Source organism: Perognathus longimembris, chromosome 3 (genome assembly GCF_023159225.1).
Source record: "Perognathus longimembris pacificus isolate PPM17 chromosome 3, ASM2315922v1, whole genome shotgun sequence".
Lineage (NCBI taxonomy): Eukaryota > Metazoa > Chordata > Mammalia > Rodentia > Heteromyidae > Perognathus > Perognathus longimembris.
In genome coordinates, this window is record NC_063163.1 from 66054118 (window position 1) to 66124689 (window position 70572).

At 49.7% G+C, this 70572-nt stretch overlaps 2 protein-coding genes and 1 pseudogene across 3 annotated transcripts in view; all 3 read right to left on the bottom strand.

The window, feature by feature from the left end:
• Positions 1-8372: 8372 nt before the first annotated feature.
• On the bottom strand, positions 8373-11436 carry LOC125347629 (annotated as a pseudogene). Its single transcript, XR_007210263.1, has 2 exons — positions 11250-11436; positions 8373-10812 (listed from the first exon to the last, which is right to left on the bottom strand). The product of XR_007210263.1 is annotated as a heterogeneous nuclear ribonucleoprotein K-like (transcript).
• A 4876-nt stretch (positions 11437-16312) lies between these two features.
• LOC125347631 (adhesion G protein-coupled receptor E4-like) lies at positions 16313-49511 on the bottom strand. Its single transcript, XM_048340623.1, has 20 exons — positions 49325-49511; positions 44696-44746; positions 44151-44273; positions 42959-43105; positions 42381-42452; positions 40353-40405; positions 39862-39997; positions 38343-38444; positions 36366-36550; positions 35402-35569; positions 33911-34105; positions 31447-31682; positions 29970-30036; positions 29117-29208; positions 25108-25288; positions 23619-23798; positions 18185-18215; positions 17946-18083; positions 17755-17860; positions 16313-16403 (listed from the first exon to the last, which is right to left on the bottom strand). The coding sequence occupies exons 1-20, from the start codon at positions 49509-49511 to the stop codon at positions 16313-16315; spliced, it is 2541 nt and encodes an 846-aa protein (XP_048196580.1).
• Positions 49512-54673: 5162 nt separating this feature from the next.
• Adgre1 (adhesion G protein-coupled receptor E1) overlaps positions 54674-70572 on the bottom strand; it is a 39353-nt gene continuing 23454 nt past the window's right edge. Inside the window, exons 17-22 of the mRNA XM_048340624.1 lie at positions 64239-64474; positions 62349-62415; positions 60856-60947; positions 55848-56016; positions 55640-55744; positions 54674-54738 (exon numbers count right to left, since the gene is read on the bottom strand). Coding sequence (XP_048196581.1) covers positions 54733-54738; positions 55640-55744; positions 55848-56016; positions 60856-60947; positions 62349-62415; positions 64239-64474 — 675 coding nt within the window. The 3' untranslated portion in view covers positions 54674-54732. The remainder of the gene's footprint in view (positions 54739-55639; positions 55745-55847; positions 56017-60855; positions 60948-62348; positions 62416-64238; positions 64475-70572) is intronic.

The following is a 70572-nucleotide window of genomic DNA, read 5'->3' on the forward strand; positions in this document are numbered from 1 at the left end:
ATTTTGATTCTATTTTTTCATGCATTTAGGTCCTCAGGATGTTAATTTCTTCTTTAAATGAGGACTTAGCTGTATCTATTTTTCTTCCATTTCTTTCTTCACTATCTGAGGTTCCCTCGAGAATTCCTTTCTGTGTTCCTGAAATTGTTTTTGGAATTCAATCTTGATGCTTTCAGTCATTTCTGCCATCATAGCCTGAAGCGTTTATTATAATAATAATTATAATTCTCCATCTCTTCTTCTAATGCACTGGGTTTTGGAGTTGGTGAGTTGACTTGACCTTTTATGAAATTTGTAATATTTCTTTGTGATTTGTGCATCTGGGATGTAGGGGTTATGAGGGCTTGTTTCCCCTGCACTTCCTTTTGGTGGCCTGTAGGTGGCAGCCTTAGTTTGGCCTTGTGCTGGTTCCTGCTGATCTGCTGGTCTGATGTGTCTCCAGCCCCGCTGGTGCCTGTGTGGGCACTTGGCTCCCCTTTGGCTGGATGGACTGACTTGATTGTACCCTGGATCCAGGTTTGAGCTTCACCGAGTATCCCGTTCTGTCCTATGTGTGAGGTGCTTGCCTTGGCTGCTGCCAACGTGATCACCCTCATCGCAGTTAAGGGTGGGTGGGTTCTGTGGCTTTCTCTGCAGGCCAGTGCTCTGCGAGTCACTGATTAGGTGTGGTGTGGAGACTTTTCTCTTTTTTTGTTTCTTTCCCCCCACTAGTTGCTGTCGTTCCGGAGTGCACCTATCAGGGCAAGGGTTGCTGCTGAGGGGGGAGGGGCACGCCCACCTGTGCACTCCTGCAGGGGAGGACAGTTGTGAGCTAGCCCATGCGGGCCTGCTGGGGGGGGCACATGTGTTGGAACCCCAAGCTGCTGGTGGGTGTGTGCATACAAACTCACGTGTCTCTGGTGGGGAGTGCATGGTCCCAGGTTGCTGGAGGATGCCTGCGCCCTAACTTCAGCAACTCTTCTGGGGGGCGTGTATGTGTAACCCCAAGCAGGGTCAAGTGTATGGGGGGGGGTAAAGCCTGCGACCCCCACACCTTTGCTGTGGAGCACCTGTGCCTCAGGTCCAGGTGACCCTGCTGGGCTGGTATTGCACAGGAGGATGAGCTACTCTGCCGTTCAGATAGACCACGAGAACCCAAGCGCCTCAGCTGGAGATCCAATGCCCACCAGACCAAGGGTCCCTGGCTGGGGGGGCGGCGGGTGCACGCAAATTCAGGCGACTCAGCTGGGGTGCTGGTGGACGCTGGCCAAATGTGCCCCCCCCCCAAGTGACTTTGTTGGGAAATGTTCCGTCTGCTGCTGGTTCCTCCGTTCTCCCAGTCGCGGCTGCTCTGGGAGATGTAGGGACCTAGTGCCCGCTGTGTATGGGATCCTTTGTTCCCTCCCTCGGGGCGGCTAGTAGGGAGGGGGAGAGTGGGGATCTCTGGTTTCTTTGTCCCCTTACAATGAGGTCCAAGTCAAGTTCTGTGTGTCTCTGCCAGAGCTGGCTCTCCTTTAGGGGGGGATCCCCGGAGAGGCACTCACTGGTCCTGGGGTCTGGATGTGTCCAGCGGTGCTGTGGGATCTCTCCAGGTCACGGTGTGGCGGCGCCTGGCCTCTGCTCTCAGCCTCCGCGATGCGCAGCTCCCTAGCTGCTGTCTGGCTCGGGTCCGTGCCGCGTCGCAGCCCTCCTGCTGTCTGGTACCCGCACTCGCGGTGGGAATTTTCTGCTCTAGAGTTTGGGCTCACTGGAGTCCTGGAGTCCTGGGGTCCCCGGCGCCAGGGCCGCTTGCCCGGCCTGGCCCTGTTTGGGCCCGGGTGGTGGAGGGTATCCTGGAGATTTTCCAACTTCATGAAGTTTATGGGCTTTTTTCTTTGTTCCTTTTCGGTTCCTGTGGATCTCTGTTCTGGTTGTTGATGTTGCTGGTCTCTTGATGGGGAGGTGGGTGTTGTGGCTCCTAGCTTGCTATTTGGTTGGAGCAAGTTGTGGTGCTTTCTTATTATTTTGGTGCCATCTTCTGTCCTAGATCCTCTGTCACTTTTCCTGCTGGCCTGGTGTAGCTCCCTCACCCACCAGCTGTGACTTGGGCAGGGTTGTGGTCCTGGAGTACCATTTCTTCCACCCTTATCACTGCTCTTGTGGGCCCTGGCAGCTCCCTGCCCAGGGAGACTGGGGAAGTTCCAGGGGTCCCTGTGGATGCTGTGCCCAGTGAGTTCCCGCACAGAGTGGTGCAGGCACCCTTCCTGGTGGGGTGCTGGCAGGATGCTGGGGCTCACATGGACCCTGGTCTTGGTGGCTGGGGTAGGAGGACAGTGGGGGTTTCATCCCAGACACTTACTGCTGCTGGCGTTGGAAGTCCCTTGAGTTCTCTCGCAATCTTGTGTGGCTGCTCTGTTTCTGACTATGGCGGTCCTGGCATGTTGCTGCAGCTGTATCTTCGAGTTCCAAGACTTTGGCTTCTGGATCACAGGTATACTGTTCGCTTTTGCCAGTAAGGCTGAGTCCCAGGAGGGTTGTGGGAGAAAATAATTAGGAAAGCTCAATGACTGGTGCCTGCAGCCTTGCTGTGGGAGTCTCCTGCTGGAGCTCCTGTGTGTTTTTTTCTGTTCCTGGAGTGAAGCTCTGATGTCTATAGCTTTTTGATGTGCTGTCTTGAAGTGGAGTTCTGTGCTGGCCGTCCTGTTTCTCCATTGGGTCAGAGAGCACTTGGGTTAATCCTTGTCACTACTCTACCATCTTCACTCCCCCTCCCATTTTGCTTTTGTCCCCATCAGTTCTCTCCTGAGGATTCTCTGCACTCCCATTCTGGGGATAAGTGCTGAGAATTGATTTGAATAGGTTATGAGCCCCAGGGCCTTGGGTGGTATCAAAACTTCTCTGCCTTTGTTCTGTGGGCTTGGGGTGTGAATTGCTCACCCTTGGCTCCAGGCCGCTGGTGCCCTTGGTGCCAGGCAAGGGTCCGTTGCCCATGTGGGGTTCAGGAGTTGGGCCTGTCCCTCATCATCCGTTCAGGCCATCCACGTCCTGTGTGTGGGATGGGGTTTTTGCCATGCTTCTCACTGTCTTTGTGAGGTCAGGGGTCACACAACTTCCACTTAGGGTGTGCTGTGGGTGTGAGCAGAGTTTGACCACCTTGTCTCTGCCTGTGTGGGACCTGGTTAAGTGGTGGTAGGGGTTGGTACCATATTCTTCCTGGAGTCCTCTAGTGACTCCCTCCCCCACCCCAGAGGAGGGAGGAGCATGAATGTCCCCTGTTTGCTGCCTTCCCGGGGCCCCTGTAGTGGCACCCATGGGAAGCGTGGGCACCACCTGCATCAGTGTCTCAGGCGTTTTCCAAACCTTTGAGCTCTCAGATCCACAGGCTTCGATCTGTGTCTCTTTGCTGGTGTGGTGGGCAAGCCCGTGTTAGGAGTAATAAAGAAGCAGAAGGAAAAGAATAGGCAGAAACAGAAGTGGCTGGCCGGGCGTTTGTGTCTGTCTGCAGCAGCAGCAGCATCAGGTTTGGAGTCCATTTGAGCTGTTTACTTTTTTTCCTCCTTTTTGTAGCTTAAGATTTGGTAGCTATTGGTTGGCACCAAACTCTGACCACTTCTAGACTGTCTGGTGTCCTTTCTTGGCTGGGTTTCTCCGAGGAAGCCCTGCTCCTCCGCTTGATCAGAGGGCACTCTTCCCCTTTCCTGTCATTATTCTGCCATCTTCCCAGAACCCTCTCATTTAATCTTTTATACCTACACCTCGCTGGGAGCTAAGAAATCTATGAGTCACAGTTTTAAAAAAAAACTGTGAAGAGACAGCGTGTGGGTAGCTGATGTCAGATGTGCTGTTGGAGAGGGGTAGAGCAGGGGCAGAACTGCCCCTGATGGCTTCCCGCCACTCCGTGTGACCCTCCACACAAGGAAGGCACTCAGTTCTGCAACACAGTGAGGTGGACTACTACTTATCTGAGTACTCACACTCAACCTCCATAAGCTGCTGGCTGCCTTTAGAGGCTAGAGATTGCATGTGATGTTTTTCCAGGGAAGATATTAATGAAGCCATATGTGGTCATGCACTAAGATGATGAGACAGACACCCATGTACTGAGCGGCTGTGCAGGACTGCCCATGGACAGCGGTGACCTGGGCTTAGGTTCTCATGGCTTATGTTAGGCTGTTAGGTCTTCCACTGTGATTTACTCGTGTGGGTTCAGGGTTTTTAGAAGCCGTTCAGCTTAGGTATTCGGTTCTGTTATGGTGGGATGTGGCTCACTGGATCCCTGCCAAATGCTGTGCCTGGTGGCATCCAGCACAAAGTGGTGCCAGTGGTAACGGGTTCCCGCTGGGGGCTGGGCCTGGCCGCAAGGTCCCACGAGGCTTCTGCTGTCTAATGGTCCCTGCCGGGCTGGCTGGAGTTTTAAGATTTCTGGACCTTGTAGTCTTCTGGCATGGGGGCATGGCTGTGTCCTGGTGATCTTTCGCAGGTAGTTGTAGAAGTAGTGGGAAGAGGGCTCGCTTCTTTGCCCTTTTCAAATATGGCATCCCTTCTCAGGCTGGGGTTCCAGGCCAAGCACTCTGGGTCACAACAAGTGCTGGTTTCCTGGGAGAGGGGGTTCCCAGAAGGGGGTTCCCAGAAGGGTGTTCCCAGTTCCTGGTATCGATTCTGCCAACCAGCAGCGTCATGGTGCAGTGTCTCTGCATCTGGATGTGGCTGTTAGCCTTTACAGGCAGCTGTAATTAACAGTAGAAAGGCAACTGCAGCTTGATCCAGGAGCAAACACCACTTGTCCGGTACATGCAGTCTAACAATGAAGCTATAACTTAAACTTTCTTGTAGGCCTTGGAGGTGCCACATGCTTTTCATGTCTTGAGGGTCCCAGTATGTGATCATCATCGAGACTAGGAACACTGCATGACATGGTAGTCATTCCTTGGAAAACGTATCCCGCTGCTGCCAAGACCCTCATCAAGAAGAGTATCCCTATAGTGGTCTTCCCTGTGGGTGAACACTGACTTCTGTTACTGCCTAGGACTCAGCCGTGTCTTCTTAAAAACAGTCTCAAAGAGTGGAGGATGTGTTTGAGTGTCTTTTGAAGTGCTGCCTTAGTGGTGATAAGTTATTTTAGTTCTTATCACGGAGGCCTTAAGCATCTTCTCTTTATTTTACATATTGTAAATTTTTTTTTGTGTGTGGCCAGTCCTGGGCCTTGGACTCAGGGCCTGAGCACCGTCCCTGGTTTCTTCCCGCTCAAGGCTAGCACTCTGCCACCTGAGCCACAGTGCCCCTTCTGGCTGTTTTCCATATATGTGGTGCTGGGGAATCGAACCGAGAGCTTCATGTGTAGGAGGCAAGCGCTCTTGCCACTAGGCCATAGTCCCAGTCCAACATATTGTAAGTTTTGATAACAATGTGTTGGCTAGAAGTTCCTGTCTCTGTCAAATGGGTGAAATTCTCTTGAGACTGGGGAAGTTTTCTGTTGTTGTTGTTATTATTATATTTATTTTTCTGCCAGTCCTGGGGCTTGAACTCGGGCCTGGGCACTGCCCCTGGCTTCCTTTTGCTCAAGGCTAGCACTCTGCCACTTGAGCCACAGCACTACTTCTGACTTTTTCTGTGTATGTGGTGCTGAGGAATCGAACCCAGGGCTTCATACATGCTAGGCAAGCAGTCTACCACTAAGCCACATTCTCAGCCTCATCTGTTATTATTTTGTTAAATAAGTTTTCATTGCATTTAGTTTTGAATTCTCCTTCCTCTATCCTGATTATGCATGGATTTAATCTTTTGACTGAATCTGCCAATTTTTGAATGTCCCTTTGCTATGTTCTGAGTGTTTTTCCCCATGCCTTTGATTTTTTGTTCAAATTCTTTTGCTTTATCTTCAACTCTTTTTTTTTTTTTTTTTTTGGCCAGTCCTGGGCCTTGGACTCAGGGCCCGAGCACCGTCCCTGGCTTCTTCCCGCTTAAGGCTAGCACTCTGCCACTTGAGCCACAGCACCGCTTCTGGCCGTTTTCTGTATATGTGGTGCTGGGGAATCGAACCTAGGGCCTCGTGTATCCGAGGCAGGCACTCTTGCCACTAGGCTATATCCCCAGCCCCTATCTTCAACTCTTGATACCTGCTTTCCACTTAATTCTATTGCCTATGCTTTCAGCTGTGCTTTGTAATAGGGAGATAGACCCTTTCATGTTTCCTAGCTCTCTACTGATGTCAGTTCTCATAGCATTTGTCTTGATAATTTCATCTTTCATTTCCTTCACTGAGATGTGTAACGTTTCTGCCTTATTATTGAGGTTGTCTTGGATGTCTGTCCTGTATTTTCGTCTGTTAGTCTGTGGGTCTTCCCTTTTATTTTGTCTTCCAGTTCTCTCATCATTGCTTTAATGTTCTTTTGTTCTCCCTCTCTTCTTTGCTGTCACTAGAGTCCTCCTCCGAGTTGTTCTTGGTTTTTGAGTGTGGCATGTTTTCTTGGCTGTTTGTGAATTTTGTAATCTTCTGCAATGATTTATGTATGTAGAGGCTGTCCAGGTTAGGTGTTAGGTTCAGTGGTGCTGGGCTATGTTTTTTAGGTTTTCTTGGGTGTTCTGTGCCGTTGGTGTCCCCCGAAGAGGCATGGGCAGGATTTGGGGTCCAGCAGAGTGCTGTCTCCAGTGATGTTGTGTCCCAGGGTATCCTATGTGGGGACACATGGAAAGCTTTCATGCCTGCTTAGGTGCAAACCATGGCATTGTGGGCACTGTTGTGCAGGTGGGCTTCTGGGGGGGAGGCTGGCCATAGACCCGTGGTGCCTGGGTGAGGGTGTCCTGTGCAGTAAAGCATGGACGGGCTTTTGGGGCTGTCTGGGCACAACCCTGGATGCTGGGGTGGGGGCACTTCTCATGTGGGAGTGCAGGCTGGGGCTTTTGGGTCTGGTTGGGTACAGACCCTTGGTGCTGTGGGCGGCCTTCCGTGCCCCTCTTGAGGATACACAGGTAGACCCTAGGGGAGGTGCCAGCAGGTCCTGAGTGAGGATGCGTGCAGGAGTTTTTGAAGCCCCCGCTGCTGTTTGCTGGTGTTAGAGGTCGTGCTGAGGCTGTTCCAGGGGTTGCAGGCCCTGGCACGATCCCTTGTGGCATTAGAGACCTGCAGAGGCCCTGTCAGACCTGCAGTTACCTTGCGGAGTTGTTTTGTCTCTGAAAATGGCCATGGCTGCCTTATCCAGCTTCAAGATTCATCGTCTAGTCTCCAGGTAAGTTGTTGGTGTCTGCTGATAGGCTTGAGTCACCAGAGAGGAGCCAGGGGGAAAAGTGGGGCAGGGGTGGGGGAGAAGAAGAACGGATGGCTCTCCAGCTGGAGCCTCTGGCTGCAGCACCGCTCCTGTGAGTGCCTGCTTCCGTTTCTCTGTTTCCCCTCTTGTAGAGGCTTAAATTCGAATCTTCTTGGTGGAGCCACACTCTGATTATTCCCAGTTTGTTTGGTGTGGTCTCCTGAGGTGGGTTGTTGTGTTACAGGCCCACTCCTCTGTTTGATCAGAGGGAGTGCAGGTTAGCCCCCGCCCCTCCTCTGCCATCTTGATTCATCCCAAGCTGTATTGTCATTGAACCCCTTTTCATGCACTTGGAATTTGTTTAGCTTTTTATTTGTGTCCTCCATGTGTTGGGGTCAGCTGTGCCTTTAAAAGGCCACAGCTGGCTTGGCCTGTCCCCTCCCCTTCCTCCATTGACAGGAAGAGAGGCCCCCAGGCTCCAGGGGTAAGCACGTGTGCAATGGGGGAGGGTACCCCAGAAATCCAATCCTTGGGGGGCTGGGCCTCCGCCCAAACTGGGAAGTCCCTTGACATCACTTGACAGACAGCTCTCGTGGCCAATCTGTTGTCCCTTCCCTGTGCCCGCCTTTGGGGTATATCTTTGTGGCTTCTCATTTGAATAAATCAGAATCGTCCTTTGAGGCGGTCTCTGAGACCCCAAGCGCCCGTGTCTTCCTTGGGCTGGCGGGCAAGGGGTTCTCGGAACCACACGCGAACCGAGGCACCCAGGACCCCACTCCCGCATCTGAACCCTACCAGGCAGGGGGGATGTGAGAGAGTGAGTATGGATCCCCAGCAGAAGAGATAGATAAACCCAGGACCCCTCCCCACCCACGTGGGTGGGGAGGGATAGAGTGAAGCCCGGCAATTTAAAGCCCAACACTCCATGCATTCTTCCATTACTCTTTTTTTTTTTTTTCAAGCTCATCCTGTTCATGACATTCGTCGTTGAGGCCCATCCTCTTTCATTTCATTGAGCATTTAGTCAGCAGTTCTTTGAGCTCAGTATGTGAGGTTTCCTCTTCTTCACTATCCTTGTGTTCCTCTGTTTTGTGGTTGTTGTTTTCTGGGGGTGTTGTATTTCCCCGATTTATTATATTTCTTGTATCTCTGTGATGGGCTTTTTTTTTCTCTAGCATCATGGGATTTTTATTTGGAAGTAAATTTTGAACTATCAATACAAATGCCAAGATACCACACAAAACATCCACAGGAACTTTTTTTTCATTTTTTGAATTGCTCACAAACATTTCCTACATAATCAAACATACAACTGAGAAATGGTACATTAAAAAAAATTTGCATACAATGTAAAAACAAGTATATGTATTTTTACAAAGCTTAATAGACACTACAGGGTTGACAGTTCAAGTCTATAGGTGAGAAATTATGTAATAAAAATAACCAGATTTTATTCAGCCATCAACCACTTAACTGTTAATCTGAGTAATAAAGCTTGTTGCCAATCATTCTTCTGGTGTATACTTATATTAACTTGTGGTATTACTCTCCACACCTTGGTTCTTTACAACAGAAAACATAAAATTGGGGCAAGCATTTGCAAAAATAATTTAAAAAAAAAAACACCTAGTAAGCATGAGTATGTGTATGATGTTATTTCTTCCCAAGTAATGGACTTTCAAACTACCAGGAAATCACTAGAACTGAATTTGCTAACATATTTTGTTTATATCCAAGAGGTGCATTTATATTTAACAGAGGAGCTCAAAAGTCAAACTTAGTGTTTGGGAGTGGGTTAGAAAATTCAGCCACCATTTGAAAACTGTCTTAAAAAAATGACCACCAAAAATAGGTTCACTAAATTTATTTTAAAAATCATAAAACGTTTCTTACAAAAGAGCATTACATTCTGCACACTGCTCTGAACAAATGCCAGGGACATGTGAACTATTGTTACTTTCCTCCCTGTCCCCCCCCCCAAATGTTTACAGTGACCACAAAGCAAGGTGTTCACAATAATTACATAGGGGGAATTTTTTTTAAACAACCAACAATGAACAAAAAATAAAATCCACTCACTCTGTTGCTGTTTCAAAATTTCAATGTTAGTTTTTGCACACCCTCCCCCCCAACCCTGTTTTTAAGGAACTAAAACATTACATCTGGTGAACAGCAAAGATTTCACTACACCTCAAATGCAGAACACCTATGAAGCAGAGAAATGTTGGCTTTTTAAACAGAAGCAGATAAAAAAAAAAAAAGATGCAGGACTCCTTCAGTTCTTCACTAGTCTTAGAAAAACTTTCCAGAATACTGCTTCACACTATAAAAAAGAAAAAATATCTTGCATTAGAATCCTTCAACATCTGCATACTGCTTCATACTGTTCTGCAGTAAATACTGTGCATTCTGAATCTGGTCCTGTGTTCCTGTAATGGTAATGATCCGATCTTCGGATCCATCTAAAGGCTCATCAATTTTGATCGAAGCTACGGACTCATGACGGATTTGTTTAATCCGTTGACCACCTTTGCCAATAATAGATCCAGCCAAATCTTTGGGAATAGTTACTTGTGTAGTAATAATAGGTCCACCAAGATCACCATATGACGACCCCCTGCATAGGAATAATCATATCCAGAGCCACCCTGTGGTTTGTAAGCCATCTGCCACTCTGATGGGCTCCATGTATCTATCGCAGAATCCCAAGTTTCATCAGCACTGAAACCAACCATGCCATCATAGCGGTCTCCAGGTCTTCCTCTTCTGTCATAGGCCATTAGATCTCCTCCTCTAGGTGGTGGTGGTGGAGGAAGAGGAAGATTCCGAGCTCTGCTTCCACCTCGGCCACCTCGACCAGGAGGTGGAGGAGGAGGTCCACGACGAGGGCTCATATCATCATAATCTCTTCTACAAGGAGGCATGGGACGACCACCCCGACCAGGAGGCATTCTGTCAAAGCCACCTCTTCCCCGCATGGGAAATCCCATGGGACGTCCACGGCGATCATCAAACATCATCATAAAACCTCCATAATCATAGGTCTCATCATAGAAGTTGGGATCATAAGGCTGCGCATGTCCTTTAATGGGAGACTCTGATATAAGATCAAGGATGATTTTTATGCACTCTACAACTCTATCAGGCTTTCCTCCAATAAGAACAACTCTGTCAGTGGAATGAGGACAGCATTCTTGGAAAAGCTTGATTGTTGTCTGAGTATTCTCTCGAAGTTCTTTGATTTTAGCACCTTTGACCCCAATAATTCCTCCTGCCAGACTCTGATGAATCAACAGTCTCAACTCGCAGTCAAAATCACTTCCTTTCTAGTGTTGGTAATTTAAACATTCCACAGCATCAGATTCGAGCGGGAGCTGGCTGGTTGCAGTGGGTGATGGCAACTGCAGGCCCTCTTCCAAGGTAGGGATGATTTTCTTCAGAATCCCTCCAATTGTTTCAATATCAGCACTGATGCTCAATATGCGCTTGGGGCCACTGCTGTCTGGGACTGAAGCACTGGCATTGTAGTCTGTACGGACATTGTAGTCTGTATTCTTGCCTCCTTTTCCAATCACTGCCCCAGCATTCTTGCTTCTCCGTCTAGCAGTGACTGAAGCAGCGCAACCGGGAGGGAACGGCGGACTTGTTCATTTGGTGTGTCCATTTAATACAAGAAAATGGAAACTGAACAGCCAGAGGAAACCTTCCCCAACACTGAAACCAATGGTGAATTTGGTAAACGCCCTGCAGAAGATATGGAAGAGGAGCAAGCATTCAAAAGATCTCGCAACACTGATGAGATGGTTGAACTATGCATTCTGCTTCAAAGCAAGAATGCTGTGATGGGCTTTTTGAGGACCCTTTTTGGTATTGAATTTCTTCCCTTGCAGAGGTTCTAAGGTTACTTGTTTAGGATGGCTTGCACTTGGGCCCTGAAGATCGGCTCTGTGGATGGACTGTGATGGGCCTCAGTATCTGCCTTGGGAGTTGGCAGTGAAGGGCAGGGAGCCCTTCTCCCTGCCTGAAGAGCTTGTGCAGGGCACCCACTGCTGTAGGTGACTGTGTTCTCTCGGGAACTCTGTGGGCCTGAGTTCTGGGTTTGGGTGAGCTTTTTGGAAGAGTCTGTGGAGTCTTCCCCCTGGAGCACAGTAGGTGTGGCCTCCCTCCTGGACTCCTCTCGGGGAGAAGCTTCCCAGTTGTGGGGAGTGGCAGTGAAGCCGGTGGGAGGGTCCATTGTTGACTGCTTCTCTGGAGCCCACAGAGCATGGCGGCCACTCTCTGTGCCACTATTTCTGCCACTCCCAAGTCTCCAGGCCTCCAGATCCTGAGCTGCAGTTTTGTTCCCCTCTACTGGTGTGGTGATTAGGTGTGGCCAAGGAGCAAGAAAGAAGAAAAGAAAAGCCCAGATGCAGGATGCAGTGGTAATTCAGTGTTTCTTCCATGCCGAAGATCCCTTTCAGATTTCTGTTTGCTTCTTGACTGGCACCAAACTCTTTGCCTATCACTTGCCTGGAGTGGAGCCCGCTCTTGAGATGGATTTCTCTGCCAAAGTCCTGTGCCTCGCAGTGATTAGAGGGAACTCCAACTTTTCCCTTGCAGCTTTGAGAGGTCATTTTTTTAGTGCCTGTAGTGGGGCTTGAACTCAGGACCTGAGCTTTTGTGGTACTCTGCCACTTTGAGCCATAGCTCCATCTCTGGCCTTTTGGTGATTGATTGGAGATTAAGAGTATCATGGACTTTTCTCCACAAGCTGCCTTTGAGCCATGATCCTCCAGTCAGCCTTCCCAGCAGTTAGGATGACAGGCGTGAGCCACCAGTGCCTGGCTGAGAGGTCTTTAAAGTAACCCATTGGCCAGAGGCTAGGCAAAAGGATGATCTGAAAACAACCCAGGGTTACTTGTCTTGGGAATGAAAACAGCTCACCAATGCAAAACTCAGTCCCAGACTCCTGCGGGGACGGCAGCTCACAACAGATCCAAGGAGACCCAGAAGTGATGGAGGAGGGCAACGGCAGGTAGGAGTGAAATGAATGAAACCAGCCCAGGAGACCATGCAGACGCAAAGGGAGTTTATTGGCAGCGGGGCTGACAAGGCCAGTTCTCTTCCCCGCAGAGGGAGAGATGGCGCCTGTCTTTAGAGGTGGGAAGAATCCACATGTACAGCTGGGTGCTGAAGGTAGCACATTGGCAGGGTAGAATTTAGCTGTGGGTAGAGGGCGGCAGTGCAACCTGTGACCTATCTCAGAGAAGCCAGCGGGAGCCCTGGGAGCCCCAGGAGTGTTCTTTCTTTGTGAAGGGCGGGGTGACATTCAGGTCTGGGTGGAGAGCTTTCTGCTGATGCAGCTGGGGGCTAGAGATATATGTTGAGGGCCTAGGATGGAGACCGTCAAGCCCCAAATGGAAGAGGACATACCGACATTCCCCTCTTTGTGGTTTAATAGGTACAAGTACTGGGCTGGGAGTATGGGCAGAGGTCCTTTTCTTCTGGAGCTGCTTCCTGCTGTAAAGGGCGAAATAGTCAGGAATGATCTGTCGTTTGACCAGGTAGTCTGACTGGTGAAGAGCCACATCTTTCCCATAGGAATGCTTAGCCGACACATGAGTAGGCAAGGCACAATTAGTAAAGGGGGGAAAAATGCTGCTAGTGGGCCCAAGAGAGGCATAAGCCTGGGAGTAATCCGGCCAAATAGGTTCCATCCTCCCTTTTCCTGTTGGATCTTTTCTGCAAGCTCTCTAAGATGTTTGATTTCCTATTGGATGGTATAGCTGTTATCAGTCAGATTAAAACAGCACATGTCCTTTACCTCCTTGTACCCCTGGTGGTGCAGGAAGAGTAAATAATGGATGGCAGTACGATTGCCCAGAATGGTTTATTGTGCTCCTGCTATTCTTAGTTTAACAGTGCGATGGTGGAGGAGGTATATAGTTAGTATTTTTTTTGGTCACTATACATGTCAGGAGCATGACAGCTTCATGGGCTCCAACCACCAGTCCTGGTGTCCGGACAGGAGAAAACGTGAGGGCATTACATTCTGCCTTGGTTATGAAGTGTAGCTCATGAACGCAGGATTCCTCCACTGCCAGACCTCTTGTCTCTCGGGTATGATGAGGCTTAGAAGTTTCCCCCTGGGGGGGGGGCACAATAGCCAAATGACTTAAACAGAAGTGAGAATTTTGGGACAGATAGGCAGGGATGTAACTAAAGGTATACCTTTGACAAGGGAAGAACCAGCCAGTTGGTGGGGGAAGGTGGCCTGTAGCATATAAAATGGGTTCATAAATAGTACAAGTAAAACTACCCCTTTTTAGTTGCTTCCAGTTGTAAGTGCAATTTTGAATATGAGCACAGGTGTTGTTGTGGGATTACAGCCCAGGGAGTGTATAACATCAGTGCATCTGGAGCCTTTTTAACATGAGGGTATTCCCCAACTATAAGAATGAGCATAAGTAATAGGTTTGTTAATTTGGCCAGAGGAGAAAATAGTTAAATTTTGTGTATCTAATGTGGGTTTGTGTACTGGGAGTAGGCAAGACCCAAACACATGTCCTAATTGTCATTCCTGTTTTAGACAAAAGTTAGAGCAGTTGGTAATTTGGGCTAGGTGCATCCAGATTCGTAATGCATGCAGTCCTGTAAGGATTTCAGGGAGGACCTTTCATGTTGTATAATGCAAGTGCTTAGGGGAACAAGCAGAAAATTATAGCCTGGTACAGTAAAGAATTTACAGCCATTGAGAGAAACTCTTTTGTAGAAAGCACAAGAAGAGAGGGAAGGAGATGTAGAAGATACGGTATCCCAGGCTCACCAATATCTGATGAGAACGGGGCCAGTCTGGTGGGATATGGTGAGGCTCAGAAATTTCCCTCTGGGGTGGTACAGTGGCCTTTCCTAGAGCCACACCCAGGAGAAAACATTATTACTATACCAGAGTTGACCAAGGCTGTGACTGTTATGAAGCTGTTACTTGTTCAGAGCGGGACCCTATGGTTCTTCAGTGACTTGAGGAAGATTGGGTCCAACCTTGTGTATCCACGGAGTCCAGCGAACTCAGAGATGGATGAAGGTCGACGAGGCAGGTGACATTTGGTGTGGCCAAGAACAAATCCACTGTAGACGGTTACTGATCCTTCTCCCTTAGAAGAAAGCCTGATGGAACTCAGTGTCTGTGGCAGATATTTATGCCAGGTCCTCAGCATTTATGGAGGGCATGGAGGACAATGAGGAAGGCATAAAGCTAGGTGGGTCAGAGTATTTTCAAAGAAAAGTACATAGGTGCTGAGGGTGGTAAAGAAGAATCTGAGGACTGGGACAGGTGGCGGGGGGCGGTGAATGTGGGCAACCATGCATAACTGTAAAAGGACTTAGATAAGACCCACAGATGGAAAAGAACCAAATGTAAAGGCTTTACCCAATCTGAATGTAACTCAAGGGACAGTTTGGTCAGAATCTGTTTGAGGAAGCTGTTGGCACCTTCCACCTTCCCCAAGGACTGAGGGTGATAGGCAATATGAAAGTGCCAAGAAATGTTTAGGGACTTAGCCTCTGGGTCCCTGTCAGTCTGGATGGGAGCCGACAGGCCAAAGCAGGGGATTATTTCCTGTAGTAGAGGCTGATTCACAGAAGATGCTCTCCTGGTGGTGGTGGGAACACCTCCGTCCACCCTGTCAGGTGTCCACGAGAACCAGCAGGTACTGTGCTTCTGGACTGCCGGCATGTGAGCAGAGCCAATGTGCCGGTCCAAACCTGGGGGGTTCCCTGGAGCCAGGTGCACTGGGAAGGGAGGTGGCTGCACACGGTGTTGGGCTTGGCCTTTGGGCCCACTGTGAAGACCTGTGAGAGCTGTGTGAGGAACGGTGTGTCTGCTGAGATTAGAGGAAGGCTTTGTTTAAGGCACCTGCATGGGGGTGGAAAAGGTTCTGCAGGTATTCTAGAATGTCCTGCCTGGAGGGAGGAGTAGGGCCTTTTGTTACAGGCAGTGTTAATGTTCATGATTTTGAGGATGTGCAGCCTGTTTGGCAGTCTCATCAGCCAGGTTATTTCCCTTAGTTATAACAGTCATCTGACGGACGGGTCTTGCAGTGAACTATGCCAATGGCTGAGGGGAGAAAACAGGCTTTCAATAGCTTGGCAATATGGGCACCATTTATAACTGAGGTATACCTTGCTCTTTCCAAATGGCTGCAGGAGAAAGGACAGTATGGAAGGCGTACCTAGAATTCGTTGGGATGGCCGCAGCCCGGTGGTAAGCCTGTGTTAGGGCCACTAGCTCAGCCTGTTGATTGGTGGTTTGGAGAGGAAGGGGACTGGACTCCACAACACCAGAGATGGAAACAACCACAACAGTTTATCCAGCCACCTGGAGGAAGGAGGTACCATTGGGAAACCAAGTAAAATGGGAGTCCTTTAAGGGTCCTTCACCAGTGTGGGCTGGGTGAGGCGGCAAGTCCTCCAGGAGTGTGTGGGCCAGCTTCCCGTTTGTGGGACAGGGATAGAGAGGAGGGGTTTGCTGGAGGGCTAAAGAAGAGTCCTCTACCAGTGACCCCTGAAGGGAGAGACTACGGGAGGGAGGCACTGTACGCAGCACCTTGTGTTAACAACTCAGAAAAGTGGGGATGGCAAAGAATGGTAAGGGCTGTGCCAAAGGCTAGCTAGGGCGCGGAGGCAAGGAGCCCATCCCCTAATGGTAGGGTTGAGGCATTTTGACAAGCAACCAGCACAAGTGAAGGTCTGATTTGATGACCCAAATCACCCAGTGCAAAGCCTTGGTTTTCAGTTCCGTGCAGGAGGAATGGGCATGAAGGATCTGGCAGCCTGAGGGCGGGGGGCCTGGAAGAAGACCTGCTGAAGTCTCCTACGGGAAGAAAGAAGAGAGGAAGGGGATGGGAGGGGCCCCTCAGGTGACCCTGTAGCTGCCTCATATAAGGGCCAGGCTAGGAGGGAGTAGTCGAGGATCCAGGACCTAAGGTAGCCGGCCAGACCCAAAAAGGAGAGAAGCTCAGACTTAGTGGAGGGTGCAGGGTAATTAGCCATTAAGTGCTTCCTGGGGTAGTAATGGCCTTGTGAGTGGGAGTAAATTGAACTCCCAGACAAGTGATAGATTGTTGGATGGCCTACACCTTATTGGGAGAGATTGGGTATCCCTGGGAGGCAAGGGAATTGAGCAGTGTCATCATGTGGGTGTGACACAGCAGCTTGGTGGGACTGCAGAGGAAAAGGTCATCCACATACTGAATGAGGGTGGATGCTTTTTAGAAAAAAAAACTTCTTTTTTTGCCCAGTCCTGGGGGCTTGAACTCAGGGCTTGGGTGCTGTCCCTGAGCTCCTTTCATGGCTAGCACTCTAGCTTAGCGCCACTTCCAGCGTTTTTCTGTTTGTGTGGCACTGAGGATTCGAACCCAGTGCTTCATGTATGGATGGCAAGCACTACACCACTAAGCCACCTTCCCAGCCCAGGGTGGGTGGTTTAAATATAAGTTCTGAAAGTCTCATGCCTGTTCCGGAAGCCCCGCGGCAGCATGGTCCACATGAGCTGTGTGGAGGTTTGGCTAACAGGGTCAGTGCACGTAAAGGCAAAGAGGTCCTGGGAGGAAGGAGACAAAGGAGTAGTGAAAAAGGCATCTTTTAAACCCAACACTGGGGCTTGGAATATGGCCTAGTGGCAAAGAGTGCTTGCCTTGTATACGTGAAGCCCTGGGTTCGATTCCCCAGCACCACATATATGGAAAATGGCCAGAGGTGGCGCTGTGGCTCAAGTGGCACAGTGGCAGCCTTGAGCAAAAAGAAGCCAGGGCATTGCTCAGGCCCTGAGTCCAAGGCCCAGGACTGGCAAAAAAAAAAAAAAAAAGGAAAATTAAATCCAACACTGAGAAAAAGGCAACTGTTGCGGGAGCTGTAGAAAGCAGCATCTAAGGACTGGACAGCACAGGATGTGGGGGAATCGCAGCCACAATGATAAGGTCTCGCACCAGACAAAATGAGCCGTTAGGCTTGGCCACTGCTAAGATGGGAGTGTTGGAGGGGAGTTTGTGGGGTATAACAGCCCTTTTCTCAGCAGATCTTGAACTGTTGGCTGCAGTGAGGGAAGGGGTGCTAGGGCTGCAGTGAGGGAAGGGGTGCTAGGGGTGCTAGGGTGTCACTCGGAGATGTGAATGGGGGTGTGATGTTTAGCAAGAGAGGAGGCATGAGTGTCCCACACTGAGTGGAGAAGGGAAACCTGAGGAGTCACTAGGTGGGGCCACTAAAGCCATCAATAAAGAAAATGGGAGCAGAATTGTTGTCACACTCCAACAGTTGAGAGGGACACACAGTGATGGAGGCACCAAACTTAGCTAAAAGATCTCTGCCCAGGACATTGGGGAATGACAAAAGAGCCACAAAAGGTCACCATGGAAAAAGGCAAATAACGGGGTGGCAGTTGGGGGGGATTGTTGGGGCCTATAACATTTTATCCCCACCCCCACTGTGGAGGTCTCAGCTAGGTAGGTCTGTCCCCAGATCTCAGAAAGCACAGAATATGTAGCACCTGTATCCACCAAAAATGAAATTGGCCTACCTGCAACCACAGTTGTTACCCTGGGCTCCCGTGTGGTGATGTGCATGGTCGGGGCGGCAGTCCAGGGCCTCCTCAGTCTTTATCTCTAGCAGCCAGTCCCAGAAGGCTGAAAGAGGGCAATGGGGCCTTAGTGGATAGCCACCATCCCTGGGAGGACGATGGACAGTCCATTGCCCAGTGCCCCTACTTACCATTCCTGGGGCGCAGCCCAGTCAGCTTTTGTGGCTGTGGGCAGGCTGAGCCTTTATGGCCTGGCTGGCCACACAGGTGGCCTGGCTTAGAGACGTCCTCCTTTGTCTTCAGGGGCAGGGACCCTTCCAGTGCCTCTCCTGATCACACCCATAACAGGGCCTGGGCAGGCCCCATGGGGAAGGGGCTGGTTGCCAGGCCTGTGGCTGGTACTTGAGTCTTTTGGCCTTATCCTTCCTGCCATGATTCACCTTAATGGCCTCCTCCATGGCCTGATTGGGGGAGGGGGGGCGCGGGAGCTATGGGTCCCCTAGGCTTGGACACGTGGACTGCCTGTCCAGTGAATATTGGGGCCAAACTTGATTACATAAGCATACAAGCTTATGAGGCTTAAAGTCTGGTTACCCATTTAAGAGCCTTTAGGTTGTTCAAAAGACAGCCCAGAGGAGAATCTTGAGGGGCTTTAGATCGTGCCCCTCCCATGGTAAGGGACCAAGGGAGTTGATGCTAGAGATGCCACAGGCATTCCCAGAGGCTCTCTCTCTGGTCAGCTACCACAGAAGGAAGAAGCAGCAAGAGAGGAGGTCACCACGCAATTGCTGAGTCCCTTGGCCTATATGGCCCCCTGACTTAGGCCCAGGGGAAGGGCTTGAAACTTGGCGCCCAGTTTTTTTCCTCCCTGTAAAGTGGTACAGAAAAAAGGCTCCGAGCCGCCAACCATGGGGAATGGTCACTCATCTGGGAAGAAGGCTAAATCAGCCGCTGGTGGATGTAGGGAAAGGCATTCCGTCAGAAGGAAATCAACTCAGCAGTCCTCTGGGTGGGCCTGGGACAAGGACTAGGTCCTGGGGCAGCTCAGATTCCCCAAGGGAAGAACAAAACCACCAGGAAGGCTAGATCCAAGACATGGCACCAATGAAATGAAAGAAACCAGCCCAGGAGACCACATGGACGCAGTCACGTAGAGCAGAGGGAGTAGATTGGCAGCGGGGCCGACAAGGCCAGTTCTCTCCTGGCAGAGGGAGGAATGGCACCTGTCTTTGTTCAGGGGCATCTTTATGCAGTCACAGGACTACAGGTGTGAAGTACTCTGTGTTCATAGCCAGACACTGAAGATAGCGCACAGGCAGGACTGAGTTTAGGTCTGGATGGAGGGTAGTAACGCCTGAAGAAGCCAGCGGGTGCATCTGGGGGCTGGAGATGGGTGCTGAGGGCCCAGGATGGAGAGTGCCAAGCCCCAAACACAGGAGGACATAGCAACGAGGGGGTGCACAGTGCCGTGCGCTGTGCATGCCGTGTGCTGTGCACTCGGTACACCCCCACTCAGGGGCGAGGGAGCAAGTGGCTCAGGCACTCTGTGGGGCCGAGGCTGGGATGGGACCCGCAGTGGGGCTTGTCCACAGTGGCCTTTGACTAGAGGTGGGAACAGGCTGTCCTGGGACCGCCTCTCCCAGAAGCGCCCTGGAGCCAGCTGACCCCTGATGGCTTCCTGAGTTTTTGTTTTCCTTTTTGAAGAATGGACAAAGGAGGTGTTTTGTTGTTTTTGTTTTTCCAGCAACCCAAACTGGGCTAGAGAGCCAGAAAGTTCAGATAGTGGGGTGGGGGGTAGGGGTGAGGGCGGGGGGGGGGAGGCCCTGGGTTTTATACAAGCTGCTTCTTGATGTTTCTGATTCATGTTAAAATCACTGTGATTAGTCCTCTGTTTTTTGGCCCCACACCGTGGCTTCCCCCATACAGAGGGGACCTCACGACCCTGGTCCTTCCATCACCATTACTTCATCACCTACGCAGCCTTGTCCGGTTTATTTCTTCCAGTTTGTGCTGTTGCTAAAAACATACTGTGTTCACAATTTTTTAAAAAAACAACAGAAAAAGTCATACTTTAAATATAAAGATGTGTCATTTCCATAATCTAAGCATGGAATAAACTTTGGTAGTAGTTGTGAAGGAGAGTTAAGTAGATGGGAATAGGAAATGACGACAAAAAAACACATGTCCAGAATGGTGCTGCTGCTTCCCATGATGCCCTGGGATCCCGCTCACATGCTTCCTCCTACAGTGCCTCACGTTCCTGCTTGAACACTGCTTCCCATGATGCCCTGGGTTCCCACGCAATCAATAGTCACCAAGCCATCCATGCAAAGCCCAGGGCAGATGTGGGAGGAGCCCCATGTTATAATGGGACTCCACTGCACCCCAGCGGCAGCTGCGCCCTTGCCTGTGGAGAGCATACTCTACAACCCTTTCAAATAAACTCTCTCTGTCTGCTTGGAACACTTCCCTGCCTTTTATTTCTTTAATTGGAAGAGAAATGAACCAGATCCCTATAGCTCTGGACACATTTTCTTTTCTTAAAAAAAAATATCCCATGAGCTAAGCACTGGTGGTTCACACCTGTAATCCCAGACATTCAGGAGGCTGAGATCTGAGGATGCAGTTCAAAGCTAGCTCGGGCAGGACAGCCTGCGAGATTCCAATTACCAAAAATCTAGTGGAGGTATGGCTCAAGTGGTAGAGCACCAGCCTTGAGCATAGAAGCTAAGGGAAAGAGCCCAGGCCCTAAGTTCAAGCCCTAGTACCAGCACACACACACACACACACACACACACACACACACACACACACACACACACACACACACACACACCCCAGAATGGGAGAAAATCAAGTATTCAACAGATGAGGATAATAGCAATTGTGTAAGGGACATTGATGTGGAATGGGGACTGTTCAGGAGGACATCAGTGGGAGGAGGGGAAGGATACTGAAGGGGAGAGGAGAAAAGATGTGATATATATATATATATATATAAAACATACATATAAAATAGATACATAGTAGACATACCCGTACAATATGTATGAAGACAGCACAAGGAAGCTCACTTAACACTGAAAAGGGGGAGATTAGAGCCAAGGAAAGGGAACACAGTAGAGGAGGTGAATCTGTTCAAAGCACACTGTGTGTGTGTGTGTGTGTGTGTGTGTGTAAATATCACCATTACAAATACATGGTAGCACATTAAAAAAAAAAAAAAGCACCCTATGATGCAGCTATGCCACCCCTGGATATTTTTTCTAAAATTCTACAGTCAACAACAAACACATGTTTATTTACAGCACAAGCAACGCCCATGTTACAGAGTTTTCGGCAGATGAGTGGGTCAAGACAACGATATGGACATCATGGAGTACTAGTCAGCCATGAAGAAAGTGACTTCCTGCCATTCCCAGCAGTTTTCATTAAACTGGAGGGCATTATTTTCAGAGAAATACCACAGATAAAATACTAGATGATCTCCACATATAGAATTAAAAATAAAAAGATAGATTTGACCTAAATGATTATGAGGGCTGAGGAAGGTGACTGGAGGCCAAGGGATGGGGAGGAGGGAAAGAGAAAAGCGGGGTGCGGAAGGAGTATAAAGGATGGGAGGCTTGATCAAAGCACATAGAAATGAATGCAAAATACCGGAGAATCTCAATATGTACAGTAAGATGCATGAACAACTGTGATAAAAACAGTTTTCCGGCTTGATGGGGGGAGTCTGGGCTTCTCCTGGGAAAGGTGGGGACACACGAGCATACCCTGCATGCGACCACAAGAGGGCGCACTGGCACACGGTCTGCTCTGCCGGCCAGGGGGAGAGGCGCCCAGGCTGCGATTGGGCTAATCATGAATCTGCTCCTTGAGTGGCTCCGATGACTTCATGGGGTCCCCCTACTTCAAGAGAAAAAGAAAATGAGTACCTCAAGAAATAACCAGAACTGTGTCTTCCTCAGGCTTTCTGTAAGGTCCAAAAGTTTAGGAGAGACTAACTTTTTAGTCCATAACCTCATCAGACAGTTAAAAAGTTGGCCGGGCACTGGTGGCTCACACCTGTCATCCCAGCTACTCAGGAGACTGAGATCTGAGGATCGAGGTTCAAAGCCAGCCGGGGCAGGAAAATCCATGAGACTCTATCTACAGTGAACCACCAGAAAACCAGAAGTGGAGCTGTGACTCCGTTGAATAGCGCTAGCCTTGAGCAAAAGAGCTCAGGGACAGCACCTGGGCCCCGAGTTCAAGGCCCAGGAATGACAAGAGAATGTTGCGTGTGTGTGTGTGTGTGTGTGTGTGCTTGCAAGCACTGGGCTTGAACTCAGGACCTGGATGCTTTTTCCTTCAAGGCTGGTGCCCTACCACTTGAGCCACAGCTCCACTTCCGGCTAATGTCTGGTTAATTGGAGATGAGAGACTCATGAACTTCCTTGGCCAGGCAGACTTTAAACCGTTATCCTCAGATCTCAGCCTCCTGAGTAGCTGGGATGACAGGCGTGAGCCCCAGGCACTTGGTAAGGTTCTGTTTTAAATAAGGCTCCTTAACAAACTTGCATGAGAGGCCCACTTGAAGAAGACTTGTGGGGTATGTATGATAAGCCCCCCCTCCCATTATTATCAGGAAGCCTGCATTCACACTCCAAGCCATAGATTCTTGAGTTCTGGGACTAGTGCACCTGTCCTGCACCTGTGGACCTGCTCCACAGTTTCTCTGGGAACAGGTGCCTGTTGCTCCCATGTAATCCCTGGGCGCTGTCCTTGAGCCCCTTTGCTCAAAAGTGAATGCTCTACCACTTTGAGCCACAGCTCCACCTTCCGTTTTCTGGTGGCTCATTGGAGATGAGAGTCTCACGGACTTCCCCGCCCAGGCTGGCTTTGGACCACAATCCTCAGATCTCAGCCTCTGGAGTAGGATGACAGGCGTGAGCCAGCAGTGCTCAGTGAACCTTTTTTTTCCTTTTTAATTCCCAGGCTGGCCTCCAACCATAATATCCTAAATTTCTGCATCTTAAGTAGCTAGGATGACATGACTGAGCCCTGTGCCCGGCTCTCTGGTTGATTTTTATGTGATGCTGGTGTCTGCACCAAGGAACCAGAACACCTGCACACTCAAATTATTGTGCACAATTCATAACAGCCAAGCTTGGAATTGATCTAGATGCCCAGCAATAGAACTAATAAAGGAATTTCAGCCAGGAGCCAGGGGCTTACTGGTGTAATCTATGAGTTAATGATCATAATGAGCAAAGCCGAGCTTCTACCCTGCGGACTCCCGACTTCTTGTGTGAGCTGGTTTTTTCTGTAACACCACTTTCTAGCAGATTGCGTGACTCGGTTATGGTGGCTGATGGCCCGCGCAGCCACCCAGCTTGGATGTGGGCGCAGTGAAGGAAAGGGCTGCAGTGTGCCCGCGCTGCGTCCCTACGGCTAGACAGCCCGCGCCGAGTGGGCAACACACGTGTGCTGCATAAGCGGGCGGAGATGCATTTTGTTTTAAACTACATAATCCTTAAATGCTTGTGGGAGCAAGAAGAAAGAAGAGCTAGGCCCGGTGGCTCATGCATGTAATCCCAGCTACTCAGGAGGCTGAGATCTGAGGAATGCGGTTCAAAGCTGGCCTGGGCATGAAAGTCTGTGAGACTCTTCTCTCCGATGAACTGCCAGAAAAACTGGAAGTGGTGCTGTGGCTCAAGTGGTAGAGTGCTAACCTTGAACAGCAAAGCTCAGAGACAGCCCTGAGTTCAAGCCTCAGCATCAGCACAAGGAAGGGAGGGAGGGAGGGAGGAAGGAAGGAGAGGGAAGAGGATGAGGAAAGCAAAGGGAAAAGAGAGGAAAGGGCAGAGAGAGTGTCCCACGCTCTTGTCTGGGCTGACAGTTGTCTTTCGGACAGCACCCCGGGCACACAGTGGGGGTTCCAAGGAGGCGTCCAGGGCTCTTACCATCTTGGTGTGGGTGGTGGAGTGGGACATCTCCACACTCTCTGCCTCAGCCCCTTTCAGCATTCCACTGAACCACTTCCGGTATTCCATTCGCACCTGGGGGGTGGCAAGAGGCTGGGGTTACAGCCAGAAGACCTGATGACAAGGAGAGAGCACAGATCCTGTGCTCTGGTCCCCCACTAGCTCGTCCTCCTGACTCCCCCCTTGGGTCTGGGCCATGCTCAAGTGGATTCATTTTATTCATACTTAATCTCCATTGTGAAAAGGTATTTATGTTGGACACCATAAAGAACTTGATGGATGGTGATGGCAACAGAGGTGAGGATGGGTGGTGGTGATGGTGATGATGGTGATAATGGTGGTGGTGATGGTGGTGGTGGTGATGGTGATGGTGGTAGTGGTGATGGTGATAATGGTGGTGATGGTGGTGGTGATTAAGGTTATTGGTGAGGTGTTGGAAGTGCCCTTCATGGGACAGACACTAGCTATGTGTGAGGCCCTTATGTCATTTAATACTCACATCAACTCAGTGGGAAAACAGAATTCCACCTTGTGTGAAATCTGCAGAAAGGAATTCTCTGGAAGGATGTACCCAGCTTCAGCCAGGGTCACATTGTCACCTTTTTCCACAGCCCTGACACTATTCATATTGCACTAAGTGTGTCTGGAAATGCCACAAGTCACCTGGCTCTCAGCGTCTTGCCATGTGAGCACATGAACGTGTGAGCGTGCAAACACATGAGCACGTGAGCGTGTGGACATGGCCGAAGGAGTCCGCGCGCAACACTATGTCACCAGGGAACTGCAATGGTATTTCCTCGGTGTGGGAAGAGCAGGGCAGAGCAGAGGCAGTGCTGAACGCTGGGAGAGAAGCCATGGCGTGCTGAGCCTTTGGCCACCAGAACAGCAGCGGCTGCTACTTCCACTCGACAGCAAAGGAAACGTCCAGAAAGGTGTTTCCAAAGGCAGAGTGGCCCCTCCCCTGTTCTCTTCAGAGAGAATGCTGGAAGCCGGTGTGGGGCTCACGCCTGTCACCCCAGCTCCACAGGAGGCTGAGATCTGAGGATCGCCGTTCAAAGCCAGCCTGGGTAGGAAAGCCCATGAGACTCTTCTCTCCAATGAACCACCAAAAAGTTGGCAGTTGAAGTATGGCCCCAATGGTAGAGCGCTAGCCTTGAGCAGAAAAGGCTCAGGGAGCACAAGGCCCTGAGTTCAAGCCCCACTATCCGCAGTTTTCAAAAAAAGTTCCATGGAGATGGTTCATGGACCAACGCAGAGGAGGGAGCAGGGCCCAGCCACACCCGATTCCTAAGTGGAAGGCAGAGCTTGAGACCCACCCCAAAGGGGGAGGACACCCAAGGGTGTGAGGGGGCACGGGGCTGCACCACGGGGCAGCGGGGCTCACCTGGCGGTTCAGCAGACAGTGCACCACGAAGAGCCACACCCCCTGCAGGACATTGGTGATGGTGAACAAGTAGGCCACGACCGAGCCAACCACCTCCCCCACTTCCTCCACCATCAAAAAGCCAAGGCTCCAGGAACAGCCCAGGACGAAGAGCTGCGAGATGGCTTTGAACGTCATGACTCTGTGGGGAAAAGGGCAGTGTTAACTATAGCCTATAAGCAGTGTGTGTGTGTGTGAGAGAGAGAGAGAGAGAAAGGGAGAGAGAGAGAGAAAGTATGTGTGTGTGTGTGTCATGGGGTTTGAACTCAGGGCCTGGGCGCTGTCCCCGAGCTCTTCAGCTCAAGGCTAGTGCTCTATCACTATGAACCACAGCACTGCTTCCGGTTTTCTGGTGGTAAATTGCAGGTAAGACTCTCACAGACTTTGTGCCTAGGCTGGCATTGAACCACAATCCTCAGATCTCAGCCTCCTGAGTAGCTAGGATTACAGGCGTGAGCCACTGGTGTTTACTTAATACTGGCTCTGCATGTATGATCCTTTTTTTTTTTTTTTTTTTTTTTGCCAGTTCTGGGCTTGAATCTAAGCCTAGTTGCTGTCCTTAAGCTATTTCAGCTCTGGGCTAGTGCTCTTCCACTTGAACCATAGCTCTACTTCCAACTTTTTTTTTTTTTTTTTTTTGGCCAGTCCTGGGCCTTGGACTCAGGGCCTGAGCACTGTCCCTGGCTTCTTCGCGCTCAAGGCTAGCACTCTGCCACTTGAGCCACAGCGCCACTTCTGGCCGTTTTCTGTATATGTGGTGCTGGGGAATCGAACCTAGGGCCTCGTGTATCCGAGGCAGGCACTCTTGCCACTAGGCTATATCCCCAGCCCCATACTTCCAACTTTTTAAGTAGTTTATTGGAGGTAAGAGTCTCCCAGACCTTTTTGCCCAGGCTGGCTTTGAAGTGTGATCCTTAGATCATAGCTTCCTGAGTAGCTGGGATTACAGGGGTGAGCCACCAGGGCCTGGCAGATGAGTGATGTTTATAGTCACACTACTTGAGGATGAGGCTGAGCCCAGGTTTTCAGTCACTGCTGCTGACCTTGCTCCGCTGTTCTTGGAGATGACTTCTCTACCAAGTCCTCTACATAGACTCATTGGGAGATGTACAGGAAATGACATGTAGAATTTTGGGTGGGTAAATCTGGATGATTTCCTGACCTTATAATATTGTGTCTTGTTGGGTTTCCTCAAACAGAAATTGTGTTTGGTGCTTAGCAGCTGACCGAGAGCTTTGCAGCGTGTGTGTGTGTGTGTGTGTGTGTGTATGTGTGTGTGTGTGTGTGACCATCCATGAATCTTCACTTACACATGTGTACAGGGTTAGGAAATACCCAGAAGGCTGACATCTCAGGTCATCGAGGACAAAGGAAACTGAGGGCAAGAGATGTTAGGTCGTCTTGCTAAGTAGGTAAGACCAAAGCCAGGATCAGACAGAGGTTGAGTGGTGTCGTCTAGCCATGGAACAACCAGTTCAAGATACTTGTCCTAGATCAGAGAACCTCATGAAAATGGAACTCGGATGGGCTGGGAATGTGGCTTAGTGGCACAGTGCTTGCCTCGTGTGCATGAAGCTCTGGGTTTGATTCCTCACTACCACATAAACAGAAAGAGCTGGAAGTGGCACTGTGGCTCAAGTGGCAGAGTGCTAGCCTTGAGCAAAAAGAAGCTCAGGGCCAGTGCACAGACCCTGAGTTCAAACCCAGGGCTGGCAAAAAAAAAAAATACAGGTACCAGTGGCTCAGGCTTGTTATTCCAGCTACTCAGGAAGCTGAGATCTGAGGATCGAGGTTCAAAACCAGCCCAGGCAGGAAAGTCTATGGGACTCTTATCTCCAATGAACCAGCAAAAGCCATAGGTGGAGATGTGGCTCAAGAGGTAGAATGCCAGCTTTGGGTAAAAAAGCTCAGGGGCAGTGTCAAGGCCCTGAGTTCAAGTGGCCAAGAAAAGAAAAAGAGAGAAAAAGAAAACAGAACTAGGAACGGAAGGGATGATGGGGCTGGGAGGGATGAGGCAGGAATAGAGGAACACGAGGGCTGATCAATATACATTGTACATATAAATTGATACCCCTTTGTACCACTTTTTAAGAAATAATGAAAACAGCTGGACCCCAGTAGTTCACTCTTGGAATCCCAGCTACTCAGGAGGCTGAGATCTGAGGACCACAGTTTGAAGCAGGATTCTCATCTCCAATGAACCACCAGAAAGCTGGAAATAGATCTGTGGCTCAAGTGGTAGAATGCCACCCTTGAGCAAAAAGCTCAGGAGCAGTACACTGGTCTGAGTTCAAGCCCCAGGATCAGCACAAAAAATAAAATAAAAACCTAAAATAAACATAATAAAGTTAATAAACATAAAGTAATAATTACTATAATATAATTAAATTAAAATAATAAACATAACAAAAAGCAAAGCCAGCACACAGTATCATAAAAAGATGAGCATAGATTTGGTTCACTGAGATAGTACTGTAAATCCCATAATTTATAGTTAAAAGGATTCCATAAAATAATATTGGCAAGTGTCCCTTATTTATATCAAGTTCCAAGTGAACATTAGTTATTATTATTATTTGTCTGTGGTAAAAATGGTACCTGATGCTTTTGCTCATTGGCTGGTGCTCTACCACCTGAGCCATGCCCCTGACCCCTTGTTATTATTATTTTTTGCCATCCCAGGGATTCAACTCAGGGTCTTGTTGGGATCCATCTTTCCCCTTGATGGAAGGGGCTTGATGCCCCTCCCCCAGCCCTGGGGAATGCGGCCCTACTACCCTCTCTGGATCGGAATCCAGAGAAACCGGTTGGGCAAACAGCCCCCAACCCAACCCGCTAGCCAGCCTGGCGCCTACCAACCCCGCCCTGGTTCGGCGCGCTCGAGTGACCTTAGCCCTTGGGGGTCAGGTGATACCTTTCAGCCTATCGACATCCTGGCCAACCCCCTCCCTCGGAATCACCTCCCCTTGTCCTTGTCTCAATAAAGTTAGTTCGCTCTAAGAAGCTAGCCCCTTTGCATATGTACGCCAGACTTCTAGCGGTAAGGAGGCAGGCACATATCTGCGGCAGATCACGTGCGCGACAGGTCGGAGCTATCTCCCCCGTTCCACTCTAGCTTATCTGCAGGTTGGATGACTAGGGGAGAGGGCGTAAAAGGGAGAGTGGAAAGGAAAAAGTAAGCGTCCGAGCCGGGAGGGGCAAAAAAGCCCAACAGGGTCTGAGCACTGTCCATGAGCTTCTTTTGCTCAAGGCTAGCACTCTGCCACTTGAGCCACAGCATTACTTCCAGCTTTTTCTGTGTATGTGGTACTGAGGAATCGAACCCAGGGCAAGCACTCTACCACTAAGCCACAGTCCCAGCCCCTTATTATTAATTTTAAGAATTTATGATACCTATGAGAACTAAGTTTCTACTATCAAAGAGAATGGATTTAGGAGTGAATATACTCTCAAGGGAGATAAAAAGACAATGTTGATACTCTTGGTTTTAATTTCATATCCAGTGTCTACACCAAGGAAGAAAATCAATTAGTACTCCCTGGACAAATAAAGTCCATTATTATATGAATTCCGTGCTGGAGGTCGAACCCAGGACCTCACATATGCCAAGCAAGTACTCTACCACGAAGCTTAGACTCCTTATCTGTTTTTGTATGTATGCAGATGCCAAGACTTGAACACAGGGCCTGGGCACTGTCCCTTAGCCTTTTCACTCAATGCTGGTGCTCTACCACTTGAGACACAGCTGCACTTCTACCTCTTTTTTTTTCTGGTTCATTGGAGATAAGAGTCTCAGGCTTTTCTGCTCAGCCTGGCTTCAGACCTCAGCCTTCCGATCTCAGCCTCCTGAATAGCAAGGATTACTGGCGTGAGCCCCTGGCATCTGACCCATCCCTGTGAGCTTTCTCTCTGGGCAGAATGGTCCTCACAGCCAAACCCACGGGTACCACTGACTATAGTCCCTTCTCACCTGGTATCCTGAAGGGTAGAAACTTCTTTATTGAGGGAGGAAATTTTGCTCCTCAGAATCCACAGAATTTGGCAGTAGAACACTGAGTTTACCTGTGGATGGAAGGCAGCATGGGAAGAGGTGACTTGGAATACCGTGCGGAGCTCTGTTCATGCATCCCACTGGCCCTGGATCTGAGAATCTTTTCCCCAGAGACAGCGGTTTCTTGGGACCAGCGTAGCACGTGTGGTTTGTATTGTGCGCAGTCAGAGCTCGGCAGCACCTGGTGACTGGCTGGGTAGAGCCATCCTCGATCGTTCACACCAGAATGCTGAAAATGGAGCTCTGTGACATCCTTCTCCATAGCTCGTGTCAGCCACGAGTCCCCAGCTCCCTGGCAGAGGTAACCTTTCACTCAGTGAATGAAAGCCGGGCTTTTCTAATCCACAGAGAGAGCTGAGGCTCAGGGTCAACCACTTGCTTAGCAGCTGTGAGGCCTGGGTCTGATTCTCAGCACCACGAAAAATGATCCACCGATGGGCACGGGTAGCTCCTGCCTGTCATCCTCGCTACTCAGGAGGCTGAGATCTGAGGATTGCAGTTTGAGCCTAGCCAGGGTAGGAAAGTCTTAGGAGACGCTCATCTCCAATGAATCATCAAAAAAGTGGAGGTGTGGCTCAAGAGTAGAGCGTTAGCCTTGAGTGAAAAAGCTAAGGAACAGTGCCCAGGCCCTGAGGTCAAGCCCCAAGACTGGCACAAGCACATGCACGCACGCGCACACGCACGCACACACACACACACACACACACACACACCAGGAGCATATACTCGGCTTGGCTCTCTGAGATCAGGCATGCCCACGAATAGCACGCACCAAGATAATGACTGCCACGGGTCCCATGAAGCTCCAGATAAATCCTTTCTCAAGGTTGAGCCAGCAGCTACAGACAGGAAAAGAAGCGTCAGCCGTCTCCTCCTCCAGAGCAGGAAGAGGAGTTTGCATACAGGCTTCTAGAGTAAGACCTCAACTAGTGCCTGGATGCCTTTAATTCAAAATCAATGTTAGCTCGGGTTTCTTCTGCTCTGTGTCTTGGGCTCCCCAAGAATGAAGTGGCGCCAGTGTGGCAGAAAGACCCAATGATTACTGTAGCTATCACAGACTAAACCTTTTTTTTTTTTTTTTTGCCAGTAATGGGGCTTGAACTCAGGGCCTGAGCACTGTCCATGGCCTCTTTTTGCTCAAGGCTAGCACTCTGCCACTTGAGCCACAGCGCCACCTCTGGCTTTTCTACATATGTGGTACTGAGGAATTGAACCCAGGGCATCATGTATACAAGACAAGCACTTTTACCACTAGGCCATATTCCCAGCCCCCACAGACTAAATCTTAACAACGACTCAGGTTATGGTCAGTCTGGTGAGGTTTTTCTTCCTTTTCAAGCTCATGTTGGCTACTCTCGGTCTTTTCTGCATATATCTCAGACATAGCTTTTCTGGGAATTTGTTTTAAAAATTGGGGCTGCATCAATGCTGTAGAAGAAGCTGGGATCAAGTTTACAAGCTTGATTCTGTCTGCCCGTGCACATGGACTGTCTCTCTACTCGCTTCCATTTCTGAGTTCTTTCAGCTGACCTGTGTGGCTTTCCTGGCATAGAACTTGTAGGGAAGATGGAATGAGGTCACGTCTGGGAGTCTGGAGGGCAGATGGATCCTGGCAAAGAGGTGAGATGTGCGGAATACTTGCAACAAGTGCTAGGATGAGGGAGTGGGAACAGTGGTTTAAACTGCGCTCCTGCGGCCCATGCCTGTCATCCTAGCTACTCAAGAGGCTGACATCTGAGGATCGGAGTTCAAAGCCAGCCTAGACAGGAAAGATCATGAAACTCTTATTTCCAGTTAATCATCACAAAGCCAGAAATGGAGGTGTGGCTCAAGTGGTAGAGCACCAGCCTTGAGCAGACAAAGGTAAGGGACAGCACCCAGGCCCAGCAGAAACAAAAGAAAACAATACAACACAACAAAACAAAATCATTTTGCGGGGCTGGGAGTATGGCCTAGTGGTAAAAGTGCATGCCTAGCATGCATGAAACCCTGGGTTCAATTCCTCAGCACCACATAAATAGAAAAAGCCAGAAGTGGCACTGTGGCTCAAGTGGCAGAGTGCTAGCCTCGAGCAAAAGAAGCCAGGGACAGTGCTCAGGCTCTGAGTTCAAGCCCCAGGACTGGCAAAAACAAAATCATTTTGGTGTCACTGCAGGTAAGACTACTGGAATTCATTTCTACCCCCCTGCCCCATGATGCTCACTGGGTAAAGACCTTCCCCGCCCCCCGACCCCAACCGTGATGCTCACTGGGTAAAGGTTCCATAGTTCTTGGGTCCGACTGCTGCAGACACAGCCACAATGGCAGCTGGGATTCCGTAGCCCAGAGGGAACATGAACCTCTTCTTGTATCTGCCAGTGGTGGTGTAGTTGGCCACCTTAAGGTTCCTGACGGTGAGGAAGAGGTGGAGGCCTTCTAGAAGCATCCACATGAAGGCAGCCAAGTAGAGGTAGTGTAACACCCCTGCAATCATGGCGCACAGCATCTAGAAGGGAGAGAAGAGCTGAGAGTTGGGCGGGGGGGCACATGCGGACCAGATCTCACTATCTTCTTCTTCTTATTTTCGTTGGTCGTGGGGCTTGAACTCAGGGCCTAGGTGGTGCTGTTCCTGAGCTCTTCAGTTCAAGGCTAGCACTCTACCACTTTGAGCCATAGCTTCACTTCTGGTTTTCTAGTGATTCATTGGAGATAAGAGTAGTCACAGACTTTCTTGCCCAGGTTGGCTATGAACCAATCCTCAGATCTCAGCCTCCTGAGTAGCTAGGATGACAGGCCTGAGCCACTGGTGCCTGGCTCTCAACATCTTCATGGCATCTTGCTTAGAGGTTAGCTTGGATGGGTAACCTCCAACCCCTGTGTCTCTTTGCCAAGAGGAATCTCTGACAACATCTGTCAGCCATTGGAATTTGCTTTCCCCATGAACACAGCAGCCAGAAGTGACATGGAGTAAATCTCACTGGAGAAGCTCACAAATACACGATGGTTGCACTGACCAAGTATAAGAGTCCTAAGTCCTACTTCCTCTCAGAAGTTGAGGTAAGGTAGGTGCCCATGGATCACACCTGTCATCCCAGCTACTCAAGAGGCTGAGATCTGAGGATCACAGTTGGCAGCCAGCTTAGGCAGGAAAACCTGAGATTCTTATCTCAAAAAGCCAGAAGTGGACCCATGGCTCAAGAGGTAGAGTATCAACTTTGAAAAGAAAAAAAAAGCTCAGGTACAGCACCCAGGCCTTGAGTTCAAGCCCCATTACCAGGGCACATGTGCATGTGCACACACACACACACACACACACACACACACACACACGAGCTGACGTGGTATGTGCATCCCATAGAAACCTAAGCCTTTCTAAAGGTTCTCTGCAGTGCTCTTTTTGCCCATTTCCCTTACAAGAGAGCCCTGGAAGAGCCCCCTTCGGCCTGGAAGTGGGGGATGGACAGCTTTTCAATCTGTTTGCTCACCCTTGACTCATCTACAGCAAATGAAGGTTGTGCTAAGCCTTTGATACACTGGGAGCTTATTTGTTTCAACAGCCAATGTTAACCTGGAGTAATTCCACCTCTTGGACATCCAGTGATTCAGTGGACACTCAGAAAATGGGGTCTCAAATGGATCAGGAAAATGTGGTACATAAACAGAATGGAATTTTATGCCTCTATCAGAAAGAATGACATTGCCCCATTCATAAGGAAATGGAAGAACTTGGAAAAAAATTATACTAAGTGAAGTGAGCCAGACCCAAAGAAACATGGACTCTATGGTTTCCTTCATAGGGAATAATTAGCACAGGTTTAGGGTAGTCACAGCAGAGGATCACAAGAGTCCAATAGCTATGCCCTTATGAACACATAAGATAATGGTAAGTGAAATGAACTCCATGTTATGGAAACGAGTGTTATGTCACTGTTGTAATTACTTTCAACATGCATGTGAAACCGTAGCTTCTATTGTTGATGATGCTCTTGTATCCCCTTCCTGTGGTTGTCCCTGCACTATCACTGTATCTCATCTGAGTACGCTGAATACTGTATATACTGGTATTAGAACTAGGGAAGTGAAAGGGAATATAAAAATTGAGAGACAAAGGATAAAAAGACAAATGACTCCAAAGCAATCCTTGCAAAACCATTTGGTGTAAACCAACTGAACAACTCATGGGGGGAGAGGGAAAGAGGGAGGGGGAGGGGGGAATGAGGAGGAGGTAACAAAGAGTACAAGAAAAGTACTCATGGCCTTACTATGAAACTGTAACCCCTCTGTACATCACTTTGACAATAAGTAATTATTATTTTAAAAAAAGGGGGGCTGGGGATATGGCCTAGTGGCAAGAATGCCTGCCTCGGATACACGAGGCCCTGGGTTCGATTCCCCAGCACCACATATACAGAAAACGGCCAGAAGCGGCGCTGTGGCTCAAGTGGCAGAGTGCTAGCCTTGAGCGGGAAGAAGCCAGGGACGGTGCTCAGGCCCTGAGTCCAAGGCCCAGGACTGGCCAAAAAAAAAAAAAAAAAAAAAAAAAAAAAGAAAGAAAGAAGAAAATGGGGTCTCATTCTGCAGGAGGAGATCTGAAGATGTGGCTTGGTCTCTCTCTCTCTCTCTCTCTCTCTCTCTCTCTCTCTCTCTCTCTCTCTCTCTCTCTCTCTCTCTTTCTCTCTCTCTCCTACGCCTCTCTTTTGATAGGCAACAAGATCCCTGGATGACACCGCTCACCTCCGGCTCAGTTCTGTTGATGCCTGTGAGGAAGAGCAGGTGCGCCAGGAAGAGGCAGAGCGAGAGCTGCAGGTGGAGTGTGGTGCTGGTGTTGTGGATGGGCCGGCACAGGAGGAAGGTGAAGGCCGCCAGGAGCAGACATAGCAGCGACAGGCTCAGCCCCACGTAGGTGATCACAGACAGGGCGGCATCTGCCTGCAAGCCACCAGAGAACACGGGCAGGGTAGCTCCCAGCTCTGCATTGCAACAAAATCCCCCTGAAGACTGGAATTCTTTCTTATCGGTCTACCACTTGAGCCACAGAACCACTTCCAGTTTTCTGGTGGTTCTCTGGAGATAAGAGTCTCAGACCTTGCTGCCCAGGCTGGCTTTGAACTGCCATCCTCAGACCTCAGCCTCCTGAGCCACTAGCAACCCCCCAACAAGCCATTCCAATCCTTGCTCCTTTTGTATCTTAGCCCTGCCACAAACTGTCAGGCTCACTAGCCAATATACAAAGCCTCCTTTGGCACAAACCCCTTCCACCAGTGTTTACAGTGTCAGGCCAACTAGCACCCATGAGGGGCATAGCCACCATACCTAGCTGGTCTCCAGTGGTGGAAGGGATACCCAGTTCTTCACCTCTTAGATGTGACAACTCTGAGGCGTGAGCTCTACACTGACTCCCACACGGGAACTGCTAGGTACATGAGGATGAGATGGTGGACAGAGCACATGGCTGGTAACCTGCATCCCATCATGATGTTTCTTGTTCCCATGGTGCTTTGGGTTCCTATTCAAATGATTCTTCTTCCCATCATGCCTCGGGTGCCCTCTTCACCAATGGGAAGAGCGGAGGCGGCACATGCACAAGCCGTGGAGCAATCAGTGCCGAGCCCAGGAGTGGGGGTGGGCTGTGCCATCCTCGCCCTCCACGAGACCCCATGGGACTTCTTTCTCAGTGGGCCTAGAGAGGGTATATTTTCCTTTCGCTCTCAGACATTCTCTTGCCTTTTAATTCTTCGATGGAATGAACCGGCCTCTGGACGGCATCACCACATAAGGGAGAGACGCCCCAGCTCCTGCGCCCAGCGGCTGCCTGGGTAACACCCTCCACCTGGCCTCGGGCTTCCCCCCACTTCACGTCCCTCGCCTTCTACTGCCATGTCCTGCGGTTACCACCAGGTGACTCCTGAAGAGTCATCTTTTTCTAATCTGGGCGTTGGTGGCTACGCCTGTCATCCCAGCTGCTCAGGAGGCTGAGATCCGAGCATCACAGTTCAAAACCAGCCCAGGCAGGAAAGTCCCTGAGACTCTTATCTCCATGAACCAACAAAAAGCTGGAAGTGGAGCTGAGGCTCAGGTGGTAGAGCATCAGCCTTGAGCAAAAGAGCTCAGAGATCACACAAACACCCTAGGCCCTGAGTTCAAGCCCCAGGACTGGCACACCCACAAAAAGTATTTCCCTAAAATGTGTGTAAGGTGCGCTCAGGGACCCATGCGTCTTGGTACCTTGGGGGCCAGCGCCATGAGGACAGCAAAGCTGGACAGGTGGGAGCACTGGCACGTGGTGTAGGACTCATTGCTTCTCACTGGGGAGCAGCCTTCTGTGGACCAGCTGCCCCCCTCCTCTGACCCTTGCCAGGACACACACAGGTGCTTCCTCCTCAGGGTGCCATACTGCAAAGAGGCAGCCTTCTGAGGTTATGACTTCATCGAGGTTCCGAGGTAGAGACCAGCGTGGGAGAGCCATGGTGAGGAAGTGTCACCTCACTACACATACAGGGGTGGGAGAGGTAGGAGGGAGTTCCTTCTTTATTCTCTTTTTTTCCTCTTTTGTTCTCCTTTTTTTTTTTTTTGCCAGTCCTGGGCCTTGAACTCAGGGCCTGAGCACTGTCCCTGGCTTCTTTTTGCCTAAGACTAGTGCTCTACCGCTTGAGCCACAGCATCACTTCTGGCTTTTTCTGTGTATGTGGTGCAAGCACTCTACCACTATGCTACATTCCAGCCCTTCCTTCTTTTTTATTTATTTTTTATTTTTATTTTTTTTGATCACGGGGCTTGAACTCAGGGGCCTGGATGCTGCCCCTGAGCTTTTTTCTCAAGGCTAGCACTCTACCACTTTGAGCCATAGTGCCACTTCCAGTTTTCTGATGGTTCATTGGTGGTAAGAGTCTCATGGACTTTCCTGCCTTGGCTGGTTTTGAACCAAGATCCTCAGATCTCAGCCTCCTAAGTAGCTAGGATGACAGGTGTGATGACCAGCCCCGGGCAACTTCTCAATTCTAATAGTTTCCAAGCATTCTCTCTTTTGCTCAGCCTCACCAACACTCTGGTTTCCAGTGTGGGATGCGTTGTTGGGTGCTTCGGCATTTCTTCTCAGCTGTTTTACTGATGAGTGCTCCCAGCTGGATTCTGGTGGTAGCTGGTGACACCTGTCACTCACTGCTCAGGACCCGCCCCTCGTCCTGCTCACCTGAGTATGTTGTAAGGTCAGGAGCGCGGGGTCGGACAGGCCAGCTTTGCCTTCTGGGCCAAGAGTGCCAGTCACGACCTGGGAGTTTAGCCTGACTCCCCGCATTCCTCTTCTGCGATGGAAGAAGGATTCGTTCAGAAGGTTCCCAAGAGTCTGGTAAGTGATGAGAGCCACGGTGCGGGCACCTGAGAACGCAGCACAGGGGAAGGGGCGGGGCTGCGGTTACCCAGCCGCTGTGCCCTGGAGCGGTGCACAGGGTGAACGACAGGCAGTGTGCGGACAGGACCTGCTGTGTGTGTGCGATCTATATAATGCTGCATGTGTTATGAATGGTGTATGGGAAAGATATGCACATCAATAGGTCTTAAACACTCACACACATACACGCACACACATTCACACATCTGTGCACACATTTCACACACCTACATAGACAGACACAGGGACACATGGGCACACATGCATATACATTTGCACAAATGCATGTAAACACATACATACATTCAGACATGCACATATAGGCTCACACATATGCACACATAACACACATGACACATGGACACACTTATACATGCATACAGATGCACACAGACACACATGCATGTGCATGCACACACACCAATGCACACCCATGCATATGCCTACATACACCCACATTCACACACCCACATCGGCACATGCACATCTTCACGCAAGCACTCACACGCACACCTGCCTACGTGCACCTGTCACTAAGGAAATTGCACGCTTCCCCCCCTTTCCAGCTCCGGCTCACTTCAGGGCGACCTGATTCGAGGGGGGAGGGCAACTCACTCCCTTTAATTATCTTTTCTCCATCCCTCCTCTTCTTTCTTTCCCTCCCTCCTTTCTCATCTCCCTCTCCCTCTCCTGGTCCCTCCTTTCTCTCATCACCTCTCTCCCTCCCGGAGTAGCTTTCTCTCCTCTCCATCCGCCCACACCATTTTCGTGAAGACACAGGCATGAAGTGCAGCGTCGTGCTCTGGGGTGAATGGCAGCCATTTGGGTGCCGGGCTCTACCTTGTGCTCTGTTCTTTACCATGAGTTTTATCCTTGGATCCTCTTTCCAAAATCACTTTTGGAAGCATTCCCTTGCTTTCTCCCAGTGTGCAGCTCACAGCAGGGGCGACAGCTCACCACCGAGAGTCGGGAGTCTGGAGTCCTTAGAGCAGGCATGTCCCTCTCTCTCTCCATGCAGATCCGCTCGTCCCGGCCTTTCCTCAACTACGCTGAGGGTCAGGCTTTTTTTTTTTTTTTTTTTTTAATGTGTTTCTATCCAGGAGGAGCAAAGCAGGAGGCCAAATAAAAAGGGTCTGGAGCACTCTTACATGGTCTAGATGTTTCTTAAAGAGTTAAGGCGGGGGAGTGAAGCCTGAGTGGCCACTGACAGGATGGGTGACCATTGCAGCCTGCCACCTGTCTTTGCAAATAAGGTTTTATTAGCACGGTCACACTCCCTCATTAGCATGGCGCCCTGGCCGAGTCTGCACAGCCGCTGAAGCATGGATAGGTATGAGATGGCCTCCTGGCTCTAAGAGATTTACTGTCTTCTTGTTGTTATTGTTGTTATTCTAAATGTATCAGTCCTGGAGCTTGAACTCAAGGCCTGGGAACCGTCCCTAAGCTGTTCCACTCAAGGCTGGGCCACAGCTCCACTCTGGCTTTTTGCTGAGTAGTTGGAAATAAGAATTTCACAGGCCATTCCCCCGGAGAGCCTTGCCTCCCAGAGCATCCCCGGGAAGCAGGGCAGGCCCCAGCCCTTTTCTACCCTCTGTCGGGGCTGGAAAGAACTCACTTCTCACCCCAATCCCCCGAGTTCATCTCCCACTTTGCCCGGTTAGGGGTCAAGAGAAATTCCTCCATTTCCTCCACCATGGAGAGTCTCTCTAACCCAAGGAGTCCCACCCGAGGGCCCAGCCACTGGGGAGGCACCCAGGGTGTCTGTCCCGCTGCCCTTACCTCCCCTTCCGGATCCCGGGAGGGCGCTGGCACAGTTGATGGCCATCGTGTTCTGTCCAGCCACCAGGACCGTCTTCTGGTTGCACCTCCTGGTTTCATAGACTGGGGACAGCCCGACAGTGAGCGCTGGCCACTGGCCTTGCCTCTCACAGCTAATAAAACTTGTTAGAGAACTGCATTCTTCCAGGTGCCCGTGGCTCACACCTGTCATCCTAGCTACTCAGGAGGCTGAGATCTGCAGATCAAAGTTCAAAGCCAGCCTGGGCAGCAAGATAAGGCTATTATCTCCAATTAACTACCAGAAAACCAGAAGTGGAGCTTTGGCTTAAGTGGTAGAGAGCTAGCCTTGAGCACAAAAGCCCAGGGACAGCGCCCAGGCCCTGAGTTCAAGCCCACACCTGACCAAAAAATAACAAAATAAAAAGGACTGCCTGCTTTATTTATACTGTGCATGGGTGGCCCACACCTGCAATCTTAGCTATTCAGAGGATGAGATTGGAGGATCCCAATTCAAAGCCAGTGCAGGCAGACAAACCTGTGATTTCTCTCCAATGAACCAGCAAAAACCCAGAAATGGAGCTGTGGCTCAAGTGGTAGAACACCAGCCTTGAGTGGGAAAAAAAAAGCTCAGGTAGTACTGAGGCCCTGAGTTCAAGCCCCAGTACTGGCACAAAACAAAACAAATAAAACCCTTTTGGGACCACATTCTTGCTCTTGCTAGCACACCAACTGAGAGTGGAAATGAGAGAGCTGTTTTATTCCAATTTCTCCTTAACCCAAATTGCCCATTTGGGTATTGAAGGCGTGGCTCTAGCTGGTGGCGCTGCTGAAGGGTGATTGGCTGGGGAGGGGCTCTGACCTCACCAGTGGATAAATCAATCCATGGGGGTTCATAATGCGATGGCGATATTGGGAGGTGGTAAAACCAGAAGGTAAGGGGCTCGTTGGAGGAAGTGGGTCACACAGGTTTTGCTTTGACAGCCCATCTTGTGACTGTGAGCTGAAACCTCTGTCCCTATGAACCTGTAAGTTGATTTGCTCAGTGTGTGCGTGTGTGCGTGTGTGCGTGTGCGTGTGTGCGTGTGCGTGTGTGTGTGTGTGTGTGTGTGTGTGTGTGTGTTGGTCCTGGGGCTTGAACTCAGAGCCTGAATGCTGTCCCTGCAACTTTTGTGCTCAAGGCTAGCACTCTACCACTTGAGCCACAGCGCCACTCTGGTTTTCTGGTGGTTCATTGACAATAAGCATCTCACTGACTTTCCTGCCCGGCTGGGTTTGAACCGTGATCCTCAGATCTCAGCCTCCTGAGTAGCTGGGGTTACAGGTGGGAGCTACTAGCAGCCAGCAGCACATGCATTGTTGGCACAGTGGGAGGAAGGCTGCTAACCATCTGTTGAAGAGCCCACATGTCCAGATGGATGCGTTTGCTGTTCAGGAGCAGGGAGATCTCATCAAAGCCCTGGAGGATGCCAGGCCCAGAGCCCTTGTTGTTGCCGGAAGGAGTCTGCTTGGCTTTTCTTACCTATGTCAAGCTGTGGATATTCTCCTTTGGTTGGAGAATCAGAAGTTTGATTCCAGATGAAGAACTCCACATGCCGAAGCATCTGGGTGACATTTCTTGCAAAGTCTTTTCTGTTTCCATGTTCACTCATAACTCTCTTTCAAAGATACAAAAACAATTAGGTGAACTCTCATGGAAACTTAGTAAAGACAGAATAAGATCGGGCACAGTGACCCACAGCTGCCACCCGAGTGACTCAGGAGGCTGAGACCTGAGGATCGAGCTTCAAAGCCCATAAGACTTTTTATTTTTTAGCCATTTGTGGAGCTTGAGCACGGCCTGGGTGCCCAGCTGCCACCTCACCAGTTTAGACAGTAAAACCTAGATATTGGCCACTGCTTCCTGGGACAGAGGCAAAATTTTCCCCGAGTGAGAACTAGTATCATGTGAAAATAATGCAGTGAGGTCAGCCCCACCCCAAGTGTTCCAGGGTGGAACTTTACCCCACTCACCCAAATATTCCCCGGAGGCACTCCTGTTCCTCCTGTCTCCATGCCCTTGTCTTCTAGGGAAGAAAGAAGCCATTACATGAGACGTGGGGAAAAACACATCCATCCTTCCGGTGGCTCTCAGGTCAGAGCCATCCCCGAGGCTCCTGTAGTCCAAGCTAAATCCCTCTCAGAAGTCCAAAATGCCCAGTGCCAGTGGCTCACACCTGTAACCATGCTACTCAGGAAGCTGAGATCTGAGGACTGTGGTTCAAAGCTAACCTGGACAGGAAAGTCCATGAGACTCTTATCTCCAACAAACCACCAGAAAGCTGAAAGTGGCGCTGTGGCTCAAGTGGTAGAGCACTAGCCTTGAGCACTGAGAGGTTCAGGGACAGCGTCCAGGCCCTGAGTTTGAGCCCCAGAACCAGGATCAGGAAAGAAAGAAAGAAGGGAGGAAGGGAAGGAGGAAAGGAGGGAGGAAGGAGGGAGGGAAAGAGGGAAGAAGGAAGGAAGGAAGGAAGGAAGGAAGGAAGGAAGGAAGGAAGGAAGGAAGGAAGGTAGCCAAACTGGAACAGGAACTGGTAATCCATTATGATCTCAGCTAGTAAGGTAGTGGAGATCTGAGTATCATGGTTTGAAGCCAACCCGGGGGCAGGGAAATAGATAAAACACCTATCTCCAATTGACCAGCAAAAAGCCAAAAACGTAAGGGATAGAGTGACAGCCTTGAGTGGAAAGGATGCCCAGGCCCTGAGTTCAAGCCCCATTACTGGCACAAAACAAAAAATAAAAAGAGGAAGATAAGGAAGTTTTGCAGTTGCTGTTCCTCCTAAAGAATGTGAACATCCTTGCTGCTCACAAGAGAGGCCCAGCACACCGGGGGCGGCAGGCAAGGCCCCGCAAAGCAAACTGTGGTAAATGACTGTCTAATGGGGAAATCTGTGGGCCGAGACAGAGATCTTGGACATTCTTTGGTTTGCGGCCTTAGAGCCCCAGCCTCTCCTGCCACCTTCCCTGTGTGTCTATGCATCCTAACTCTCCCCCTTAAAAAAAAAAATCATGTTACTGATTATATTGGATGTAAGGCCTACTGTGTGTGTGTGTGTGTGTGTGTGTGTGTGTGTAACTGGGATTTGAACACAAGGCCTACATGTTAGGTTGGCACTCTACCACTTGAGCCATACCTCCATCCAGGCTCTTTGCTGGTTATTTTGGAGATCTGCGTCTTTTGGACTGTTCTTCCCAAATTGGCTTTGAACCGTGACCCTCCAGATCTTGGCCTGCTGAGTAGCTAGGGTCACAGGCAGGAGCCCCCGGGCTTGGCTCTGCTCTCACCTTGCAAGGACTCATCTTGACCTGATCATGGCCTCACAGACCCTCTTTCCCTGCCAGCCGCCTTCCTGAGCCCCAGGGCAGCTGGGATTCAGGAGCTGGTGAAATAGTCCAGGGATCTGGGATTGCTACCCAGGGCCCTGGTTCTTGGTACTCACCCTGCTGTCGGCCAGCTTCCCTTTCACTGTGGCCTGGGGACTGTGAGTCTACAGAGGGGACAAGGTGTGAGTCTGTGATTCAGTGGTTCATACAACCCTGAAGCTTCTCCTTCAAGCCCTCTGGCCATTCCCAGCTCTGTGTGACATTCAGCGAACCAGAGCCGCTCACAGCCCTAGGAAATGGAGACTAGCCCTCCTGAACCGCCAGCAGTGCACCCTGGGCTCCCATGCACTTGCTTGCAAGAAGCTGAATCCCGAGCCAGGCACGGGCAGCTCACGCTTGTCATCCTAGCTACTCAGAGGCCTGAGAGCTGGAGGACTGCAGTTCAAAGCCAGCCTGGGCAGGAAAGTCTGTGAGACTCTTATCTCCAATGAACTACAGAAAAGCCAGAAGTGCAGCTGTGGCTCAAGTGGTAGAGCCTTAAGCAGAAAAGTTCAGGGACAGCGTCCAAGCCTTGAATGCAAGCCCCAAGACCGACACACACACACACACACACACACACACACACACACACACCAAAACAACAACAAAAAAAAGTGACTTGCACTGGAGCCATACGTTGATCAGGTGTCTGTGCAGAGCTGGGAATGGCCAAGTGGTTTGATGTAGACGGGCTAATCCTGGGAGAGACTGAGGACAAGACAGCCATGAGGGATGCAGGCTCGGCTGGAGCTCTGCTCTCTTACTCTGGCTTGAAGTTGGTGCTGCTGTCGCATGCCATGGTCCCCTACCCTCTTTTATGTTTGTGCCCATCCTGGGGCTCGAACTCTGGGTCTGGGCACAGTCCCTGAGCTCTTCGTGTTAGCAGGCTAGCACTCTACTACTTTGAGCCACAGTGCCACTCCCAGTTTTCTGGTAATTAATTGGAAATAAGAGTCTCCTGGACTTTCTTGCCCAGGTTGGCTTTGAACTGTGATCCTCAGATCTCAGCCTCCTGAGTAGCTAGGACTATAGAGGTGAGCCGTCAACTCCTGGCTTTACCACCCTCCCCCTCTCTCTCAAGATTTATCATTCTTATTTTTTAGGAGAACTCAAATCGATTATGTCAGCAGGCCCAAAGGAGTTTCTCCACCAGAGTCCATGCCTCCTACCCTCCCCTTTTACTTAGTGTGGGAAGAGTTTCTGTATATTCTTACTGTAACACTGTGGGTCTTCTATGTCAATGATGCCGGCCACCCAGCGGAACAAAGGGAAAGCCATCACACAGCTGCAGAGGAAGCTCCCGACCTTGTTCTTGCAGTACGCTTGTTTCTTGCATGGCTGCATCTGGCACTCATTGATGTCTGACGGGCAAGAGAACAGCTACGTGTCATCTTAAAGGACAATGCCATTTCCTCTTCTTCACAGAGTTCTGATGGCCCAACGAGGCTTATCCCACGTGTGAAGCTTGTCGGGTGCCAGTGGCTCACACCTGTCATCCTAGCTACTCAGGAGGCTGAGATCTGAGGATCATGGTTCAAAGTCAGCCCAGACAGGAAAGTCCATGAGACTCTTATCTCCAATGAACCACCAAGAAGTAGGCTCTGGTGCTGTGGCTCAAGTGGTCGAGTGCCAGCCTTGAGCACAAAAGTTCAGAGACAGCACCTAGGCCCTGAGTTGAAGCCCTAGGATAGGCACAAAATCAAAATGAAACAAAAAAAAGCAGGAAACCAACTTCCAGCCATTGGTAGTATAGTAAAACAAGAAAATATATCTCAAGACACAGAAGGACCACAGCCCTTATGTCCTGGTCACACAATCTGTGCTGAGTCTCTCTTGGTTTAGCAGTTAATGGGCAGGAATTGAGGTTCAAGAAAGGAAATCCACAGACAGAATTTGCTCTGGGCTGATACCACATGCTTCCCCTTTCTATCCAAACACTGAGACAAACATACCTGGCTTAGCTAGCCAGTGACTCATGCTTGCAAACCTAGCTACTCCGGAGGCTGAGATCTGAAGATTGTGGTTCAAAGCCAACTTGGACAGGAAAGTCTGTGAGACTCTTATCTCCAATAAACTATTCAGAAAAAGCCGGAGTAGTGTGGTGACTCATGTGGTAGAGTGCTAGCCTTGAGCAAAAGAAGCTCAGGGACAGAATCCAAGCCCTGAGTTCAAGCCTAAGGACTGGAAAGAAAAAAAAAAGATATACCTGGCTAATCACTGCACCACTTCATGCACACTGGGCAAGCACTCCACCACTAAGCCATAGTCCCAGCCCTCGCAGTACCTCTTGAGGTATCTTCTGAGCCCCTCTGGGTCCTCTGGGGTGTGACACACACACACACACACACACACGCACGCACATGTGTACGCATGCCATGATGGCTGCTTCTGCTGCGACAGCCTTACCTTCGCACTCCTCGTGGGGCTGGATGAAGGGGCCCTGCCTGGGTATGGGCTGGAACCCCTTCTCACAGATGCAGTGGGTGGCATTGTGGCAAACGGCATGTACGTGGCAGCGGGGACAGGAAGCTGCACAGAACACAGGATCCATTCATTCATTCATTTGCTTATTCATTTGTCCAAAAAATGATCCTTGAGAGCCGGGGACCCGTGGCCCATGCCTGCTCATCCTAGCTACTTGGGAGATCTGAGATCGGAGGATCTGTGGTTCAAGATGAGCCCAGGCAGGAAAGTCCTAGAGGCTCTGACCTTGAACAAACCACCACAAAGCCAGCAGTGGAGGCATAGGGCACAAGCGGTAGCCCACCAGCCTAACCACTTGCAAGTGGCATTGGTGCTGGTGATAAAATGATGGTGCTGGTGATGGATGGTGAGGATGGAGCACACAGAACACCATCCAAAGACATTCTTCCTTTCCCCAGCCCCCACCCCCAGATCCTAGCTCCCCACTTCCTTTCCCTTGGCGCTTACCCATGAGCAGATGAACTCACCTTCAGAACTGGCCGCTTCCCCTCCCGACAAAGCCAACAAGAAGCCCAGGGCTGGGGGAAAAGACGAAGAGGAGGAAGTGGTCACATGGGGCTCCCCTGGGGCTCCCCTGGGCGAGCTACGGGCTTCTTTCTTTCTTCTTACTAAGATAAGAACTATTGGCACACTTTCCAGTTTCCTCATAGAGTCCCTGGGCAGGCTGTGCACACTAGGAGTGGGTTGTGTCCTCGTGGTGCACCAGAGATAGGTCTGACTACAGGTATGTGTTCCGATTTCTGAAAATCCACCAGCTCACATGGTGGGTCCCCCAAAAGCTAGCCCCCAAAGCCAGGCTGTCAGTCTCCTCTTGATATTCCACGGTGGCTGCCCATCCAGGCCTGTAACCTCACATTCACCAATGAAATAGAATGCAAGCTGCTGAGTCACTGAACATTTCCTAGTAGCCACATTTTACAAAAAGGAAGGAAGGAAAGAAAGAAAGAAGGAAGGAAGGAAAGAAAGAAAGAAAGAAAGAAAGAAAGAAAGAAAGAAAGAAAGAAAGAAAGAAAGAAAGGAAGGAAGGAAGAAAGGAAGGAAGGAAGGAAGGAAGGAAGGAAAGAAGGAAGGAAGGAAGGAAGGAAGGAAGGAAGGAAGGAAGGAAGGAAGGAAAGCAAATAAGAGCTGAGTTCCAGTGGCTCATGCCTGTCATTCTAGCTACTCAGGAGGTTGAGAGCTGAGGATCACAGTTCAAAGCCAGCCTGGGCAGAAAAGTCCTGAGACTCTTACCTCTGATGAACCACCAGAAAACCAGAAGTGGAGCTGTGGCTCAAGTTGTAGAGTACTAGCATTGGGCACAAAAGCTCAGGCACATTACCCAGGTCCTGAGTTCAAGCCCTAGGATTGGTGTGTGTGCACAGACACACACACACAACACACACACACACACACACATACACATACACATATAAAATGAAAATTAAAGGGCTGGGGATATGGCCTAGTGGCAAGAGTGCTTGTCTCATATACATGAGGCCCTGGGTTCAATTCCCCAGCACCACATATCTAGAAAATGGCCAGAAGTGGCGCTGTGGCTCAAGTGGCAGAGTGCTAGCCTTGAGCGGGAAGAAGCCAGGGACAGTGCTCAGGCCCTGAGTCCAAGCCCCAGGACTGGCAAATAAATAAATAAATAAATAAATAAATAAATAAATAAATAAATAAATAAAATTTAAAACAGTGAAACTCATTTTAACAATATATTTTATGGGATACAAAACAAGGTTATCATCTAATGTGCTCAGCAAATTGGAGAATCAACAAATGGGATTGCACCAAGCTCCAAAGTTTCTGTACAGTGAAAGACATAGTTACAAAGCTATAAAGACAGCCCTACAAAATGAGAGGAGAGTATATATATTTGCCAGCTGCACATAGTACAAGGACCTAATATCCAGAATATACAAGGAGCTCAAGAAACTAAACCCCCAAAGAATCAATAATTCCCAATTAACAAATGGGTAAAGGAACTAGACTTCTCAAACAGCAAATAGACACATGAGAAAACTACTCAAAATCCCTGGCCATAAATTAAATGCAACTCAAAACAACACTGAGATTCCACCTCACCCCAGTAAGCTTGGACAGCATCAAGAAGATGAGCTACAACAAATGCTGGTGGGGACATGGGGGTAGGGGGTAAAAGGGAAGGAATCCCATTATTAGTGCAATCACTATGGAAGGCAGTATAGAGATCACTCACACACACATACACACACACCTGAAATCTGAAAATACTCAAGCATCCAGCAATACCAACATTCTTAACTGTGAAAGAAATGCAAATCAAAGCAACCTTGCAATTCCATTTCACCTCAGACAGAATGGCCACCATCAAGAAAATAAGAAGTCACATGAGTGAGATGTGGGAGGAGGGGTAGAGAACCTAATTCACCCTCGGTGGGAATGGAAGTCTGCTGCCCACTATGGAAATTACTGTGGAAGTTCCTCAAAAAATTAAAATATTTTTTCCCATGATCTGACCAGACCACTTCGTAGGCATATATTAAAAAAAAGAAGAATGCAATTCATCTCTCTGTGCACACAGGTGTATTATGCCCTTATTCACAACAACCCAGTTCCAGGAGATGAGATGCCCATGACCAGCTCAATAAATGACTTTGTGGTTTACAGGAAAAATGGAACATTATTTAGTCAAAAAGAAAAAAGGAAAGCATGTCATTTACAAGAACATTGAGGAACTGGAAATCACCATGTTAAGTGAAATAAGCCAGCCCCATACTGACAAGAACTGAATATTCTCTCTCATACATGGACTCTAAAGATGGGGGAGGGAAGGAGAAAAAGGGAAGGGGGAAGGACAGCAAAACACAAGGACTAACGGAAGTAGGAAACATTTCTGATGAGCCGGGTGCTGGTGGCTCACGCCTGGAATCCTAGCTACTCAGGAGGCTGAGATCTGAGGACCGAGGTTTGAATCTTGTGTTTCACTCACCCAAGAGCAGGCACCAGCTTCCCATCCCTCAGAGACACCGGGACACAAAGGCGACAGGCTCTCTCCAGCGGACCTGGCAAGATGAAACAAAACAGAACATGGATGGAGACACTATTTAGAAGCCAGGTGTCCAGTACAAACCCTTTAATCTCCTCCAATAACTCCTTGGAAGCAAGGCTGCCAGTCAGCAAATGATAAACAAGTCCTTCTTTCCTTCCTTCCCTCCCTCCCTCCCTCCCTCCCTCCCTCCCTCCCTCCCTCCCTCCCTCCCTCCCTCCCTCCCTCCCTCTCTCCCTCCCTCCATCCCTCCCTCTCTCCCTTCCTTCCTTCCTTCCTTCCTTCCTTCCTTCCTTCCTTCCTTCCTTCCTTCCTTCCTTCCTTCCTTCCTTCCTTCCTTCCTTCCTTCCTCTGCCCCTCCCAGCTATATAGCCAGTGATCCCAGAAGCACCGTCCTGAAGTGCTCATGGCATGAGAGTGGCAGGAGAGAACCAGGAAGTGATTGGGCGAAGAGAGCAGAATTGGGAGCGAAGACAAAGGGTATAAAATGCTGGAGAGGAGCAACTGTGGGAACCCAGTCAGTGGAAGAGTTCCAGGAGGCTCCCAAGCCCTTGACTCGAGAGCCACCACATGGCTGTTGTCAGAGCTGAGGGTCCTGCCCCCCTCACCCCCACCCCCCCAACCCCCCACCCCCCCACCCCCCACCCGCAAGCGGGCGACACTCATGGGGACTCCCTGGGCTGCCTCGCACTGCATGAGAAGCCAAGGTTTACAAAGGCTGGAGCCACTGGTGACAGAAGCCCAGAGGCACTACACTCCTGGCTTGCGGCCACAGCTTTAGGACTCGTGCCTCTCCACCTGGAGCCATGGCCTCTGCCTCTGGGGGGGGGGGGTGTTGTGAGCTGTGAGTCTCGGGTGCCACCCAGCACCCCAGCCTTGCACAGGCCCGAGCCGGGGAAAGGCACTATCATTCTACGCCCAGCCAGTTGGGATTTTCATAATGTCAACAAGCCCAAGGAACTCAGGAGGCCGTTTGCCTTTAAACATGAGAGGCTGGGAAAACACGAGTGGGTAGAAAAACTTCACCTTCGACCACCTGCTTTGCATTCTGAACCAAATGAAGGTCCTGTCTATTAAAATAATTCACATCTGAAGGACAAAATAACAGAAGCAGTCCATGCCATTGTAAAGGTACCTTTCAAAGGTTTTTTAAATTTTGTCCATGACTAGGACTCAAACTCAGTATCCGATGCTTTTGCTCACAGGCTAGCACTCTACCACCTGAGCCATGCCTCCAACCCCACAAAGATCTTAAACAACCACCACCCCAACACTGTGGCAAGTGTTTACTTGATGGGTATAATTCTAGTTTTCAAACTCTCTCCCCCTCCCTTCTCTCTCCTCCCTCCCTTCCTCCCTCTCTCTCTCCCTTCCTCCCTCCCTCCCTCCCTCAATCTCTCTCTCTCTCTCCACCCCCCCCCCAAGGTAGTGCCAATGGAATCTGGGGGTTACAATCGCATTTCCAGGCTGGACACTTGAGGCTCACACCCTGGAATCCTAGCTGCCCAGAAGGTTGAGATCTGAGGGCTGTGGTTCGAATCTAACCAAAATAGGAGATTCCAAGAGATGCTTCTCTCCAAGTAACCAGCAAAAGCTGGAAGTGGAGCTATGTCTCAAGTGGTAGAGCACCAGCCTTGAGCAAAAAGCTACGGAACACCACCTGGGCCCTGAGTTCAAGCCCCAGGACACACACACACACACACACACACACACACACACACACACACACAGAGAGAGAGAGATAAAATATCCAGGGTGTATTAAACAAAGACAACATGCTCTGACAATCTGTTGAGTCAGCCTGAGGAGGCCCAGGGCACTGGCTGGAGGAAGACTCTTGGTATATCCCACATGCTGGAAGCCTTTGAACACTTGCAGGGTGCAGAACTCGCTCTCAGAAACATGGACAGCCTCTCCTGCCTGGCTGATGCCTGAGAGGAGTCACCAATTGTCCCTGATGTGGAGAAGGACAACAACCTGTGGACTCGTGCCCGGAAAACATCAGCACGTCTGTCCACAGGGAGCCTTGCCCTGAAGGGCACGCACCCCAGCCCGGCATCAGAAGGCCAGGACCCAAGGCCTCCACCTGCTACAGACCTGTAAGCTGCCTCAGAACAAACTCCAGGGCAGACCCTGCCCTGTCCAGGCTTCGGGGCCATGGTGGCTTCCTTCACCATGATCCCCGCTGACCGGGGAACTGGCTGCATCTGCCCCTGGTCCTGGAGACCAGGAAGAAGCAGGCCAGGCAGGCTGGAAGTCAGGCTCTTGGACATGATGAGCCCCTGACCCAGCCCAGGGCAGAAAACTCAGAGAAGTTTCAGGGACGGCCCCAGAGGGGGTGCCCCAGGACCTTGGCTCACGCTTTCCCCTGGCCCTGGGACAGTCTTGGGGCTGAGGTTCCCTCATGCTCACTCCATGCCTCTCTCACAATCCTCTTTCCTTCCATTTGGGAGTCACATGAGGTGAGTGGGAAGAAAGGAAAGGAGGAAGGAGGAAGGGAAGGAAAGAGGAAGGAGGGAGGGAGGGAGGAAGTATGAGATGATGCACAGCCCACTCTTCTGAGCTCTGCGTATTCTGTTACAGCCCTGCATTTACATCAATGGTTTGCTATAGGTATTTCATGGTGTGTGTGTGTGTGTGTGTGTGTGTGTGTGTGTGTGTGTGTGTGTTGGGCCTGGGCACTATCTCTGAGCTTTTCCACTCAAGGCTAGTGCCCTACCATTTGGGCCACAGATCCACTTTCAGCTTTTTGCTGGCTCCGTGGAGATAAGAGTCTCATGAACTTCCCTGTCTGGGCTGGTTTCAAACCGTGTTCCTCAGATCTCAGCCTCCTGAGGGGCTTAGGATGACAAGCGTGAGCCACCGTGCTAGACACTAGACCTTTCCTCTTAAAACTTGATCATTTTTAGCAGACACTCAAAGCACCCCACAACATGCCACCCACACAGAAATGGAAAAGCGACCACAGGCCAGATGCCCAGCTAGCAGACTTTCAAGACAAAGAAAGCCACAGGACCAGGACAAGGACAAAGAACCTCTCCTTGAAAATTTCTTGAAAGTCAGGATATTTTTCCTAACTCACACACCCTAGCAGAATGCGCTCTGTGCCGGGTGGCGAGGCATGAATGCGGCGGGCACTTACCCTGGCGTGCCTGGGTACCTCTCTGCCTGGTGCCTCCTCAGTGCCAACTAAAGAGGAAGTGAATCTCCACTTATCTTGCAATCCAGCCTCTCAGGGAATCGAGGGGCTGGGTGTGAGGGCTGGGTTGTTTATTGGGGTGCGTGCCTTTAATGCAATGTCCACTACTTCTCTTTTTTTTCTTTTCTTTTTCCTGTCTGGGGGTTTGAACTCTAGGCCTGGGTACTGCTGTCCCTTCACTTTTGTGCACAAGGCTAGTGCTCTACCACGTAAGCCCCAGCTCCACCTCTGATTTTTTGGGGGGTAGTTTAGTGGAGATAAGAATCTCATAGACTTTACTGCCCAGGCTGGCTTTGAACCGTGATCCTCAGATCTCAGCTTCCTGAGTTACTAGGAGTGAGCCACCAGCACCCAGCTCACTAGTCTCTCTCTCTCTCTCTCTCTCTCTCTCTCTCTCTCTCTCTCTCTCTCTCTCTCTCTCTCTCTCTCTCTTTGCCAGTCCTGGGCCTTGGACTCAGGGCCCAAGCACTGTCCTTGGCTTCTTTTTGCTCAAGGCTAGCACTCTGCCACTTGAGCCACCGCACCACTTCTGGCCGTTTTCTATATATGTGGTGCTGGGGAATCAAACCCAGGGCTTCATGTATATGAGTCAAGCACTCTTGCCACTAGGCCATATTCCCAGCCCCACTAATTCTCTTTTTGTTGGAGTAATTTAAATAGTGCAGGACCCAAAATGAGCCCTATGTGGTGAACTGCACTGAAAAATTAATTTGAAGCCTAGCTACTCAGGAGGCTGAGATCTGAGGATCAAGGTTGGAAGCCTGCTCTAGCAGGAAAGTCTGTGAGACTCTTATCTCCAATGAACCACCCAAAAGCCAGACATGGAGCTGTGGCTCAAGTGGTAGAAGTCAGGGACAGCATCTAGGCCCTGAGTTCAAGCAAAGAAGGGAGGGAGGGAGTCAGGGAGGGAAGGATGGATGGACGGAGGGAGGGAGGTTGGGAGGAAAGAAGGAAGGAAGGAAGGGAAGGAAGATGAATCTGGAAATGGGGATTTTGTTCAAGAGGGAGCTACCACACAACAGGATGATGCTGACTCTGTCCACCCCAAGGAAATTGGGGTCAACTTTGAAGAGGCCCCTTTACCATTATTCTTTTCTTTTCTCTTTTTTGCTAAACTGAGAGATTGAACCCAGGATCTCACGTAGGCTAGGCAGGTGCTCTTCCATTGAGCCATAGCCCGGCCTTCATGTAATTATCACTGGAAATGCCATCAGTGCATGGTATTTGTGCATAGAGAAATAGAGTGAACCCCGTTCATTTGTTCACTTGATTATAATAAATGTGTGTGCGTGTGTGGGTACACACTAGTACTGGAGCTTGAACCCAGGGCTTCAGGCTCTCATTTGGCTTGTCTTGCTTGAGGCTGGTGCTTGAACACTTGAGCTGTAGCTCCACTTCCAGCTCTTTAAACTTTGTTTGAGATAGGATCTTACTTTTTTCTCCCCAAATCATGCTCCTCCTATTTCTAACTCTGGAATAGCTGGGACTACAGGTATGTACCACTGCACCCAGCTCTACAGTATCCTTTAAGATCCACATCACTACTCCCCAGTTTGCTCTGTTTTCCAGCAGCAACTCCAGAACTTCTTGGCTAATAACAACTCCAGAAAAAGAGAGAAAAGGGCTGGAAAAAGAAAACATTTAGCCAGGTGCTGCTGGCTCATGCCTGTCATCCTAGCTACTCAGGAGGCTGAGATCTGAGGATTGTGGTTCAAAGCCAGCCTAGGCAGAAAGTCTGTGAGACTCCTATTTCCAATGAACCACCAGAAAACCAGAAGTGGCACTGTGGCTCAAGTGGTAGAGTGCTAGCCTTGAGCTGAAGAGCTCAGGGACAGTGTCCAGACCCAGAGTTCAAGCCCCATAACTGACAACAAAGAAAGAAAACATTTATTTCCCTCTTCCCTGTAGAAAATACACTCATGATCCATGCTCCGCTGCAGGATAAAGCCCCCCACCCCCAGGACCAGTAGCCCTCCTTCCCTCCCCTCTTTAGACCAAGGTGTGATAAGACTCCTCCCACCCCCAGAGTCCAAGCGCAGGGTCCCCACCACCCTTGTTAATTTCCTGGATGCCAGCACCCACTGAAACAAACACCCCCTTACTCAGCCCTCCTCAGCTAGCTCATTGACTTGTCCCAGCTGCTTCTGCCGAGAGCAACCATTGCAAACGTGCTGTTGCAAGGAACTGCCTCCAATTCTAACCACAGGCCAATCTTTATCAGCTACCACAGGAGAAAAGAAAAAAAAAAAAAAAGAGGAAACACTATCCTGTTTGGGGTGCAGACCCAAAACACAACACTCAAATGCTGCTTCCCTTCCGCCAGTCCTTATAAAGAACTGTTTCTTGCCAAACATGGTGGCTCACGCCTGTCATCCCAGCTACTCGAGAGGCTTAGATCTGAAGATCAAGGTTTGAAGCCAGCCCAGGCTGGAGAGTCTGTGATACTCTTATCTCCAGTTAACCAGCAAAAAGCTGAAGGGGAGCTGTGGCTCAAGGAGCAGAGTGATTTCATGGCCTACTGCCTCAGGCCTGCCTGGAATGTTTCTTTGTTCACTTCAGAAATAGTATGCTTGAATCCCTGCAGGACCCTGAAAGGCAGGGATGGTTCTAATTCAGTGCACAGTAGAGAGAGCCACTGCCTGGCACACACTTCTGTCCTCAGCACCCTAATGATGCGTGCACCACACATGGATGAATGGAAAGGATAGACAGATGGATGACAGGCAGATAGACCAATAGATGTATGGGTAGATAATGGATGATGGATAATGGATAGGTGGGGGTGGTTGAATTAGTGGGTAGATGGATGGATGGATGTGTGGATGGATGGGCAGGTAGGTAGTTTGGATGGATAGATGATGAATGGATAGGTAGGTACATGGATGATGGATGGATGGGGTGGAATTGGTGGGTGGATGTGAAGATGGATGATGGATGAATAGATGGATGGGTGAGGATGGATGGGTGGGTAGCTGGATGGATAGATGGTGAATGGGTGAATGGATGGGTAGATGGATGGGTGGATGGATAGAAGATGGACTCATGGACTGGCTGACTCCCTTTCTCACTAGCTGAGCTGGTTACCGTGTAAAAGGGACATTTTTGGACATCATAGCAAATATGACTATGCACCTCATGGACCCAACCAACACACATAGAATTTTCCACACAATGGCCACAGAATCCACATTCTTCTCGCCAGCCCAGAGAACTTTCCCCGAAAGTCATAATTTAGCAAGTCCTTACAAATAAAAGTTGAAATAACTTGTAGAATGTTCTAAAACAGTGCATCCCTCTGGCTGTGGCTCTTGGTAACATGCAGGTTCGAATTGGCAGCTCTGGAAACTGTGACAGCAGGTTTGCTCTGTTCACAGAGTTTATGCGGCTGGTTGACAGGCCACACTCTAAGAAAATGGTTCTAGAGAGTTCTTCGAAACGAGGACACACAGGTTTAACCTGGCCACCTCCTTCGTCCCTCCCTGGCACTCAAGACTGGAAGTTGGGTGGGGGATCTTTGCCATGTCACAGGAATTTCCAGGGAAGTTTCTGGTCTAGATCTTAAGTCTGGACTTGTGATTTTTGTGCTTTTCAGTTGGGTTAATCTCAGTTAACATGACATACTTGTTGTGTTGTGTTTTTTGTTTTGTTTTTGGTGCTTCTCCTAGGGCTTGAACTCAGGGCCCGGGTACTGTCCTTGATCTTTTGTGCTCAAAGGTGATGCTTTATCACTTGAGCCTTAGCTCCCCTCTGTCTTTTTTGGTGGCTAATTGGAAAGATTAGAGTCTCATGGACTTTCCTTCCAAGGCTGGCTTCGAACTGCAATCCTCAGATCTCAGCCTCCTGAGTAGCTAGGATGACAGGCCGGAGCCATCAGCACCAGGCAGGGCTTGTTTTGTGAAGCAGGAAGCAATTTTGTCTTAGTTTACATCACTCAAGTGGATGGAAAGCCATTTATTGACAGCTATTCTGAACCCAGCCCGTGACAGGGGCTCCTGATTGGAGCACTGGACACAAAATGGCAGCCGTGGGCCCTCAACTTTGCTGTGGGACCGGAAACTGCTATTCCCTAAAGCTCTGGAAATCCAGAGCATGGCAAAACACAGAGGATAAAGGCACTGCTCGGAGCAGCACTTGGAGCACTGGGAAATGGCCAACCACCAGTGCTCGGGATTCCAAGAGGTCCACGCTGGCATGTCTTGAATTTGCACACCACGCCCAGGGGACCATCTCCAAGGAAGTCCCACAGGCGCTCGACACCTTCCCAGAGTGACTCGCTGAGTACGCAAAGCAGAGCTTTAGTCCTGGAAGACAGAAATGACTTTCTTCCTCATCTGAATCACCACAAACAAAACTGGTGTTTCAAGCAAAACTATGATTTTCAATGAAGACTTAAATAGTGAAGCATGTTTTTGTGCTGGTCCTGAGGACTTGAACTCAGGGCCTGGGTGGGCACTGTTCCTGAGCCTTTTTCACTCAAGGCTGGCACTCTACCACTTGAGCCATAGCTCCACGCCTAGCTTTTTGGTGGTTTATTGGAGATAATAGTCTCTGAAATTTTCCTGCCCAGGCTTGCTTTGAACTGCAAATCTCAGATCTCAGCCTCCTGAGTAGCTAAGATCACAGGCACCATGGTGGTGGGGGCGGGGGGTAAGCATTTTTAAAATGTTTAAAAGTAATTGTTCTGAGTGTAGCAGGCCCTGCTCGCCAACCCAGAAGCTGTCCCCAGCCTAACCTCCCCTGGCAGCTCTCCTGCCAGACATATAAAGCCAACACAGCTTTTCTGTTCAGCTTCCTTTGCAGCTAGGTTTGTGTGGTCCACAGGAAGCATGGTCTCTGTTCCCACCTCATCCCTCTTTGCTCATCTGGAACCTAGTGGTGATGTCTGGAGCTGTGCAGCATTTTGCTACCACGCAAACAACATCATGGAAAGCCCACAGGCTGCTGGCTAAGTGACACACTAGGGAGAGCCCAGAGCATTCTCAGTGTGAGGGCTGGAGCCACACATACGTACAGTGCTCCCCTTACCTCTGAGCTACACCCCAAGCGCCCCCTCCCCCCACAGTGTGCACAATGCTCTTGACACAGGGAGCTGAGGTGCAGACCCAGGGCCCAGTCAGCTCTGCCCCGGGCCGTGTGCACTGTCACCAGGCAACAGGCCATCCTCCCGATCAGCACCCGGGACGAGATGCATGGCCCCCTCACCGTCTTGGCTGTGGAGGGCATGAAAGACACCACCACTGCCGAGGTCTGGGACTGGGAGCCGGGCTCTGTCTTCCTGGTGATCCACCTCCTGTACTCCTCACGCACCTGGAGCCGAATGCACAGGGGGTAGGTGGGCGGGCACAATCCCAGGTGAGGGGAAAGGGGCAGGGCAGAAGGGGATAGGTGGCAGCCGGTGGGAATCCTCTACCTGGCGGTTGAGGAGGCAGTGGATGAGGAAGACGAAGGCGCCCTGCAGGCTGTTGGTGATGGTGAAGAGGTATGCCATGACAGTGGCCACGGGCCCGATCTGGAAAATGCCCAGAACCCAAGAGCAGCCCAAGAGGAAGACTTGGGCAAAGGCTTTGAAGGTCAGCAATCTGGGAAAAGGAAGAAAAAGCCAGCGGTCCTGGGGGCCAACGTGTACCTGCTGGGCCTGCCACAGGGAAGGGGGGCAGGGGACAGATGGAGAGAAAGTGGAAGTCTCCCAGCCCGATGTGGGAAGCTGGGACTGCTGGTAGCTGCTGTGGCACTGGGTACTCGGTGAATTTCCACTTGTCTTTTAGGAGGATCAACCCATGCAGGTCACTGAGGAATGGTGGGGTCCCCGGGAGGAAACAGTGTGAACAGTTCCCGTCCCTGAGATAAAATTCAGCCCACATGAAGCACCACCAGAACAGACCAAATAATTGAGACAGTCAGAGAGAGATCAAAAAACATTTACAAAAACAAACAAGAGGAGAGTCACGAGATGCTATTGTGGGTGAGTCCAGACTCTTGAATCAATGTGTCTCTTTTTCAAAATATGAAGCAAATGAGCCAGGTCTCGGTGGCTCAGGCCTGTCATGCAAACTACTCAGGAGGCTGAGATCTGAGGATCACAGTTCAAAGCCAGCTGGCATGGGAATGTCTGTGAGACTCTTACCTCCAATTATCTACCCCACAAACTTAGAGACAACACCCAGGCCTGAGTTCAAGCCTGGGTACTGGCATAGACACACACACACACACACACACACACACACACACACACACGCACGATGGAACCCAATTCTATGGTCATGTAAGTTTTGTAACCTCAGGATGCCTTGGTTTCTTTTGTGTGTGTGTGCCTGTCCTTGGGCTCAAACTCTGGGCCTGAACCACAGCTCTACTTCAGCTTTTTGAGTAGTTTTTTGGAGGTCAGAATCTCACAGACTTTCCTGCCCAGGCTGGTTTTGAACTGTGATCCTCAGATCTCAGCCTCCTGAGTAGCTAGGATTGCAGGCGTGAGCCACTGGTGCCTGGCTTGCCTCAAGTCTCCTCACACTAGCAGAATAATAATGACATGACACTCTCACCACACACTTCGAGGTGAGATGCAAAGACCCTCAAGGGCTCAGAACAGTAGCTGACATAAAATAAACATTTGTGTTCATTGCTGCCAGCCACAAGGATCAGTATGAAATCAGCTGTGTGTTACGTGAGAAAGGGAAGTGCAGTGTGGTGTGAGTGTCTGCTCCGTGGGGACATAGGGAAGGATCGTGGCTGAATGGGGGGGGGGGAGCTCAGCACAGTGACATGGTGACGCAGAGGTAAGTGGCAATGAGAGGTAAGTGGCAGTGATATATTGGGGGTTGGGGGGGGAAGTTAGCAGCTTTGTGTGCCAGAACATAATGGTTTCATCTGAGTTGGAATTTCCTGTGTAAATTTTGCCATACATATATATATATATATATATATATATATATGTATTAACCTTGCTTTAACTTTTTTTTTTTGGCCAGTCCTGGGGCTTGGACTCAGGGCCTGAGCACTGTCCCTGGCTTCTTTTTGCTCAAGGTTAACACTCTACCACTTGAGCCACAGCGCCACTTCTGGCTCTTCTGAGTAGTTCATTGGAGATAAGAGTCTTGTGGACTTTCCTGGCAGGCTGGCATCTAATTGTGATCCTCAATGTCCCGAGAAGCTAAGATTCCAGGTGGGAGCCACTAGCAACACTTTTTTTTTTAGCCAGTTTGCTAGGCTCCAGCTCAAGGTCCTCCCTCCTCCCTCAGCTTCCTGAGTTCTGAGATTTCAGTCATGCACCATCCTGCCAGGCTTGTATTAACATTTTCAGCATATATCAACTGTTCATAGACGAGCTGGAGGTGTGACTCTGGTGGTAGGGTGCTGCCAATGAGCAAAAGCATCAGAGAGCAAGTTCAAGGTCTGGTCTTGGATTTTTAAAAAAATGGATTTTAAAGAATTGTAGGACTGGGAATATGGCTTAGTGGTAGAGTGCTTGCCTATTGTGCATGAAGCCCTTGGTTCAATTCCTCAGCACCACATACACAGAAAAAGCCAGAAGTGGCACTGTGGCTCAAGGGGTAGAGTTCTAGCCTTGAGCAAAAAGAAGCCAGGGACAATGCTCAGGCCCTGAGTTCAGTTCCCAGGATTAGCAAAAAACGAAAACAAAAACAAAAACAAACAAAAAAACCTGTACATACCTGTACATACAGAAAGGGATTTCACTGTGATATTTCCAAATGGGCACATAATAGACTGTATTACTGTCTCCTTTCCTCTCATTCTCCCCCACCCCCCCCGCAGCCTTGCCAGCATTTGTTGTTGTTGTTGTTTTGGTTTTTGTGGTGCTAATCAGTCCGAGTGGAGAGAGATGAACTCTCTGTGTAGTTTTCTTTTTCCTCTATGTTATGCACAGGAGAGGCTGTGCGTACCAGCAATGTCACACACACCCTTCTCTGTAGCCTCCTCCCTGTCCCCCTCTGTCCCCTCAAGCTCCTTCTGCTTCCGTGGGGAATGCACCGGGCAGAGCAATTGTGATGAGCTGAGACGTGTCCTCAGGGCTCCCTGGCTCTAGGATTTCTCAGAGCAGTCTGCTGCCAGGATGGATGAATTTGCCTTGATAAACTGCTGTTTTTCTTTTTCCCCTTTCAATGTTCTTTCCTTGGGCAGTAATCTTGGCCTTTAAACTATCACATGGAGAGAGCCAGACACTGGTGGCTCACACCCATCATCCCAGCTACTCAGGAGGCTGAGATCTGCGGATCACGGTTCAAAGCCAGCCTGGGCAGGGAAATCGGTGAGACTCTTATCTCCAGTGAATCACCAAAAAGTTGCAAGTGGAGCTGGGGGCTCACATGGTAGAGCTCCATCTTTGAGCAAACAGGGGAAGGGAACAGTGTGGCCTGAGTTCAAATCCCAACACTGGCACACACACACACAAAAAGAAACCAAACATAAAGTTGAAGAGCTTCTTCTCTGAGATGTATTTGGAGGTTCAAGCCTCCCAGGCTGGGAGGTCCCCGTCTGTCCCCATTGCTCCCCAGCGTTTTCTGGCAACAGTTTCCTTGAGTAAGCGCCTCTGCATTTAGTTTATACCTGAGCTCTTTCCTGAGGCCTGGTCTGTGCCTCATCTCACACAAGACCTGAAAGTCCCGGTCCTGCTTGCTTATTCCTCATTTACTGCTGTCTGGTGGTGAAATGCTTTGCATCTTGCCTCCAGCCTTGACATTATTCTGGCACTCGATCCCATCTATTGGCGATGCTTTCCAATCTGTTTTTATTTGAATTGTTAGGGTTTTCGTTTCTAACACCTCCACTTTGTTCGTCTTTATCCAGAATCTCAATTTTGTTGCTGAATTTCTTGCCCATGGTGCTTTCTTCCTCTTTCTTCTTTCTTTCTTTCTTTCTTCTTGGTTTTATTTTGAATATGTAGCAGTATTGCAATGACAGGAGTTTAAAATATTATTGCTATCTATATAAACAGCATGCACTGTAACTCACAATAGTTTCTGGCCACAGATTCATCATTTGTATTGTTTTGTTTTGCCCCTTCGGCATTTTATTTGAGCCTGATGTAGCAGTGAGAATTCAATAAATATTTGTTACATCAGTTTGGCGTTGACTCTCACTTCCAGGTGTTCACTGGCTTCCTTATTTCCTTCATCTGTGTGTTTGAGTCCCCTTTGAGGTCACTGATGGCTTTAAAAACTAGATTTTTAAAAATTCCTTGTCCAGCGTTTCCTCCCCTCTCGGCATCTTTGAGTTGAGTTACTGAGGGCTGAGGGCTTCCGAAGGAGCCTGGCCTTCTGTTTTCTCCTGTTTGTTGTTTCTGCACTCCAAATCGATCATTTATTGGGACTGTTATCTCAGATCTTTAAGTGGGGCCTCCTTTGCATTTTATGGGGGGGGGTCTTCTCTTGAGGTTGTGATTCTTACTATCACTCGCAGGAGAGAAAGCAGACAGTAATAAAAAGTGAATCAAAAATGAACCTGGTATTTGTTGTTGTTGCTGCCGCTGCTGCTCTCAGTCATGGGGCTTGAACCTGGGGCTTGGGCACTGTCCCTGTGCATTTTGGCTCAAGGCTAGCATCTGCTACTTGAACTACAGTTCCACTTCAGCTTTTTGAGTAGTTTACTGGAAATCAGAATCTCACAGACTTTCCTGCTTGGGCTGGCTTTGAACTGTGATCCTCAGATCTCAGCCTCTTAAGTAGAGTAGTTAGGATTGAAGGGTGAGCCACCAGTGCCCCCCCTTCTTTTAAATAGAAGCATCGAATCTACCCCCAATACAGTAAGAAAAGAAACTAGGCTAGTTATGAGTGAACTGGTTGCTTACAATTATTAACACTACATTAGGCAGTGGTGGTTCACACCTGTAATCCTAGCAACTCAGAAGAAACAGCACCCTAATCCTGACTTCAAGCCTAAGCATACGCGCGCGCGCGCACACACACACACACACACACACACCTCAGAACAAGAAAAGCAACGTGAAAGCAAGCTTCAGAGGAGGACACCGCCTTGGAGAGGATGTGTCCATGCCTGAGGCCACACTCTGTATCGTGGGCTCACTGTGAGGTCCCTGTGCCGCTCTGCACCCACCTTTCACCTCTGCCTCAGGCAATGCCAATGGTGCTCGGTGAATGTTTGAGGGAAGAAGGAAAAGAAATGAGCAAGCCAAGCACCAGTAGCTACCCAGCTACTCAGGAGGCTGAGATGTGAGCATCTCAGTTCAAAGCCAGCCCTGGCAGGAAAGTCCGGAAGACTCTTATCTACAATTAATCACAGAAAAAGCCAGAAGTGGCTCTGTGGCTCCAGTGGTAGAGTGCTAGCCTTGAGCAAAAAGAAGCCAGGGATGGTGCTCAGGCCCTGAGTTCAAGCCCAGGACTGGAAAAAAAAAAAAAAGGAAAGAAAGAAGCTGAGCTTGGGAGAGGACGCTGGCCGCACCGCACCTGGTGTCTTTGAGCGTGGAGACCTCGGCATTGACGCTGGTCAGCTTCTGCCTCAGGATCCACAGGGTACCCGTTAGAAGCACTGTGTTGATCTACAACATGAAGCAAGGAGTCAGGGACCAAAACCCACGATCCCCATCTATCTGTGTGGAAGGAACCCCGACCCTCATCTCTAGAAACCAAGCCAGGAGGCCAGACATCCCCCTGGGAAGGCCAGCCCCCCCCCCCCCCGAGTCAGCACAGCTGGCCACACACTTGGAACACCCCACATCTAGCAGGGCTGCCTGCAGCTCCCTGTGCACCAGGCCACCTACGGGCCACCTGGAGCTTCTTCTTCCTTTTGCTGAGGCTTCTGCACGCCCCTCAAGCCCTGACACTCCCGCCTGCTTCCAAACCCAGCCTCGCACTTGCTGCTGCACTCCACCAGCCCTGGGAGGAATCGCCTTCAACTGTTCACCCCGGACTGTCTCTGTCTTATTTCTACAAGATGCTTCCCATGATATAGAACCAAACCAGGAACCCGCCTCCCGCCCATGGCCCCCGTGACTGTCATCCTACCTACTCAGGGGGCTGAGATCTGAGGAGTCAGGTTCAAGGCCAGCCACAGCCTTATCTCCAATGAACCAGCAAAAAGCTGAAAGTGGAGCTGTGGCTCATGCAGTGGGGCACGAACTAACCTTGAGTGGAAAAGCTCAGGGACAGCGCCCAGGTCCTGAGCTCACGCCTTGGTACCAACACACACACACACACACACACACACACACACACACACACACACTCATACACACTTTGGCAAGAAAGACAGGAAGCTGAAGGAGGCCCAGTGAGTGTGCTCCTTGACCCGAGGCCTGAAGCTCCTCTGAGACCGTGACTTTATGTGGCTCACTGCGGTAACACCACAAGGAAAAGAACACCTCCTCCCAGCCCCCAGGTCATCTCCTGGGCCTCCCTGGAGAGGAACCCCAAGATTCAGATCACTCAAAAATGGAGTTGAGAAGGGAAAGTACAAAGGCACAAGGAAGCGAGCCACCATGAGCGACAGTCAGAAGAAACATGACTGGACAAGACTAAAAGATGAGAAGCAAGGAGAGCAAGGAATGGCGTTCAGCACCCCTAAGCTTCCCTTTGCCTCTGTCTTCAAGCCCTCAGCCCTCCACCACTGCTCTCGTGGTTTTGTTTGTCTTCCCTCTCATTCAACATCTCTGCCTGGAGAGGCTGACAGACCCATTTCTCGTGAAGCACCAAACACAGATAACACGTTGGTTCTTTCCAAAGGTCATGCGTGAAAGCAAAGGTCACACATGTCAGTGTGAAAGCAAAGCCACAAGTTGGAGGGAAGATTTACACTCTAACCGGGAAATCTCAAGAGTCAAGGATGGCAAGGGTGAGCACTTCAGAGGGGACCCTGGAGCCTCTGCCCGCTGCCTCCATGTGCTGTGCCCTCGGCTCTCCTTGCTTCCCCTGCAGAGATGGCCCCCAGGCCCGCTGCTTACCGTGATGATCACACACACCGGCCCTAGGAAGCTCCAGATGAAGCCGGTCTCCGTGTTCAGCCAGCAGCTGTAGAGAGACGGGAGGGGTGAGGGCGGGAGTGCCAGCCTCGGGGCTGAGCTCGCCGCTGTCCTGCGCACACTGGCAGAGGGGAAGAGCGAGGGGCAGGCAGACTCGGCTGAGGTTCTCCCCACAGGGGAGGCTGAACACTAGTCCCCAGGGACTGCTGTGCTTCATCCTTCACTCAGGGTTTAGGGTGCTGTTCCTTAGCTTTTTTTTTTTTTTTTGCTGTTAGCTGGCCCTCTACCACTAAAGCCACAGCTCCACGTCTGACGTTTTTAGTGGTTAAATGGAGATAAGGGTCTCATGAACCTTTCCTGCCCAGGCTAGATTCAAACAGTGATCTTTAGATGTCAAGACTCCTAAGCAGTCAGGAGACAAATTACACGGGCCCTTTCACACCTGGACACTGATGTAGTGATGTAGGAGTTAAGAATTGTTACAGCGATGTGAACTATTGTAAAATCACTGTTAATGTTGTGTCTTTATTGCAAGCACTGTTTTGTGTGTGTGTGTGTGCGTGCACACACACAGTCCTGGGGCTTGAACTCAGGGCCTGGGTGGTGTCCCTGAGCTTTTGTGCTCAAAGCTCTCTACCACTTGAGACTTTTTAGTGGTTAATTGGAGATAAGAGTCTCGAAGACTTTCCTGTCTGGGCTGATGTCAATCCTCAATCCTCAGATCTAAGCCTCCTGAGTAGCTACAATTACAGAGGTGAACTACCAATGCCCAGCCTGCAAGCATTGCTTTTAATGTTGTTAATTTTCCTTTTATTTACCTAAGATGTTGGAGATCAGGGTTTACTGAAGCTCTGATTTACAGCTGTCAGTCCTTTCCCTGCCATGCTGCTTTGAGCAAAGGAATATCAAGAAGCCAACTGGAGTGTCCTTGGTCCAACCTAGCTGCCTCACACGCCCCAGGATGCCTTCAGGCGGTGACATGCTCTATTCAAGGACCTTCAAACAGCTTCCACAGGATATTTGACCTTTCAGCCATCCTCACCCAGGCCAAAGAGAATAGTTTCACTGGTGCCCAAGCAGAAAGCCTGTGACTGGTGCAGAACACAGACCTTCATTTGCATGAGACCATGCTGTGACTGGTGCAAAACACATCTTCATTTGCATGTTTTACCATGATTGGCTGAGGCAATAACACAAGGAGAAGATAAAGCAGCAGCAGGCACCACCATGCATTGCTGCTGGAAGCTGGGGATTACAATAGCTGCTGAGTTCCCAGGCCATTGCTGGCTAAAGCTAAGGGCAAACCAGGCTCCAAACTGGGCGCTGGTGGCTCAAGCCTGTAATCTTAGCTCCTCAAGAGGCTGAGATCTGAGGATCATGGTTGGAAGCCAGCTTAGGGAGGAAAGTCCAGGAGATTCTTATGGCCACTAAAGTACCCTAAGAAAGCCAGAAGTGGAGCTGTGGCTCAAGTGGTAGAATGTTAGCCTTGAACAAGCAAGCTCAGGGACAGCACCCAGGCCCTGAGTTCAAGCCCCAGGACAGGTGTGCATGCACATGTGTGTGTGTGCACACACACACACAAGCTCCAATCTCAGTGTGTAGAGTCATAACTCTCTCAGGCCTCTCATTCTCAGGGTTTGGAGCTGTGAGCCTTTGTGTCTTCCAGCCTTGCTTCTTGGCCTTGACCACCCAAGGGCTTGGGGCTGCCTTTCCCGGGAGAGCTTCTCCTCACACACACCCACAGAGTGTGATCTGGGCAGAGTAAAGAGCTCAGCCAGCTGGCAGGCATGGTCCAACTGCTAGAATCGCTTCCCTTCTTGCTCACCCAGTTCTCACCCCGCACCCTGGCAGTAGAGAGAGGCTGTTGCTCACCGATTGTGCATGCCATAACCTTGTGGCTGGGCGCCGGCAGAGATCGCGACCACCAAGCCCGGGAAGCCATAGCCAAAGGCACAGAGGTGCAGCATCCTGATGTCGCGGGAGTTGAAGTAGTTCACCACCTTCAAGTTCCTGACCGTGAGGAAGAGCATCACCGCCTCCACCAGCATCCAGGAGAAGGCGGCCAGGAACAGGTAGTGCAGAAGCCCTGCGATTATGGCGCATCCCATCTGTGGAGGAGACATGTGGCAGGGCCCTCCCTCGGGAGAGGGATGGGGGAAAGGGGCTTGGCAGAGGGACTCCTATGAGGGGACTCTCCACCAAACACACACACACACACACACACACACACACACACACACACACACACGGCCTATCCCTTCACTCCACAGACACTTCTAGAAGCTTGCAGTGGTTGGCCATCGGCCATCAGAGACAAGGCCATTCCTAGATGGTGACTCCTTTGGTGTTCATCTGTCCTTAAGATCTCCCGGGACATGTGACTCCCAGTGCCACAAGTAACCACAGTTGCCACCCGAAATGTAAAAATGTTTGCTAGCCAGGCGCAGGAGGCTGACGCCTGTAATCCTAGCTCCTCAAGAGGCTGAGATCTCAGGACTGAAGTTCAAAGCCAGCCTGGGGAGGAAAATCTGTGAGACTCTTATCTCCAATTAACCACCAAAAAGCCAGAAGTGGATCTGTGGGCTGGAGTGGTAGAGCACTTAACTGGAAAAAGGAAGGAAGAGCACCCCAGGCCCTGAGTTCAAGCTCTAGGATCAGAACGCGCACACACGCACGCACACATGCAAGCATGCACACACGCGCGCACATGCCAAAAAGGCAAACAAAATGGAGTATAGAAAGTAGAGACTCACCTGTGGCAGGTCTCACGGTGAGTGAGGCACTATTGGCATCATTTCTCTCATCACAACGTGGGACGTTTAGCCTGACCTCCCCACCCACATGCGTAGCGCCCTCCCATGTCACAAGGAAACCAAAAACATCTCTCTAGATATAGCCAAGTGTCTCTGACAAGGCTAAATTACTATAATTCAGAAACACTGGTTTAAAAAAAAAATCTAAGCGGGACCACCGTGATTCATGACATGATCGAGGAAATATATATATTATATATGTAATTATATATGTATGTATGCACACAGACACACTTGTCACATTAAGTCAGCGAGATGAGGTGGAGAGAGAAAGATGGCGCCGAAAGAATAGGGAGGCACCCCGACTCGCACCAACTGAATAGCGAGCTGGGAACTCCAACACCCAACACCCCATCAAGAACCCAGCAAAACCAGCATCCAGAAGCAGTGGAGAAACGCAGGAAAACAAAAAGGAGCAAAAAAGAAGAACCAAAAACCTACACGGAGCCGGAGATCCTCCGGGGCACCCTCCCCCCACCAGCCGACCCTGGCCCAAACAGGATCAGGCTGGGAAAGGGGAACCCGGCCATCGGCAGACAGGCTGCCAGGAGCGCAGAATTCATATAGCGGGAGACCCCACGGACACAAGGCAGGGTGCGGACCAAGACACACACCAGCAGCGACGAGAAGTTCGGGTCCACACCGGGTTCGGACAAGGGAACCCAGCGCGGCAGAAAGAGGGAACCGGGGAAGCCTCCACGACACTTCGCCAACCCCTGAAGGGCCAACGGCTGCGCGGGACACACACACAAAGCAGCAAAAGTGAGTCCCCCATTATCCCCTCCCCCAACGGGAGACCAGCTATCAGAGACCCAAGCCCGACAAAGAAGCTAGATCTCCCTCCCTCCCCCTCCCCACCCCCGAGGGAACAAAGAACCCCCAAATCAGGGGGGAAGCTCCCATCAGGCACTGGGAAGTCAGTTTAGCAGGGGAAGGGCGGAACAGCCCCAAGCCCCCACAGGTTCCTGAACTGGCAGAACCGGCCCCGGCCCCTTCCCAACAGCGGCCGGCTGTGCAAGCCCCACCCGAGGCGCCTGGAGCTCGCAGGCTCTTACAACTAAAATCGCAGGTGCTGGTGGGCAATACCAGCCCAGCAGGGTCACCTGAGCCTGATCACATCCCCCCCCTCGCAGCGGGGTCGAGGTCTGAGGGTGCCAAGCCACACCCAGACAGTCGATCCCACTGAGCCCCACACATGCCGCCTCCCCCAACGGACTCGCGGGAGGGCGCAAGCACAACCCAGCAACCCAGGACTCGCTCTGGGAGGCATATCCCGCTAAAGTGCCTGTTGTAGTGGACACACAGAGCACAGGAGAGCGGGGCCCCCCGGCGACAGCGCCCGTTCTGGTAGGCATACCCTGCACTGGTGGGCGGGGCCACAGCGGCAGCACCTGCTGACGTAGACACGCCTACACAGAAGGGAGGAAAGAGCTACAAACCAAACCTGAGAAGCCACCCACAGATCTCCAGATGCGCAAATCACAAAGAAACATAACTCAGTTCATCAAAGGGCAAGCCAACTCGCCAGCTCCAAAAAGCAGCACGACTGAAGAGGAGATGGAGACTAAAAAAGCAAATGAGGCCATGTTAACAGGAATGATCGAAAGCATCAGAAATGAAATCAGAAAACAATTCCAGGAGTATAGAGCGGAAATCTGGAAGGACACCCAGGAAGCCAAGAAAGAAATGGAAGCAAAAATGGATACAATGCAAGCTGCCTTTAAAGAAAATCTCCACATCCTGAGAATTGAAATGCATGAAAAAATAGATTTAAAATACAACTCTTTAAAGGAAGAAATTTCCACGATCAGAGCTGATATGACAACCATAAATAGCTCTCTGACATCCATAAACTCCGCAATTGAAACCATAACACAAAGAGTAGACCATATAGAATCCAGAATCTCTCGCCTGGACGATGAAGCAGCTGACAACAACCAGAAAATGACCACGCTCCAAGAAAAGGTGAAGCTTCAGGGAAGACTAATCCAGGAACTAATGGACAAAGACAAGAGATATAATCTGCGCATAATTGGAATAGAAGAAGGAGCCGAATACCAGAACAGAGGGCTTAATCATGTTTTCAATAAAGTTATTGCAGAAAACTTCCCCAATCTCACAGGGGACCCCATCCAGGTAACCGAAGCCTATAGGACACCTGGCAGGCCAGACCCCAGGAAAACCACCCCAAGGCACATAATATTCAAGACTACAGACCTCAAGATTAAAGAGCAAATTCTGAATTCAGCCAAAGCGAAGAAGGAAACTTTTTTCAATGGGAAGAGGATTCGAATAACATCCGACTTATCCACACAAACTTACCAAGCTCGAAGTGAGTGGAAGAACACCATCCAAGTACTTCAGAATAACAATTTACAACCTCGGATCAAATATCCAGCGAAATTGGAGTTCACATTCGAAGGGAGAACCAGATCTTTCCAAACCAAAGAGGAGCTAAAGGAGTATGTGAATAAAAAACCAGCCCTACAGCGAATATTAAGAGGGGAACCCCACCCAACAGAGATCGTAAAAGACACACAGACAGAATCAGAAAGAAACTTCAATAGCCAAAGTCCAGCAGAAAGACCAGCTCACTAAAGACAAGAGAAAAAAAAAAGAGGAAAAAACAGCCCAACAAGAAAATGGAAGAAGAAAAAACACCCTTATCCTTGATCTCTTTAAATATAAATGGCTTAAACTCCCCGATAAAGAGGAGCAGACTGGTAGAATGGATTCACAAACAAAAAGTTGACATCTGCTGTCTACAAGAGACCCACCTTACAGCAAGGGACAAAAACAGGCTTCGAATGAAAGGATGGAGCAAGATCTACCAAGCAAATGCACCCACCAAAACGGCAGGTGTAGCCATTCTGATCTCAGACAAGCTGGACTTCTCATTAAAGTCCACTCAAAAAGACAAAGAAGGGGCTGGGGATATGGCCTAGTGGCAAGAGTGCCTGACTCATATACATGAGGCCCTGGGTTCGATTCCCCAGCACCACATATACAGAAAATGGCCAGAAGTGGTGCTGTGGCTCATGTGGCAGAGTGCTAGCCTTGAGCAAAAGGAAGCCAGGGACAGTGCTCAGGCCCTGAGTCCAAGCCCCAGGACTGGCAAAAAAAAAAAAAAAAGACAAAGAAGGACACTACATATTAATACAAGGAAAAATCCAGAATCAAGAAATCACGGTGATAAATGTATACTCACCAAACAAAAGAGGCCCTACATATGTCAAGCAAATTCTCACAGAATTACAGAGCAAGATAGATGCAAACACAATCATAGTGGGTGACTTTAATACTCCTCTCTCTCCAAGAGACAGATCCAACACCCAGAGGATTAGTAAGGGAGCTGAGGACCTAAATAACACCATTTCCCAAATGGATCTAACAGACCTATATAGAACCTTTCACCCTACAGAGACCCAATACACCTTCTTTTCAGCAGCCCATGGATCATATTCCAAAATAGACCACGTCATAGCCCACACAAAGAACCTCAGCAAATACAAAAGTATTGACGTCATCCCATGTATTATATCTGATCACAGTGGATTAAAGGTAACCCTCAACAACAAAGGAAATCACAGACACTATACACACTCTTGGAGGCTAAACCCCACGCTGCTATCCAACACTTGGGCCACAGACCAAATTAAAGATGAAATCAACGAATTCATAAGCCACAATGACAAAGAAAACACATCACAAAGAAACCTATGGGACACAGCTAAGGCAGTACTGAGGGGCAAGATCATTGCCCTCAGCACTCACATTAAAAGAATGGAAGCAGAGCAGGTGAATACCCTCACGATGAAACTAAAACAACTGGAGAAACAAGAAATGACAGAATCTAAAACGACTAGGAGGGGAGAGATCACAAAGATTAAAGAAGAGATAAATCTGATTGAAAATAGAAAGACCATTCAACAAATAAATAAGACTAAAAGCTGTTTCTTTGAGAAAATAAACAAAATTGACAGACCCCTTGCAAGACTTACAAAAAAAAGAAGAGAAGAGACTCATATACGTAAAATCAGGGACTCCACCGGAAAAATTACAACAAGTACACACAATATTCAAACAATCATAAGGAGCTATTTCCAAAACCTCTACTCAGCAAAAAACAATAATTTTACAGAAATGGATCAATTCTTAGAGAAGTAAAAACTGCCCAAACTGAACCAAGAAGAAATAAATCAACTAAATAAACCAATAACTTACAGTGAGATACAGGAGGTAATCAAGAACCTCCCTACTAAGAAAAGCCCAGGCCCAGATGGATTCACCAACGAATTCTACAAAACCTTTAGTGAGGAGCTAATTCCAATACTCCTCAAACTCTTCCGCGAAATAGAAACAGAGGGAGAAATCCCAAACTCATTCTACGAAGCTAATATCATACTCATTCCCAAACCAGGCAAAGACCCAACAAAAAAAGAGAACTACAGACCAATATCACTAATGAACACAGACGCAAAGCTCCTCAATAAAATATTAGCTAACAGGATCCAGAAACTGATCAAGAAAATCATACATCATGACCAAGTAGGCTTCATCCCTCAGTCACAAGGATGGTTCAACATCCGTAAATCAATCAACGTAATTCACCACATAAACAGATCTAAAATTAAGAATTACATTGTTATCTCAGTCGATGCCCAAAAAGCCTTTGACAAAATACAGCATCCATACCTATTAAAAGCTTTGGAGAGAAGAGGAATAGATGGAACATTCCTCAAAACAATAAAAGCCATATACAACAGACCAACTGCTAATATCATATTAAATGGAGAGAAACTTAAATCATTCCCCCTAAACTCAGGAACAAGACAAGGATGCCCACTCTCCCCACTTCTGTTCAACATAGTGCTGGAATCCCTAGCCATAGCAATAAGGCAAGAGGAGGACATCAAAGGGATCCACGTCGGCAAGGAAGAAATCAAGTTATCCCTATTCGCAGACGACATGATCTTATATCTGAAGGACCCAAAAAACTCAGTACCCAAACTCCTACACCTAATAAACCAATTTGGCAAAGTAGCAGGATACAAAATCAATCCACAAAAGTCAGCAGCTTTTCTGTACACCAGCAATAGACAAACAGAAAAGGAAATTATAGAAACAATTCCATTTACAGTAGCCAAAAAAAGAATAAAGTACCTAGGGATCAACTTAACGTGACGGACCTATTCAATGAAAACTACAAAAATCTAATAAGGGAAATCAAAGAAGACACAAGGAGATGGAAAGACCTCCCATGCTCATGGGTAGGCACAATCAATATAGTGAAAATGGCCATATTGCCCAAATTATTATACAAATTCAATGCAATACCTATCAAAATCCCAGCCACATTCTTCACTGAAATAGAGAAACCAATCCATAAATTC

Bases quoted from the DNA above. Each gene is read 5' to 3' on its own strand.
- LOC125347631 (XM_048340623.1), bottom strand. From the start codon at position 49,511: ATGTCCAAGAGCCTGACTTCCAGCCTGCCTGGCCTGCTTCTTCCTGGT. The intron at 43,106-44,150 runs GTAAGGCTGTCG...CTTGCCCGTCAG, and splicing joins GCCCCACGAGGAGTGCGAAG to ACATCAATGAGTGCCAGATG. The intron at 39,998-40,352 runs GTGAGTGGGGTA...TATCTTTGAAAG, and splicing joins TGCCTCCGGGGAATATTTGG to AGAGTTATGAGTGAACATGG.